Source organism: Varanus komodoensis, unplaced genomic scaffold, assembly GCF_004798865.1.
Source record: "Varanus komodoensis strain SLA01 unplaced genomic scaffold, ASM479886v1 scaffold32, whole genome shotgun sequence".
In the NCBI taxonomy this organism is placed as follows: Eukaryota; Metazoa; Chordata; class Lepidosauria; order Squamata; family Varanidae; genus Varanus; species Varanus komodoensis.
The window spans coordinates 9,504,713-9,576,801 of NW_025335798.1; the positions used below are offsets into that span (position 1 = coordinate 9,504,713).

At 42.4% G+C, this 72,089-nt stretch overlaps 1 non-coding gene across 1 annotated transcript; it reads left to right on the forward strand.

The window, feature by feature from the left end:
* The first annotated feature begins 21,680 nt into the window (after positions 1–21,680).
* LOC123027573 lies at positions 21,681–21,785 on the forward strand. The gene has a single exon (XR_006415526.1). It is a non-coding gene; the product is annotated as a U6 spliceosomal RNA (small nuclear RNA).
* The last annotated feature ends 50,304 nt before the right edge of the window (positions 21,786–72,089 follow it).

Genomic DNA, 72,089 nt, shown 5'->3' on the forward strand with positions numbered 1-72,089 from the left:
TCACAGTGTCATTTCAGGCTCAGGGAATTAGCATTTTCTGGCATGCAAGTGGGAGAGAGCTGTAAGACAGAATTCTTAGCATCTCACTAAAACCCAAATCTCAAGATTTTTTTTTTAATTTTTATTTTTGGGTGCAGCAGGAGGGAGTTGCACTCCCTTAAAGTATTCTAAGACTGGCACAGCTTTCATAACCCAGACAGAGCTTATAACAGCCTGAACTGAATCATAGTTTCTCAGTTAGGAGGAGGCATGAGTGACAGCACGCCCTTGTGCAAGAAGCACAGAAAAGAGACTAAACGTGCTTCTTAGCCCTACCAGTTCTGCACTACTCCATCTTTTCCTCTGCAATAGTTTGTTTCTGGTTAGAAAAATTACAGATGCAGCAGTAGAAGAACACAGAAAAGTTACAAATTAAAAACTATTTCTCTCTGCCTTTAGGTGGTGGCGAGACAGACCAATAGTTTATTGTCATCAGGCTGACAATATCCTACTGCTGATAGTTAATGTGAATTGACAAGCTTGACTTCCTGGCAATCACAGTAATGTATATATAACTTGGGAAATGTGCACATAACAGATGGTTTAAGTAACATTCATCCTGTTTAATGGCATACCATCAACTAGATACCAGGGAGCAGAAACTTGGCACAAATCTGGGAGGGCCCTGATGTGCGAAGTTTTGGAACCAGTCACTCAAAGTACAAAATATATACACTGTACATCCATTCTGAATGGAGTGTGTATGTTTTGATTGCCATTTGTCAATTTAAAATACATAGGAACAAGACCAATTCCTCTCCTAATAGCCACTTTCATTAAGCATTTTAAAGGATGAAGGAAGAAGCAGTACATGAATGTGCTTCCACTTAACATATTGCTATTCTATAACTATCCCAGGAAGCTCATGGAGAGCATGATTTTGTTTTTATCATTAAAATATCTTCGTAAGGTAAATCAGAGAATACCTAAATTCACACATATATCAATAGACCAGTATGTTTTTTGCTCCCAAACAAGCCAGAACTGGAAGACTGCTTTAGCATTGGTGTCTTGTCGGCTTAAAAATCTTATTTGTTTGCTTCAAACTTTTACAGACCATCACAATAGCCACATGGCTGTCTGGATGGTTTATAACAATTAAAAGATAGTTTAACAAAACAAAAATTTCTGGCTTGTTTAGATGCTTGGATATCTCAATAAACTATCACTTTCAGGTTAGTTTACCAGCCATTGAAAGGGTTAAGCATAATGCACCAGCATATTGCTCATTTGTAAGCCCTCTTCAGGTGGTAGCAAATCTTCTCCATAGAATGCAGTTGCTGTCTCATTATAGACATTTCTCATCTGCTTTCCACAGACAGGATCTGATAATGCCAGAAGAGGGCCATGTGTGAGCACTGCCGATTATTTATCTAAGCAAAAACCACTCAGTGACCTTCATCATGAGCAAACCAGATCTAAACCGCGTTTCTTGCATGCTATAACACTCTGCCAAGATGGCTGTTTCTGGTGTACATATATTTTGCACCACAACACTTGTATCTGAACAAAACCATTTTAAAAGATGATATCTATGAATTACAGGCTTTGGGGATTACAGTCACTGTTGTGGACTAAAAAGTAAAACAATGTGGACCATCTCCAATACACCTGAATAAGGTACTCAAGGTATTTTCACCATCTTACCTGGTCCTCATCCAGCCTAATAGGGCTTGTTCTGAGAGCCTTGATTTTGTTCATGCTTTAATCATCTCTCTTCTGCTGTTCTCTCCAGGGAAGACTGCAGGTTATGGCAAAGAAGCATTTCTTGTGTGATCAAAGCTTACAACTTGATCTGGCAGGAAAGAGAGAATAAAGACAGCATGAGAGGAGGACATTTAACAGAGAACAGAGATGGCTCACCTCAGAGCAGCAGTGGCATAGAAATAATGATAAGAGAAGGGATAGGAAAAACACCTGCTGGTGAAACAGACAGAACAATTCTAAGAATGTTTACTCTGAAGTAAGTTCCATTGTGTCAGGTGATGCTTAATCCCAGGGAAGTATGCATGAGATTTCATTCGCTCAGTCACAGAGGGTTCTTCTTCCACTGTGTGAACCTGGCTTCACCTTTGCTAGTACACACAAGTGAAGGCATTAGCCTTGTTCTCTCTTCTTTCTGAGTATGGCAGGCAAGCTCTTCAATTTTAATTTTTGATTTTTTAAAAAGATGCACACTAGCACTTACGTATATGTATGCTTGTCCCCTACATTAAATTAAAAAGGCTTCTTTGAGCAGGGATGAGGTGTGTGAAGGCGATAGCAGAATTGACCAGCTGTTGTTCACTACATCTGAAACACAATCAAAATTATAAGGCAGAACTGGCTTTTCCAAGTTGAGTCTAAAATCATATGGAAAACCTCTGTATTTCCCTCCAGGACTGGAAAAAATGCACCAAGCTACAATCTTACACACGTTTGCACAGGTAAAAGACCTACAGTTCTCGGTATTCCCCAACCACAATTGATACGTAATGATAAACCGGTAATCCTGGGTTAATAAAGCATGATGTGAATAAGGTGGGTGTGCAATTTGCACAGCTGATTCACTTGGGCTTTGCTCCTCCTTTAGCTTAAGTGGATAAACAATTTTCATGTATCATCCAAACCTGGGATTATGGTAAGCAGTCTTAATATGTCAAGATATTATTTTATGTATATAGGTATATGTTATATTCTTTTTGGTGCCAGGCAAGACCCTTTTTATTTTCCCACTATTTTAATGTTTAATTGATTTTAACTGGGGTTTTAGTATGTTAATGGTCAGATGCTCTGGGGTTTCTTTTATTCTACTTATTCATTGTAAGCCATCCCGAGACATCTGAAGGGGATGGGATAGAAAGACTTTTAATACATAAGTTGCTAAAACAGCTTTAAACCAGGGTTTGTGGGCTTACGAAACCTGGCTAGAGTTAAGAGCACTTAACTCTAATTCTGAGTTCAGATGTCACATGCAACTTTCCCCTTTGGGTTTATTTTCCTGCTCCTGCAAACAGAGGAGCAAAGTGCAGTGCAAATGGGCTACGTGCACTAGCATACTGCTCAATCACACTGCCGGTTATGAAACCAGGATGACCAGCTGTCTGAATGTTCATGCCTTCCTTTACCCTGAACTGATCATGGAACTGGGGAGTAGGGGGCTGACAGATTTGAACATCAGCTAGGAGGATCATCCCATCACATCAGTAGCTCAGAAAAAGTAGAACTGGTGTCAGAGTTTTCATACCTCTTATGACACCAATCGAATGTATTCAGATGCATGAGGAGTAGCAACATTGTGATGTGGACTTTTAACTATCAACAGTTGAGAATAAATCTGTAAAAGCCGCTGACTACTTGCTGTTGGTGTGATAAGACTGCTCTGGCTAAACACTAATACCTCAAGGAGCACTGCTGGGCTTAGGAACGTTGCTTGGTTTCTTAAGTTTGGTCTTACAGGCCTTTCTTGCCCCTACACTATTGGACCAGTTCACAAATTCATCATTTGACCTCAGCATTAACTTGATGCCTCCTTATCTGAATAAATGCTCATAGATCAAATTCCACAAAGGAAGCTTCCATATCTCCAGTGACGTCCTTATGTTGCTTTTCAATAAAATCAGTTCCCACATTCAGCAGAAGTCCATCAAGTGATGAAGATTCAAATAATGTATGTGTGTAAACCAACCTTTCCCTGAACATATTCATTGCAAGGCGAATAAACAAATAAAGCAAGTGGCTCTTCCAATGACTCTCATCTCTGCAAATCACACAGACCTGACATATCAATTGGTGCTTATACCTGGTCTAGCTCCACTACAGAGAGCTATAATTTCAGGACCAGCATAAGCAGTACCCTCTTTACAACCCCAACTAATTTTGAGGAAGTCTTATGAGTCTCACTGTAATGCGAGAGCACTATGCCCCAATGTAAAAAGTGGTGGAGGGGAGTCCCATTCTAAAATCCAGCTACATATTCCTAACTCCTAAGGGCTCATTCAAACATTCATTTACTGAGGTGCCGCAGATCTCTCATGAGACCACACCACCTCAGGTTTTATAAGGGTTTTGCATCAAATTTCACACCTCCTTAATGACCTAAAAGGTTGATGTACACATCAGAGGGAATTTAGCCAACATTTTCACACAGGCTGCATTTTCCGCTGGGCTACTCTGCAAGAGGCCTGAACAACTTCAGTAATGGAAGGATAGAGCTGGGCCTGTAACCTAGCTAGGCTGAAAAGGTTCTGTGGGCACCAACCAGAATTTCTTGCTACGTCAATCCACATGTCCTCGATGATGAGGCGATCGAATTACTTATAGAATGCCGGTTGGTTCTTCCGACTCAAGAATCACCTTCCCCCTCCGCCTTACACCTTAGGCACATGCACACACCCTTTTTCTGGTGCAGAATTCAGCAGACAACAGGACTCCAGCCATCCCCACCACCATCTTCAACCTGAAGCCTGGCAGGTTTGATCTTTTCTCCTCCACACACTCTACTCCCTACACACTTACTGTGGAAACAGTTTCACTGACAACCACGGCAGTGACACTGTACCGCACTGACCCATCTCTGAAAGCTGCTGGTAATCTTCATTTCTATTCAAAACCCTGCTCTGCCTCCCTCCCCTACCCCAACGCCACCAAAGAATCTGACATATTTAGAGGATTAAGCCTTGCTGGAATAAATTATTTCCTCCAAAGCCTGTCTGCCTGACCCTGCTTTAGCAGAGTGAAGGGAAACATCAGGAAGATGAGAACAGAGAAAGGACACAGGTGGTGGGGAGACAGAGGGAGAGGGAGATTTCAGCAGGAATGGGAAAGGACTATAAAGAGCAAGGCAGCATCCAAAGTCAACACAGACCCAGGGGGTCAGTGATAAAGGAGGCATTGCAAAGTACCCACAGACACACACACATAAAGCAGGATAGCTTGTGCACTCTGGACAAGAGATAGGAATTAGGCAGTGTATGACAGGGTGGGGGAGGGAGGGAGGAAGAGTTCGTTCATGAGATCCTCAGAAAGGAGGTGGTCCTCCAAGCTTAGCAGAAAGCTGCTTTGCTAGTATTTTTCCACTTCAGCTGACATTCCCCCCCCCCCCCGCCTATTCCCCTCTAGTATTCCACTCAGAAGCCTTTGCTAAAGTGGCGCAGGCCCAAGGGATGCAGTAGGGAAAGGGATGGACAGGCAGTTCCATGGCACATTACCCTCCCTCATCTACTTCCTGGAATAATAGCTTCCAATTAGCAGAGAACAAAGCACCCTGTGACTTATGACATAATGCCAAATGTGACTTCAGGGAGCAGCGGCCAGCGGGACGGTTTTGCTTCAGTGTTTGCTGGCAGTGGAAAGATAAAGTGCGCCTGGGCTCATGCCTGCCTAATACCCATAATTGCGGCTTCTCAGATCTCAGCAGTAAATGGGCAGTGGGACAGCATCTCTTAGAGCATCCAGCAGGGAGCCCCCAATTTTATGTTCTCCCCCTAGATATTTAACCCACATCCTGGCAGAGAGAAATACGTTTTAACACATTGGACAGACACAGGGGTCGCACAAAACGAAGACTGATTCCAACAGCATCGTTCCCCAGGGGGATATGCACACTCTGTCACGCACACACGCCTATTAACCACCTCTGATTTTAATCATAATGTGGCGGAAGGGATTGTAACATCAACAATCCCTTGTGCATTGGAACATACTTGTTGTTGCACTTATTTACTTATTTTTTAGATGGATAATAAATCTAATAGATAGCACAATGCAGTTCTGTGTGTTCAACAAGTATTCCACAGTTCCAGGCCCACAGCACAGTAAGATCAAAAAACGCTGCTTTATAGGACTCGTGGCTGAATCCAGCTCACTCTAGTCTTCACTGCTTTTTCCAACTGTTTCATCATTTAAGCCAGTGGTGGCGGCATATGGCCCTCCAGCCATTGTTAGTCTGCAAGTCAGCAGCCTTAGCCAGGCACACCCAATGGAGGGGGATGATGCAAGCTCTGCTCCACCACCTATTGAAAGACCACACAATGCTCATCCCTAATTTTACTGGTCTCTTGCAGTGCAAGGAGTCCAAATATCTAAATAGAGCATCTCTTCCCATGCAAATTTACCTATGCATTCTGGAAACGAAGCAGGTACGTCTCCAAGTCCTATCACTGGGAGAAGTTCACTATACCTTTACAAAAGCAAGGACCTTTTCTGTGGTGGTGTCCCAGCTCTGAAATGCCCTCCTAAAGGGAAAGAAACTCTTAATCATTTTCTGCACCAGTCACATGTTTATTAGTCCATGCATTTTAAATGGACTGCTTTGTCTACTGGTTGAATAGGGAAGGCTCAATGTTATTATATTGATTTGAACTTTATTGTGGTCATCTGTTTCAAATTGTATGTTTACCACCGTGGGATCCCTTGCAGATGCAGGAGCAGTTTAGACTTATTTAAAATAAATAAATACACAGATGATCACAAGAACTGCTCTCCTGCATCAGAACAATGGCTTTCCTGAGAGTGTCTTTAATTGCGGCTGTGGCCAAACACTGGAACCCACATGGCCACACTGGAACTAAACAGCCATTCATCCACCACCTGCTTTTTCCAAGAAACTCTCTGGGGCCACATTCCAGTGGTGGGCAGGGTGGAATGCAAAAGAGGTCGAGCTAAAAATACTAACATAATTTTGTTTTAAGCTCTCGCTGCTAGAGGCCAAACTTTGGGAGAGGTGTTTCAACCTTTTTCAACGGTGAGGGAAAGTGCAAAAGCTGAGAAGTCACTGGGCAAAGGAATTGGGGCAGGGGATGAGAGCATGGCCTTGTCGGATGTCTAGCTTACTTCTAAGTAGACATGTATGGGACTGTGCTGTCTGCCTAACAGCATGCACTGCTGCCTTCCTCTCTGAGGCAGCAAGTTTGACTGGAGGAGGATGATAGAGGGGAGGGAAGGCTTAATCTTTTCCTCTGTCTGCCATGTTCCCAGCCATTTGCTCCACCTGATTGTTTCTCATGGAGGGAATGGGGAGAGATTCTGATAGGCAAATAGATAACTGATGGAGAAAAGGTTAATTATCACCTCCCCTCTACTCCAACTCCTATCAAATTTGTAATCTCAAAAGAAAAAGAAAGTTATTGACAACTATAGGTAATGCCCAGTGGGCAGAAGTGGACCAGGACAAACCAGAATTGTGCAAGTCAATTACTCTACTGATCTCTGCTCTTAAAATCCACTTAACAGTGATATAAATTGGTGCAGGAAATTAAAATGTCAAATGAATCAGAACAAGATTAGCTGTGCAGTTTCAGGGATAGGTCCCACAGTGAGCACAATGCCTGCATCATTATGCTCAGGATGCGAATATCATCATCTTATAGACAGCTTTGTTGGCATAACAGTGTATAATTTAGACTCTGGACAACTAATGGGTACCCAGTTTAATTCCATTTTCTCTTGGAGTTTTTGTCCCTTTATAGCATTAATTTGCACATTCTGAATATCTCTGGGCATTGAAACCTGTTGCAAAAAAGGCTTTGAGAAACATACTGACCTGTTTCTCTAGGAAAGCAACAAAGGATGAGGCAAGTCAAATTTTACTAAGATCTCAATTCATTTTATTAGTACTGAGACACAACTGGAGGGGGGACCTTCATGCACAGTTAGGTACTTAGAGTGCTGCTAATAATTTATTACATTAGACATATGTAGGGAAACCCACCTAAATTAAATTAATAAAGGCTGGACTGAAGTTGCTCTTGTGCCTACCTTTCCATATTAAAAACTTGCAGGAACTATGCAAATGCCTATTTCAATGGGTTACTATATCCAATACATTTTCCTGAGGGCTCCAAATGTGCCTTTCCTTTTTAATTCTTAAACCAGTCTGCCCAGTGGGGTACCAGGCTGAGGAAGGGTGACTTAGACCATTACATTAACAAGCCAGTACCCCTGGCCTATTAGCAAAGTCCATTTTGGTACCCATATTAAAGATGCCGGAAACCTATTGTTTAAACCCCTGTAGCTGCACGTGGTTCATTTAAATGCATCCATCAGTAGTGTGGCCAGATAAGATTGACAGGGGTGAGGAGAGGGAGAAGAGGAGAAAGAAGCCTTCTGCTCTTTTGCCATTTTACCATGTGAGGAAACCCCAGGATAGCAACAGTCTGACTTGTACTTGTACTGACTCTAAGGAAGATGCAGCAAGCCAAGCCATGTGACCTTTACCAAGCTGCAGGAGGGAGTTATGCCAGATCCTACGACCAGCTCTCATAACATAAGCACTTAAGCCTGAGCATAGCCTGCCCTGGTCAAGGTAAAGGACATGATGTTAATTCAAGCAGCTAGTGACAAGAAGCCCTACCCCTCCCAAAAAAGATATACTGTGAAATGCTTCTTTTCATGATAACCAGACATTCCAGTTCTTTCTCTCTTCACTGGTTTCCCTCTTCCTCCACCTTTCCAATTGCCGTAAGTATTCCTTGCCCCCCCCCCCCCCCGAGCGAGCTCAGTCTTTGTCACCCTGTTTTTGGCTGGTTTACTTCTCCAGTTTCCTATTTTACTTGGCTGGGGAATCTAGTGGATACACTTGTGCCCAAGTCTTCTATGCTAGATATATTGAAATCTTGAGATTTCAAGTAATACACCTAGCTAGACTGAAATCTTGAGAGATGTTTCCACTGATTTCTAGGGGCAACTCTCATTTCCATCCCTGGGGACAAACAGCATGCCAGTATGAACAAGGAATTTGTGTATCCATATGACTGGAGGGTTCTTTCTAGATTTTTATAAATATTTAGATGTCTCCCCTCTCTTTCAACCCATGCATTTCATTCCCTGCCCCACCTAGTTATTAGTCTCCCTGCACCCATTCATTCAACATTACACACCACTGAACATTTATGGGGTGATTTGGGCTTTCCCCCTTACAGTGGGATGCACTGCTAGTACACAGGAACTAGTGCTCCCTACAGCAATGCTGGGAATCAGAAGAAATGCTTGTTCCTCCAACAGGGATGGTCAGCAGAACTCTTTCCGTGAGTATCATTGACATAGGCCATTTCAAAACTGAGTGCATCTGCTCTTCTGGCTGCTTTTGGAATTGCAAACTTCCCAATGTGCTAATTGTGGGTTCTGCTAGCATGTCTGCAGCTCAGGATATGGCACATCATATTCTGTCTCTTGCAAAAAATATAGTTCTAGTTTTTAGATGTAAAGCATTTGAATTAGGTTATTCTGGGTAGATGCTTGACTCATGTTGCTTTTTACTGCCTAGCTCTATCAGAAGAATCTTAGGTTTCTGTAACTGTCTGAACATGACATGCAAAATGAACTGTGGTGGCCGAGCTACCTCAGCTTTGGGAACAGATTGAAACTCAGTGCCCTCTAATTCTCTGACAATATACTGGAAATACTTGCACCCCAGAACTGAGGAGGGAGGATAACTCAGCAGCATGGATCTGAGAGAAGGACTATGAGGTTCAGGGGTTTGAAAAAGCAGGTACTTGGCAGGACTAGGTTTCCCCATAGGCAGTGCCCCACTTAATGACTTCTTGTTGCTATGACATTATTGACTAACAGACTTGAGATTGTGGGGGGTTTAAGGGAAGCCATCATAAAAATCAGGACATAAACCCCTTCGGGAAAAGCCAAGATTTGTCCACAGACAAAGTGGCTGGCTAAATTTCTTTCGTGGCATTTCCTGCCTCTTCACTTACTATTATCATTTGAAAAATAGATAGGGTATCGTTCACAGACTATTCCAATGAGATTTTTACAGAGAGCATGAATAATAACTAGGCATGTAGACACGTGATATAAGCATGTTGCACTCCTCTCTATAGTTCTGGCTGCCCAAGACATTTTGCTTCTTCTGAACAAAGTCAAGGAGATTGGTACCCAAGGAGAGTCAAATTATTTAAGTACCCAAGGCATCCTATCACTGGAAGTAAAAATACAGCAATAATAAATTACATAGCAAACCATTTGGCACTTAAAACCAGCAGCATCACTCTGCCAGCCCTGTCTTGGCTTGCTTATCCCTTGCAATAGAGAAAATGAGTTGCCCATTATAACAGTAATATTAATCACTGCCATTTATGACAATTCAATATAATATGCTATGATTTGATATGACTTGATAAAATTATGACTCACTCTAGGATATGGTTGTTGCTGTGCTATCTTAGGGTTCTTGGTTTTCTGTAACAGAAATTGCTATGCATAAACTCTGCAATTTTGATTGATGATTTTAAACACAGCTTTTATTTCAAATTAGGTTCTACAGTCAAGAATAGGAATAGTACAGTCACAGCTCTCTATGAATGTATTGGCCATCCCTGGAGAAATAACACATATTACAGATTCCACTTCCCGCTAATTATTCACTCATTCACAATAATGTCAAGATTCAGAAATATAAAACATGGTCAAATTTTTAAAAAATCACATACAGAGACTGTTTCTTTGACCATGTTTTATATTTCTGAATCTTGACATTGTTGTGAATGGTTGTTCTTGTTGTTAGTTGCGAAGTCGTGTCCGACCCATCGTGACCCCATGGACAACATTCCTCCAGGCCTTCCTGTCCTCCACCATCACCCGGAGTCCACTTAGGCTCACACGGGTGACTCCATCTAGCCACCTCATCCTCTGCTGTCCCCTTCTTCTTTTGCCATCTATTGTTCCCAGCTAGGCTCTTCTCCAGGGAGTTCTTCTTTCTCACTAGGTGGCCAAAGTATTTGAGTTTCATCTTCACTATCTGGCCTTCTAAAGAGCAGTCAGGGTTGAACTCCTCTAGGACTGAATGAATTGATCACCTTGCGGTCCAAGGGACTCGCAGGAGTCTTCTCCAGCACCACAATTCCAAGGCCTCAATCCTTTGGCTCTCAGCCTTCCTTATGGTCCAACTTTCACAGTCATACATTGCAACTGGGAAAACCACAGCCTTGACTATACGCACTTTTGTTGGCAGGGTGATGTCTCTGCTTTTTAGTATGCTGTCTAGATTTGCCATAGCTTTCCTCCCCAGGAGCAAGTGTCTTTTAATTTCTTGGCTGCAGTCCCCGTCTGCGGTGATCTTGGAGCCCAGGAAAATAAAATCTGTCACTACTTCCACCATCTATTTGCCAGGAAGTGAGAGGACCGGAAGCCATGATCTTAGTTTTCTTAATGTTGAGTTTCAAGCCAACTTTTACGCTTTCCTCCTTCACCCGCGTCAAGAGGTTCTTTAGTTTCCTTTTCACTTTCTGCCATTAGAGTGATATCATCTGCCTATCTGAGGTTGTTGATATTTCTCCCAGCAATCTTAATTCCAACTTGTGATTCATCTAGCCCTGCCTTTCTCATGATGTGCTCTGCATATAAGTCAGATAGGCAGGGCGAGAGTATACAGCCTTGCTGAACTCCTTTCTCAAATTTGAACCAATCAGTGGTTCTGTGTCCAGTTCTCACTGTTGCTTCTTGACCTGCATATAGGTTTCTCAAGAGACAAATAACATGGTCCCATCTCTTTAAGAACTTGCCACAATTTGTTGTGATCCACACAATCAAAGGCTTTAGCATAGTCAATGAAGCAGAAGTACATGTTTTTCTGGAACTCCCTAGCTTTCTCCAGAGTCTAGCGTATGTTGGCAATTTGATCTCTAGTTCCTCTGCCGCTTTGAAATCCTGCCTGTACTTCTGGTATGCGTGAATGGCGGGATACTTGCAATTGTTACAGAGAACAATATCACCAATATTTGGGTGATGTACTTTTTAAAAGAAAAATAAAACTTTTAAACAGGATTCTGAGCAAGGACAGCATTTTTCACTCACAGGGCTCATCACACCACGATCGTTTCCGGGCCTCATGTTGGTTCCCAGCTAGGAGGTGGTCTTGTCTCTAACCCAGGTAATTTTCGCTACTCTAACGCAGGTAATTTTCGCTATCACTTTGCCATGCACTATCAGGGAAATTCCCAGCCCCTGTAGTTTGAGGCAGCTGCAGAAGTGCATGCATGCATGCTGCCCAGCTTCAGAGAATTCCAGGCATATGGCATGGATCAGATGGCAGATGCTTATAGATCATGCAATCTCACTCTACACCTGGACTGGCAAACAGTTACTCAATGACAGTTGAATGTATGGACCAGTTCCACTGAATAACAATAGTATTTCAGTCATGTGAAAGTTTCATTTGTGGCATTTTACCTGGGATGACCCATTCAGACATGCATGTCACTGCTCAGTATTGCAGTCATTCAGAGACAAACATACTCATCCAACACAGTGGACTGATTGAGAACTTTAAAAAGCTATGCTGGATCAGAGCAAGGATCCATCTTGTCCAGCATTCTGTTCACACTGTGGCCAAGCCGCTGCCCCCTAGATCCCATAAGCAGGTTATGAATATAACAGCCCCTCTCAATGTACATAGGCACACTGCCATTGACATGGGAAAGACTGCCTCTGATACTGGTTCCTGTCAAAAGGAAGAAGAGACATATTCATTGTGACCAACCCTTCCACACATTTTTGAATGCAGCTCATCACATCCAGGCAGGACTTGGACTTAGAGCATGGCTGCAATATTCTGTGTGATGTGAGCTCTGTTCTATTTGCAGCTGTGGAAGCAAAATGCTAGGATGCTTCTTTTTTAAAAAAAGAAGGGGGGGAGAGATTTTATCATCTGAAATGTCCATAGAGAAAATGGAAATAAAAGGCTCAGAAAGCTATAAAATCAGCTAGCATGGAAATTAATAAAAAGAGCAGCAACAGAAAGGGAAGTAATTTATATTGGGCACATCTTCCATTTCGCTGTCACCCTCGTAGCAGTGGTACTCTCCCTGAATGCAAAATCAGGAAAAGCTGAATTCTAGAGAAGGAGAACCCCTGCATCTAAACAGGACAGGGAATCCAGTACAATACCGTGAAATGCTGGCTGGCATTAACTATTTCTTCTCCTGCAAGTACACCAAGTGCAGTTATCACAGTTTTCCAAAGGGGAAAGAGGCCTTTCAAATTCACAACACAAAGCCAGTTTATCTCTGCATTTGACTGCTAGCCCGATTTGCAAAAGCAAATAGAGACAACCCCTTGTTCTTTTCAGACTCAACAGGAGAATGGAAAACAATAGATTCTACACACTTATTTGTGCAAGGTGGAAGTTGACAATGGATGTGTTAACATGTCACACTAACCCTCCCCGGCAATAAGCCCTGGTAGGTTGGTTGCCATGTGCACAATGAGCCCAACAGCCAGGGGTTGCTGGCCCCCTCCCTCCTCCTGCAGGTATTCCAGGGTACATGGCAGGAGAACCAAGCTACCATATTTTTCACTCTATAAGACGTACTTTTTTCTCCCTCAAAAGTAAGGGGAAATGTCTGTGCGTCTCATAGAGCGAATGTGTGTGTGCCCGATGCCCGGGAAGCTGCCGGCCGCCTGCACCACGTGGCACCACCTGGCCGGCACGCGCTCAGCTCGCGCTGCTCCCCCCCACTCCGGCGCAGGTGAGAGCTGTGCCACTCAGGGGGAGGCCTGTGGAGGAGGACAGCTCTTAGCACCCACTGGTAAGGAGAGTGGCCCCGTCTCTTCCTCCTTTCTGCTCCATGGCTGGGGCAGAAGACTCCCGCCTCACTGGCTATGCTTCCTCTCATAGGCAAGACTCTCAAGAACGGCAATCCAAGCGATTCCAGAGTGGGGCATGGCACATCCTTCACAGAACTCTACTCGATAGCTGGCAGAAACAACATGACCAGGCATGCATACGGACATTTGCTTATTTTGCACAATTTGTCAGAGAATTTAGTGCAAAGTGGGGTGGGGGGCTTGAAAGCACAGATTAGGCACAGCTCTATGCACAGTTACACAAGATGAGTGATTATATGGATGAACACCTCTGTATGTCAGGAAGCAACTAACATAACCTTTGTACACGAGAGAAGGATTTTGCCCACTTTGTAAATACCATCCGTCTGTCATCGCTATGTGCAGTTACGATGTCTCAGAGAGCTTGATGATCACTTATAGAAAGCAATTGGAAAATGAGCTGCATGACCTTTGTCATCCCATATCCCATAGGTCAGCATTATTTAAGACAACTGGGACAACGAGGAACTGAACATTAGGCCTGCCAGATGAACAGATGGGTGGATGAAAGCCAGAGCAATACATCTTCCTGTTTTCCCCTCCAAAGCACCAAATGACATTCAAACCCATCTCCTTCCTACACAGGTAGAAAAAGTATCTGGAGTGTTGAGAAGCTCTTCTGGTGATGCAGGGCTGCAAGATGCTCAATCATATTGTGAAAATGTTACAAGGAAGTATGTAAATGAGACAGAGCACCATTAATGAGGCAAGCAGCATAATAACCACGAGAGCTGCACTGTAACAAATATCATTTGCTTTTATCTGGGTGCTTCCAATGAGTTGCACTTCATAATGCTAGGGCCAAATGATACATGATGTACTCAGCCACCACACACATCTTTTCTCCATTTTCTTACCTTCTTTTTAAAAACTGAAACTAAATTCAGGGATTGGGTTCGGAGAACAAGCCACTGTGGGTGACAAGCTATGGTGGGTTATCATATGGTACAAACCTTTGATGCAATGTGGCCTGTTTGAGGGCAAGAAAGGGTTGTCAGACCCATGTGTTGTGGAGTAGAATCCACAATGGCTTGTCATGTCATCTGAACTCAGGTGACTTGCCCCTCTGTGGCTACCAGAGGCCAAGTAGTGAGCCAAACTTGCCCAGGCCTCCACTAGCCATCCCATAAGTGCTCAAGCAGCACTTGGGGGTGATTAACACTGTCTAGGTGTTTTCTGCCATGATCACAAGCCCTTTTGGGTCACCACTGCATTTTGTACCCTTTACACACAACCTTTGGATTGACAGTTGGCTTTTGTGATTTCTGTCTGGACAACCACTGACAGACCCTTTAAGCTGCCCAATAGGAATTCTGGCAAGGCTATCCATGGTTGCAAAACTCCTTTTGTCCCCCTGTCACAGGAACAAGTTTTGTGTTTACTGTTTTGAAAGTGCCTGCCCGCCCATTCATGGAGTTCCAAAAACGGTCACCTAGCCTGGGCAACATCCAGGGGCAAAACTGCTGGGGAGGTGCAGCAAGTAGCAGCAATGGGCGTTGATCCAGGGAGGCCCCAAATAGCCCTTTTCTGCTGTTCCATTTGGTTTGAGAGCAGTCAAAGGTGGACAGTCCAGTTGAACCAAGTGCACAAGCGATCTGTGCTCAGGAGGAGGTTTGATTTACACCCCCTACATGGCAAGTCTCCTGTGGGGAATCGACTGTCCTTCGGATTCACTCATTTTTCCTTCTGCTTGCTCCCACGTTTCTAGGTGCTTGTGAAGATGGAAAAGTGCAAGCCACCCCATTTTAAAGGAAACTGTCAGTTTTGATAACTGGCTGTCCAATTTTCAGTTCCTTTAACGATAAGAGCACTTTTGGAATGGGATCCATATTTTTTTCAAAGGGGCAAAAGGAGGCATGAAGGAGCCCTGACTTTAAAGCTCCTTTTACACAGACACAGTTTTGACAGCCAACTATCAAAATGCCAGTTCCATTTAAAAGAAGGGGATCTGCACTTTCCATGTTCCCAAGCTCCTAGAGCAGGGTGGTCCAGCGTGTGGCCTGTGAGCTGCAGACGGTCCCCAAGAACTTGGAGCCCCTGGTCCCCCTCCTCCCCAGTCTGGATCCCAGCAATGGCACAGGCAGTGAGCCCTCCTGAGGCTGCCAGCCCATCCCACTCTCTTCCTGAGGCTCAGGATTGCAATTTCCAGGGGGAAAATGAATAAAGAGAAAAACACTGCAGTGAGTCAAAAACAGCTCACATACATGGCATGGAGGAGACTCTTGTCATGATGTCCCTTGGGCTGCCTGGGGGTTGATCAAGGGGGAAGGAGGGGGCAAACAACCCACCAAAAAGCCTGTTAGGCACATTGTGGGTTGTTTACAGACAATAGCACGAGAACTATTGTCAGGCTGGGTGTCATATCATGCAAACTCACCCAGAGACTGAGAGTTTTAGAGCAAAACCCTATGCATGTTTAGATAGGAAAAAAGGCCTACAACTCCCAGCATGCCTCAGCCAGCCATGCTGTCTAAAGCATGCTGGGAATTGCATTTTCTCTGTCTAAACTTTGCATAGGAGTTATACTTTACTGAAAGAATGGCAGATGAGGAGACTAGCCTTTTTCTTTGGATGGTTTCTGCTTAAAATTGTAAGCCACTTTTGCCAGCCAATGGATGGCAGATATTTTATGTTTATAGGATGGAGGAGCACTCCATGGATAGTCATTTGCAGAAAAACAGCATCTGAAAAACAAACAAAGTGTTAAGCAGCCCTTCTCTTGCCATCATTTGATGTTTTTCTGCAGCTCATGGCTACATCTGCTTTCCGTAAAAAAATCCAGAGATGGAAGAGGTCAGAGAAAAGATACATTCAGCTATTTGTAAGGTGCAACCTGACCTTAGTAGCAAAACCTCTTGCTACTAAATGAGATGCCTAATTACTTTTTGGCAAGCAATGTCAATTAACAGTCCAGTTGGAAACTTGGAAAACAGACATGTTCCAACTGGGATTAGGCTGAACAGGGCAAGGCAGGCCTCTCCTGAATTTGGAACAGGAGCAGAGTCTGCCTGACACGGTGAGTGCACAGGGTAAGAAATGTGGGACTACCTTGCATTCTGCATGTAACTGGCTGGTGTGCTAAGCCTGGCATAGCCTCAGTCCTGTCTTAGCCTAGGATCAGACAGCTGTTTGTTGCCAGTGGGCGAGGTGCCTAAAAACTCACCACAGGAAAATTACAGCCTCATGGAGGGTCTGGTATCTGTGGCATCCAGCCAGGCAATGAAACAATATTGACCAAAGCAAAGCCTGCTCACAAAAAGGTCACCCAAATCCATCTGACAAGGAAAGATAGCATGAGACTAGGCATTAGCTGCAATGGAAGGTGTTACTTTTTGCAATTCGGGCTCCATTCTTCATTGACCTTGCTAACTGACCTGAGCTTGGTATAGAATGCTGCCTTCTACCCTTTGGCTGGATGTGAACTGACTTCTCTCTCTCTTTTTGCCCTCTCAGCTTCTTCCACTTGCTTAGATTTTAATAAAATTTGCAATCATCTCCCTATGGAAGAGTTTGCAATTTCTGTGAATCAAGTGATCTCTCTGCTAAGGTGAACTACCCACCATTTCCTCATCTGGCCATCAAACCTTTCAAACCTTTTGCATAAGGCTCTACCGCTTGGGCTGAAGCAGAGTCTCCAATAAACTCCATTCATGTGAACGGATCATTGGAGAAGCTGCAACACACCCCAGTTACAAGGTTCTGCACGCCTCCTTAGGCATTCAAGTGTATCCCTGGAAGTGTTGCTGGGGATTTCCTTACCCAGTGTAGAAAACAGTCATGCAGAATGAATGGTCTCTGCCAATCACTCTCCAATAGATGAGCTGCTGAGGGACAGAACAGCCCCCCATCTGCTTTGCATTGAAAAAGCACACTTAAACACTGAAATCAGTGAGCCATTTAGACACTGAGCCTTCGAGTTCTCCAAAGGGCCCACAGAACTGAAACATGTCATTTATATTGATGGGTAAAATGAACCCCAATGCAGAGACAGAAACATGTCTCTGTGGTATCAGAAACAAGGGAAACGGCTTAGGAGACTGTAGGGTGGGGAACCTTGCTGAGTCCTCCTTCTGGAGACAGAGTTGTGCTGGAAGCAGGGAAGGAAGTGGCCTCAGATTTGACAAGGAAAAAGTTATTCCAACTGATGTAGCAAACATACAGAAATGGTATTGTAGCTAAACAATGTGCATGCTTAACAGCTTGTAATAAGTTCCAAACTAAACTACTTGTTCAAAAGGTAAGTATTGCAAATGCTCTGACCATTGAGCAGACTAAGTATTTGAGACCCCGTGTAATAGTAACTGTGTTAGCCCCAGACAGCATGGACAGGGGTCACAGATCATACTGTTGAAGTCCAAAATATGCTTTTGAGGAAGAAACTTCACTATTATGCTCAATCTACAGTAAGTAATATCCATAGACTTGACTATTTTTAATTTCACAATTAAGGTGCCAGGCCAGCAGATAGGCATCTCCTGTCATCTCACCTCCTCCTCTGTTTTCCTTTATAAAAAACTACCAACATCACTGATTGCTACAGACATGACTATACTATGCTATATGGCAATCTTCTTTCATATAATTCTCCCAGAGACTAGATCATTAAAACTCCCCCAATGGCTAAGTCCCTTCAGCAAGTTCCATCTTTGATCTATCCATCAAAGAGATCCTCAGTGTCAGGTCTGCAGGTGAGCTGCTTCGTTTTGACTCTCACTGATGGCAAATCCATTGGAACAGGAGCCAGTGACACATTGGAAGTGAATTAAATATTCATGAGGAAATCAGCAAATTGGAACAGAAGGCTCCCATTAAAATGTGGCTTTATCTCTAAGTGTGGTATATTAAATGCTTATATTCTCAGCCTACAATATTTTCCATCCTCCTGTACTTTGCAGGGGTTTCTGCACTGTCTCTGCTCTTCAAAGGTTTCTGTTTCCTTTGATTATGCTGTGACCATCTGATTTTGGAATGATTCAAACCTATCCTTGCATTATTGTTTCAGATATAAGACTTATATTAGGGCTGTACCTGCACTTAGGAAGAAAGAAAGAAATTGGAAGCCCAGTAATGACAACTCTGCAATACTACAAACACACACACACAGAGTTTTCTTGAACAGGATCAAAATCAGTCCTCCATTGGACAAATTCAGTGTTGCATTAAAATAATTTCATACTATTCACTTCATGCCACATTCACTACATCAGATAAAGTAAGACTGCAGCTCACAAAATTTTCTGCCATAATGGATTTGTTTATTTTTAAGGTGCTACAAGAATCCCCTTGCTTTTGCTACAGTACACTAAAGCAACCCAAATATCTGGAAATAAGACATTCAGGGCACAAGTTTAGGCATAAATTGCTGCCTGGGGCATGAAAAGAGCTGTAGGCCTTTTTACTGTCCAAGCTTCCATAAGACTGTGCCTTTGGGATGCAATCCTATATACACTTTCTTGAAAGTCATTGTTCTTAATGGACATGCTTCTAAGTAGGTTTGCACAGGAATGAACATGGCTGCCATTCCAGAATTTCATACCATGTATCTTCACTAAGGATTATTTATAGATTCAGTTGGAAGCCTATTTTAATGTGGTGAGGGAGTCTGAGAGTGTCGAGAAACTGAGTGCAATGCCACCAGAAGGCCAGACTCTCTCATTAAGCTGTCTTGTAGCAGCATCACTCAAAGAAGAATGGCCAAAGCTGAGACACCAGACTAAGAGGCATCCACCCTCTTTAGGCATAATGGGCATAACACGGAAGAGAATAGATATCTTTAATGGGGATAGCGGTGCAGAAACTCCTAAAGGGCTGTTACTGGTCAGCAGTGGTAGTTGAAGGAGACACTGGTGGAAGATATTTGCCAGCAGTAGCAGTGACAAGCTAACTTTGGTTAGTACTGCACAGAAGGGGGCAATGGGAAACCACATCTGAATTTTTGTTATCTTGAAAGCCCTGTGATGAAACAATCCAAAATGAAACAGGAGATGGTGCCATAGATGGACCACCAGGTTGGAAGGCACTTAACAAACTACTGAGGAAGAGCAAAGGACAAGTATGAATAGCGTCATTGCTAACGACACTAGTAGATCGAAGCTGAAAGGAAGTCTAGGGCCTGATAAGCACAGAGGTGAAAGGAAAGTCTGATGCTGCACAACACAAACAATTGGAACATGGAATGTATGAAGTGTGAATCTTGGCAAACTGGAAACCATGAACCAAGAAATGTAACAGTGGCACATCACAATAAGCGATGTCAGCAGACTGGGCTGCAATGGGACATTTTCAGTCACACAACTACAAAGAGTTTTATTCTAGAAATTATACATTCAGAAAAAGTGCTGAGGCAAGATGTAGCTCAGGCAGTAAAAAACATAAGGCAAAATTCAACCAAATCATATCAATCAGAATTCTCAAAAAAAAAACTCTGTCAACATAAGCATCATTAAAGTTTATGCAACAACCACAGATATTAAAGAAGAGATCTGAAAATTTTAGTCACACATCCAAGAGGAAATTGATAGCACCCCTAAACAAGTCACGGTGATAATCATATGTGAGAGAATTTGAGAGAGAATTATGGGAGAATTTGGCCTAGGTGGTCAAAAACAAACCAGGGTAACACCTCACAGGTCTCCATGAAGCCAATGATCTGTTAATTGCAACCAATACTTTGGGCAACCAATCAGACAGAACAAATGGACATCCCCAGACTGGCAATACAGAAATCAAATAGATTATGAAACTGGAAGTAGAAGATGGAGAAATTGTATGCTCACTGCCAAAACAAGACCAGGAGCAGATTGTGGTAGTGACCACAAAATCTTAATATAACAAACCAGAGTAAAATTGAAGATTTCTAACAGAAACATGGTGCCACAATACAACTTCAAAAACATCCCTGAGGAATTTAAAGTTCACATAAAGAACAGATCTGCATTACTGAACTCAACTGACCATGAACCAGAAGAATGCAATCCTGAAATCAGAAATTATTAGGGAAGAATGCAAAAAGACCATTCCTCTAACAAAAAAGAACAAGCTTAGATGAATGACAGAAGAAACACTCACCATTGCTAAGGACAGGCAAGAGGCAAAAGCAAAAGATGACAGAAATACAGTCAAAATCCTGAACACAACTTTTCAGTGACTATTATGTAGAGATAAAAAGAACTATTACTATCGCATTTCAATTCCCAGGAAAGGAAATGCAAAGAAACGCAGCAACCATAGTACTATTGTGCTAATTTCCCATGCAAGCAAAGTGATGTTCAAGGTGTCACAACAAAGAATATTACCCTATATGGAATTCTGAATTCAGAACCTGAATTTTGAAATGCAAGAGGCACTCAATATTATATTGCGAAAACACATTGGCTGCTGAAGTTCATCAAGGAATTTCAGAAGATCAGTTTATGCTTTTTAGACTACAGTGAAGCCTTTGATTTTGTGGATTTTGAAAAGTTATGGATGGTCCTATAAGAAATGGGAGTACCTCAGAACTTGATCATCCTGATGCGTAACCTGTATCGTGAATAAGGAACTACCACTAGGACAGTATATGGAGAAGCAGAATGGTTTCTCATAGGCAAAGGTATCAGATAAGAGTCTAGTTTATCTACCTAGCTGTTCAATCTGTATGCAAAACGTATTAGGATCAGAGGAAGAAGGAGTGAAAACTGATGGAAGAGACATCAATAATTTAAGATATGCAGATGTCCCATGTTACTGGCCGTGATGGATCAAAATGACTCCTGATGAAAGTGAAAGAAGAAAGTGCAAAAGCAGGACTGCAACTGAACATCAAGAAAACAAAAATCATGACTAATAAATTAAACAACATGCCAACAATGAAGAAATTGAAATTATCAAAGATTTTGCATAATTTGGCTCAACCAGCAATTCAAATGGAGACTGCAGCCAACAAATTACAAGACTGAGACTTGGAAGGCAGCAATGAAGGAACTAGGAAAGATAATCAAGTGTAAAGATGTTTCCTTGGAGCCCAAGGCCAAGTTCATCTGCACTATTGTATTCCTGATCACTATGTTCGCTTCGGCAGCACATATACTATAATTGGAATGATACAGAGAAGATTAGCATGGCCCCTGCGCAAGGATGACAAGCAAATTGGACATACACATGGTGGGCATCTCGTGAGCAGAGCTGGCTTGAGCCAGGGGTCAGACTAGATGGCCAGGGAGACCCCTTCCGACTCGCTCTGTTTCTATGTTTGAGTGTGAAACCAGGATGCTGAAGAAAGCTGATAGGAAGAAAGACGTGTTCAAACATGGTGCTGGAGATCTTTCTGAATACCCTGAACTGATTGACAGAAAGATGAACAAATAAGTCCTAAGTCAGAAGTTTCCCTGGAAGCAAAATGACAAAACTGAAGCTGCCATACTTCAGACATTTCTTGAAATGCCATGCATAAGGGATGGCATACAAAAGTTCTGAAGGAAGGAAGGAAGGAAGGAAGGAAGGAAGGAAGGAAGGAAGGAAGGGCAAGTCTCACTGGAGAAGACAACTTTGCTAGGGACAGTTAGAAGGAGGAGCAGAGAAGAAAGACCAACTATGAGATGGCCTGATTTCATAAAGGAAGGCACAACCTTGAGTTTATGACAGCTGAGCAGGGCTGTCAAGGACAGGACATTTTGGAGGGCACCCATTCACAGGCTGACCATGCTGTAGATGATTTGATGTGAAAAAACAGCAACGGCATCAATAAGTAAAATGTCTTCTGGATGTGGTCACAATCTATTTTGCTGCTATCTTATTGCTCTCCCACCCGTGAAACTCCCTTCCCTGAAAACACAGAATATTAGGGATCAGGTTAGGCAGAATCCTAGGACATAGTCTGGGTGCAAAGAAGCAAGCCTCTTGCTAAAGCTAAGTGGGATTGGGCCTGGTCATGAGTGAAAGTCCACCTGGGAACCCATGCATACCAGTTTGAGTTCCATGACAGAAAATAGGTGGGATATAAATATTCTCAACAAACAGACAAAAGATAACCAGTCTCTCTGACTTAATAGTTTTCTACATGCAGTAGGAATGTATGATACTGAAAGAAGCAACTGCAGCTGAGTTAGCAAGATGCTGATGATGACCCATGCACTATTTGTTACCATGCTGCTGCTGCTGCTGCTGCTGCTATCATCATCATCATCATCTCATGACAATGCTGTCCCATAGCCAAACCTTGCTAAGAGGGCAGTTGCTGTCATACCGAAAGGACCCTCCCTTGAAACACACTTTTTTCTGGTTTAACCATAAATCCTGACCCCCAACTGATATAAATCTTAATGCTACTAATCCTAGATACATGTGTCTAGAAGTAAGCCCAGTGAACCCAATGGCACTTACTTCCAAGTGAATCTGCACAAGGACTGTACTATGCATAGGTATAACAACAGCAGTTGCTCACATTCATCCCTGATTGTGTTGTCTGTACCTCCATTCCCTGTTGTCTCCTCATTATCAAAATTAGCCTGCTTGCTACTTAGGACAGAGACCCACTCTCTTTGCCTGGGAAGCTCTTTGAAGCATTATTGGTCCTGGTCATGCCATACACATGAGGCTTACACATACATTACCATCAGTGTACATAATGATTCACAGACCACTTACAGTGCAATCCTATCACTCCCCCCCAGATTAAACCCCCATTCAGCTTAGTGTGTTCAGAGTCTTCCTACCTAGTCAACATGTTTCCAATCATAGTTTGAGGCTAAGCCAGCCCCCTGAACTTCAGCTAACTATGCAAAGGATTACAGCCTTATTCTTGTTTATAGCCAGCTATTTTTACCTGAAGATGCCTATATGGCATTTTATTTGTAGAGCAGTATGGAACTGCTTTACATGAGATGCCAAATCTTGATGTGCCAAATCTTGTCATTGCTTGTCAGTGCAATGAATGCCAAGCATTGTTCTCATTGCATTATGAAATCATGCTACAGACATTGCTCCTTTCTCAAATAGTGTTAGCCAGTGCTGAATTTGAACAAAGACTGTCCAAGGGGAAAATCAATTTGAGAGTTTAGTCTCTTACGTATCAGATTTCAGATGGCCACTCAGATTACCCTGCAATTCGGAAGGAGTTTATCATCATCCAGTGAAGACAAATGGATTTCCGTATGGGGTAGTTCAGACAAAGGCTCCAAGTGCACGGAGCCCATGCGCTGCGTGGGAGTGGAGATGGCGTGGGTATTTTGCCCTCCCTGTCCACTGGATACATCTGTCCAGCCTGACAGCCACCTGTTGCAGGTGGTGTTAGCATAAGGGCCTACATGCCTCTATTAAAGAGAGGTTGGCCAGATATTTGCTACACATATGAATCAGCTGATTAACAACAGCATGTCTGTAAGCCTAGTTTCAATGCAGTGATCTGTGACCTTGATTCTTAAGAACCTGGGGGCCACTGCCTAACTGTCAGCATTCTTCTTGCAGACTAGTAAAGCAGGCACCACACAAAATGTGAGTGAAGAATCTGAAGAGGGTCATCAGAGCTTTAACTCTACAAACTACAGCAGCTGCGGGCAGAACCAACTGACCCCACTGCTACAAACAGTGGGCTCAAGGAGGCACCTCTAAGAAAGAATATTGCCTCCCCCACCTTTGTCCAATGATAATTCCTTCAAATGAGCAGAAGAGATAGCAGAAGAGTCAGAACCAGTGGGTTAAGCAAGGCTGGTCGTTCCACCAGCTAAGTGGTGACAGCATGACTCAGGCACAGATTTAAAGCACACAACTAAAGGGCTGCACATTGTCAGCTGTTTGGTATACTGAGGCATATCTCAAACACAAGGGATCTTCATGTTCTGATTTAGGCGCCAAAATGTTTCAAGCCAACGCTAGGGATAAGATGTCCTTCTCCTGACTGCTGGGCACTTCATTCCACCATTTGTTGTCCTCTTTCTTACTAATTTTATCTTGCATACACTTTGTTCCTGCCCTTGATCTTTTCTCCCCCTCCCATATCCTCTTTCTCAACTAGTGTTACAGGATCATAACCCCACGGGTGCTTCCAGACAGAGGGCTCCTAGAAGTAACCATCAGAAGGCATTGAGCGGTTGCTCAGTCTTTTCCTCTTGAAAAGATTTTCTGTGTTAAGGGAAAGAAAGGAAGAAAGTGTAAGAAAACACAAGAAAATGATGTGCAGAGAATGAGAACATCTGGACACACACATTCCAATCAATGAGGCACGTGATTATGCCATAAAGGCTTCCCCTGGAATTGCCTTAAGGATGCTTCTGTATCCTTAATGATTCAATGTCATGGTGCCTTCCTTTAAAGAGCAGGCCGGCCTTAAAAATGCTGACATTCAAAGAAATCATAACATTACTTGCATACAAATCATCATTCAGTCCCTGAACTCCCGTTTTAAGGAAACCTGCTGAAAAAACTGTGGCAATATCATGGCATCAGCATCTAGAATCCAACATCTCTGAGAAAAATCCATCCTGGGTTCCAGCTTTCCTATAGGGAAGAGATGGCACTTGTCAGAATAACAAATTATGTGCTGATGATTTTAGATTGAGGACAGATGGTAACTTCAGTTATGCTGCACCTTGTGGTGCATTCAGTACCACTGAACACGAGCTGCTGCTTCAGCAGCTGAGGGATGTTGCAGGGGGTGACCACAGATGCCAGTTTCATTTGTATAAGCTCAAAGTCAATCAGTGGTGATGGATGGTTCTTCATTATCCCCAGAGAAGCAAAATGTGGCATCCCTCAGAGCTGCAATCTGTGGCCTGCATTATATGCACTGCGCATAGAGCCCCTTGAGGAACATCATGGGGGAAATGGGGATCCAATGGACTCATAATGTTCACTGCATTTTAATTGCCCTGTGAGTGGTGCCATGTCCTCCTGCTCCAGAGGAATGCCTGAATTGTATAGCTGGCTGCATGATTTAGATTCAGTATGGGAAAGACTGTGGCAAGAGCAGTAGCAAGCTGACAAAATTATGCCTTCGACACTCTGTAGCCCATCCACGTTGAGCACAGCCTTGGGGAAGGTCAAGCAAAGATCTGAGGTGATTGCTTTAAGGCTTGTGTCATGCAAGCATAACCGAGCTGCAATTTCTTGAAAAACAAGAGCACCAAGTGCTCTGTGAAATGTTCTGCTGTTTGGTGTGATGTGTGTGACTCTCTGTTTGCATGAGCATGGATGTATTTATCATGAAGACTTAGCACAACACAGCTCAGGGCTCGGAAGAGTCCTCTAGGCCTGAACTAGGCCATGCTTTGCACAACCATGATCCCACATTTAGACCTTGGCAATTCCAGTGGGAAAGGAGCTCTAGTAGCAAAGCTCAGAAAGGCCTTCTTCTGGAGGGATGCTGCCAGAGAACAATTAAAAGGATGCCAAGCACCCTCTGCAACATGATGTACAGTGTGGCTGAGACTTGCTGTCCAAAGAATGCATATTCACTTAGACCCACTTCTAGGGAAGTATAACTTGGAATCTGCTTGGTGAAGGAAAAAAAACTAGGCAGACCTACAATTGCATTTGCATAGTCCCTGGCTGAGGGAATCCGAGAGTCACATGCATCATCACCACATAGGGAGGCTTGGCTTCAGGGAGGATAAATGGCTGACAACACTTAAAAGGTCCCTCAGAATAGCCTTCCCCAACCTGATGTCCTCTATACATTTTGTAAAGCATCTAGAGGGCACTAGATTGGGAATGCTAGCCCAGAGCAACATTTCAAGGATTGTTGGCTGGATTTTGTTGATTTCAGTAAAGCTGCGTCAAATTAAAACGTTGGCCCAGAGTGATGCCCTTCCTTTCTGAATACCTCTCCCTGCTGGTTTTGAAATCAAGCTAGGCTAGCCATCTTGTGATCACCACCAGCATTCATTAGAGCTTCATGGTGCTGTTGCATGCTTTGTCTGGTCTAGCAGCAGCAAAAAACAAACCCCAACTATTTCCAGATATACAGGTGCAAAGCAGCATTTGGTAAATGAACCTCTTGGTGCCTTGGTCTTGGCCTGCCTAAGAGGGCATTGTGGAAAATTCTGGGTTTATTAAATTTAATGAGCAACTAGACTGGTTCTTAAATAATTCACTGCTCATCATCAGCTGCTGCTCTGGTAATAAGAGCTCAGCAAGATGCCACTTCAAGAAACTATTTCATGCTGTCTTGTGCCCAAAACCTACTTGACAGAAAAGTAAAAACTAAAATGGGCAAAGGTATTAGATGTAGTTTTAATGCATCAACAGGCATGCAGGGTCATATCAGACAACGCTTCCAATGGACATGCTACATCACTGATGGCGAACCTTTTAGAGACCGAGTGCCCAAACTGCAACCCAAAACCCACTTATTTATCGCAAAGTGCCAACACTACAATAAAACCTGAAAACTGAGGTTTTAGTTTAGAGAAAAACACCTCACAGCCAGACCAAGCAAATATATATGTATCCTCAATAGTGCATCGACTGGCCATGCGAAAGCTCGGACAAGTCACGGCTAATGAGTCGCGGCTCGTAACGTCATCGCCTGGTCCCGCTACTCCTTTCCGAGCAAGGGCATGGCCCCTATGTGCACTGTTATCCGATGCTCAGCTGCTGGGGGGACACTGGAGGTACTTGGCTCGCATGCCTAACCCTACCCCTTGTGCACACCTCTAACCCTAATATAGGGCTAAAGTTCCATTGAAAAGAGGGCAATTTTGAAAAAGCCTTCCCTGAGTAGCTTTTTCTGTACTGCTCATCATTCCTGCCCATTCTAAACACATTCCAACCATCAAAATCATGCCAGGACACCACATTTTTCTAAGCCTAACCCAGTGATGGTGAACCTTTTAGAGACCGAGTGCCCAAACTGCAACCCAAAACCCAATTATCTATTGCAAAGTGCCAACACTACAATAAAACCTGAAAACTGAGGTTTTAAGTTAGAAAAAACACCTCACAGCCAGTCCAAGCAAATATATATATGTGTATATACTTGGCAGCGCACTGACCAGCCATGCGAAAGCTTGGACGAGTCACGGCTAATGAGTTGGGGCTTGTGATGATATTGCCTGGCCCCTATGTACACTGTTATCTGATGCTTGGCTGCTGGGCTGATGCTGGGGTGATTTGGCTCGCGTGCTGATAGAGAGGGCTCTGCATGCCCGCTGTAGCATGTTTGCCACCACTAGGCTCCATTTTATCAACATCTTTGGTCTAGAAATTCTGCCGGTGCATCTATAATGGCCATTCTCACTCCCTGGTAATCCTGGAAATGGAAGCTCAGCAATGAGGCTGAAACACTGAGGACTCTAACAGATAACATTTAGAACCCACAGATAGAACCCACAACTGCCACTGTTCTAAAGCATGCAATTGGGAAAATAAGCATACAGATTTCGCTGAGGAAATGATTTGAAATTTTCATTATAGATAGAAAGTTACTGTAAAAACATTTCCCTATAGATTATGCTCAGATTATTCTACTCCATTCCTAGCTTTAGAACTGTTCTGAAATTGGTTTTAATTGATATTAAACATAACCAAAGCCTCTTCAATTATGTTGAAGCCTTTTTGGGCAGCAGGGGCTTTTTCAGGCCCAAATGAAGCATCTTATTTAATAACCAAACTACCATGAAGACTGGATCTCTCAGACTTCTTACAGCTGGAAAGTTGGGCTATGAACAGCCACAGTTCTTACCTAAACTGAATAACAAACCAAATTCTCTAATAATCAAATAATAAATCTAAACCCATTCGCTTTTCTTGAATAGGCCCATTCTACAGTACAAGCATTGTCTTTACATGCAATTTACATTATCCAAAAAACAAACAAGCAAACCTACAGACTCACACTCTACTGCTCTCTAACAGACTGGATGGAGCAAGATAGGAGGGTGGGGGGATGTGTTGATGCCTATGCTCCTATGGTAGATTCCCCCTGAAAACTGCACAATTCTTGCCCATGCAGCAAACTTGGCAAGCATAGTGGTGCCTATGATGTCATATGAACTGTCCTTAGATATAGCCTGGCCCTTTTTTGCTCTCCTAGGTTGACGCATGCCTGCTTGCAAACTTCTGTGGTAATAAAATGCAATGCTTCCTCGCATGCTTGCTCACTTGATTGACTGATTTATGTTAAGGGTGGTATCAAAGAAGGCACTGAGTAGTTTCAGGTCAATGAGCCTGCTATGTACACAAGTCTGCAGATGCCTCTGCAGCTGTTTGCACTGGACATTTAAAGTACAATGCATATAAAATAAGAACAATTCTGTGTGGTTGTGCTCAGCATCCTCAGTGTGCAATCAAACAGGGAAAAAGGATACAAGAGTAGATCATATCCTATTGTGCGCACTAATGTAGACACACACTTTATATATCTTTGTCACCCCTAATTCAAAAGAACAGAATACAAACAAGAAATAAAAATTCAAAAAGAAAACTGGCTTGTCAAAATATGGAAGAAAAGTCCATAAATGTGGAGCTGCTGAAGTTATAAAAGACAATGTGGAAGGGCAAGAAATGTTGGAAATTGATGTCATAGCAAAGGTGCGACAGAAAGGTTGCAAAAACAGTTCTGGAGGCAAAAACTATCATACAGGTATAATAAAAGAACAGCCCTCCAGAGGAACAGAGGAAATGACTTGTAGACCCAACTTAACTCTACTACAGAAGGCTATAATGAACCATTGTCCACCCCATCTGAAATAATCTTGTAGCAACATTCAAGACAGAAAAACCTTCACAAATCAGGTCAGAAAAATAATGGAAGAAAGAAGCAGAAATCAAAAGAAGGCAGTGGGCCATGTGGATTCAGGGTGAGCAAGAAACAAGAGCATTTTTTCTGTGTTAGACCATTCAAATATATGACTCACATGTACCAGCACAATGGGAAGCAAGATGCACATTTTCTGAAAGTTTGAATCTACTCCAAGGTGGAAAAAGTTATTGACTGAGGTTATGATTTTTACATTGAATTAAAAGGTGAACTTTTACAATGAATTAGACGGTGAGGATAATATTTACACAAGCACAGGTTATTTTATGCTTACCAAACTTTGTTGGTAACCAACTTCAGGAAGAAAATGTGATGCCTGTAGTACATCACCGGCTTTGTCACTCAACAGCTGACAAAGTCCAGAAATAAAGCAAGTCTTCCTGACTCATAATGTCCATCATGACCAAACCTAGAATGCAATACATTTTTTTCCAAGCAGCAGTGACAACACTAATGATCAATGCTGATCTAAGCCCTTAGCATCTTGTACAGCATCTGTGCCATTTTACAAGGCAATGAACTTCCCATCAGCCATATATAACCCTGATGTAATGTTTCTGTTTATATAATTTACTCTCCCGCCCCACCCTCCCCAAGAGGAAGTCATCAATAATTCACAGCACATCCTCCGAGCTGAGGCACTAGCCCTCAAATAATGAACAACTGGGCATAATGATATGACCAATGGATGGATGAAGGGTTTGGAAAAGGCAGACAGATTCATCTTGATTTAAAACAACCACATAATAAGGGTTGCATCATAAACTGTCTTCAAGTGCTGAGGACTGAAGTGAAAAGACTTTAAGAAAAGTTGTGGAGTGACCATGCGTCCTCCTTCTCAGAAGACACTTTCCTGTTTGAAGGGCTGTCCAAAGGCAGTCCCTCTGTCCTCTGCTTGGGAAAGTGTCCAGCCCAAATCTGATTTAAAAGTAAAGAAGCACAAGTAGACTGGACATAGGCCCGCAAGGTTGCACTTGGAAAGCAGGGTAAGCAAGCAGTAGGGCACTTGGTTACAACATGATTACACAGTGCACCTTAAAACACAAACACGCTCTTCTGAACCCAAGTAAAAATAATTAAAATAACCTTTAAAAATAAAATTAAAAGAAGGTGAGGCAGACAGCTTGGTGGGTGCCCAAAGAGGTATCTTGGTTGCATCAACGCAACACCATGGACACCATGTTGGAAGTCCTGACTTAAAATCTCTGGACTAGCAAATTCTCCCTCAAATGTGGAGGCTGAGTACTGATACCTCCAGTGACTATGTCTGTACTTAACTTGAGGGAAACTCAAGGAAATGGAAAAGACAATGACAAATGTTTTCAAGGGAGTTTTAGATACTAGTATTAATATCAGCAACTACCAGCTGCTATTAAGAAGAAATATCCTAAGAAATTCTTCCTCTTTTCGCAACCATTTGTGATTGGTGGGTCTCAAATATTTTTACCTCTTTCAAGTGGTCCCTAGAGGTAGACTCTGAAAAGCCACCAGAGAGCATTATGAGTGAAACAACAGTGCAAGAAAGCAAAAGAATGCAAGCTGAAGGGAATGCGAAATATATGCCTTTAAACCTAAACATTCACAATAAAAAATACTGCATCCCTTACGTGTTCTGTGTTAAATATTAATCAGTTTGGACAGTGTAGGTTCTCATAGGATTTAGTGTTTAATACTAGGTTTCTAGAAATCCAGTGTCTTTCTTTAGGACTGGAATGAAAGTATACAGAATTCTGCAATTAATATGAATAAATAAGGCAGATTTTACTTTGAAAATTGCCTGGAAAGTTTTTGCTTGCTTTTCTCAGAAAAGTGGAGCTGTGGTTTGGTTTTCGGAGTATTCCCCAAACTAAAATTCAAACTGAAAAATTTGACCAATTTTTGAAAGGGTTAAGTCTGAAGTTTTAACACATTTGTGCAAAATTTCACTTCTGTTCTAGTATAAGTGATTGGCTTATCAAAGAAATATCAAAGCTGGGTGAAAATTTTCCCATGTCTTCTCACTCACTTTTACAAATGCGCCCTTTATACAATGAACTGAAGAAAGAAGAGACTCCAATTAAAGTACAGTTGGGCCACATTGGCGAGAAAAATATGCTTCAAACACTTCACCAATATCATATGATAGCCCACATTTCTGATAAACCTATACTCCATCCGCAACTAAAATGAATAGCTTACCTAAGAAGGCAGCCTACTGCATCTTGCCCTCTTCAAAGAAAGTCTCATCAAAATACTCTCCAACAGGTCAGGGAGGCAAATAACAAGTTTTTTTAAAAGTTAAAACATTTTGAGGGGAAAAGCTAATTTGCAGTGATACGCAGCAATCAAAGTAACTGGTTAATTTTAAGAAAGGTCAGTGCAGTTGAGTGAAATATTTTCTCATATCTCTGTTCTGAAATGCCCAAATGGAAGAGTGATTTGAGACACACAAGGGAAATGGAAAGGAACTTTGTAGTCTTTACAGCCATTTTTAGTTTCTCTTCCCATTCTGCTACTTTTCTTTTCCTGACCAGGAAGATTTTTCCTTTCTGGATATAAATGCAGGTCCTAATGTATTTATATCCAGATGTTGCTGCTGCTGCTGCTATCTGCCTTGAACTCCTAAAAGAAAAGACAGGGTATACATTTTCTAAAATAAATAAATAGCAGCTTGGCAGAGAAGTTTCCAGAGGAAAGATAGCTAGCAGGAGTAGGTGTAAGCATCCTTCGGCTAATAATATCGTTGAAGTTTAACATGTAGTTATACCTCTAACAATCTTTAAAAGGTCACAAAGTGGGGGCAGCTTGAAGCAGGGGAAGAGACTTGTGTAGCTCAACAGTAACATCACAACCAGCATTACTCAGTGGGACATAAGACAAGTACAGCTATATTTCACACATTGCATGCAATGATATCTGAGGGAAGGAGAAGACTATTATAATATTTGGATCTATTGAATCCAAAGCATCTCCAAAAGGCCCAAGATCAGCCTGCTAACCACTACAATGTGGTGCTAGCATAGTAAATTCCCCTTCCCCACTGGAACCAAGAAATTTCTAGACACTGAAGATCCACCTGACATATTTTTACAAAAAGTTCACCACATCCCGTCCTGGCTAATGCAAGTAAGCTAGGCTTTGAAATTGTTTATTGTCCATAACTTCACCCTACAAATGCCTACACTCTAGACTGCTCTGGCAATTACTAAAGAATTACAAAGGCAATTTCCCCTCAGTGACAAACATTTTGTGGTCACTCATGCAAAGGAACGATTTGCTTCTGTCACATGATGAATGGGCATGATCCAAATTAGCTTCAGCCTTGCTTAAGTGGTCTTGGGGCCACAGAAGTTTAGGAAGATCAGAGTCTGCAATTTCCCATTTCCACAGGAGCATCCCACAGCAGATGCTGACAACCCTTTCTCTCTTTCTAGTCCAGAGTAAACAAATCCCAGTAATATGCAGCAATGGGCGTAGGACCCATGGGATACGAACTCATATGTTTGAGAAAATGATAGTGGATAATAACCAAGTGACTACAGTGACACAAATCATTGCTTTAGTGGAAGAAACTACTGCAAGGACAGAAGTAAATGGAGGTAATTAGCAACAGGGGACTAAAAAGCAAGCTTCAGATGCAACCGTGAGCATGCTTCCTTGACTTATATGTAAATAGTATAGCTTCAGTAAAACTATAACTAACCCTGTTTACCACAGCCAATACTATGGTTCCACTGATTTTAAATGTTAAAAGTTATAATTTCTGAAGCTGTTTTAATTAGATGGAAAAACCTGAGCCATCAAGTCAGTTGTGTGACAGAGTCAAAAAGCTAAATGCCAGAAGCACTAATATATTTACACTTCCCCTCCTCTATCTCCCTTATCAGTCTGATAACATATGGTCAGCACACATACACAGGAGAGAAAAAGAAAGCAACAACAAACATTTTACATTTGAAATTATTGTTCTGGTCAGTTCTTTCCTGAGCAGAAATGAAGAGCAGCCTCTATTGATTTTGCCAACCCAATAAAACATATGCCCCAAAGGCACGGATGACCGGGAGTGGAATAATTGCTGAGGCTGCAGGGTTTGCGATAATATTAACAATAAAGGAACTCCAAAACACCAATGGTCTTCTGTGTGACAGTTACATCATCCATTTACAAGAGGCAGCTGGTATCTGCTCCATGTTTGGTGTGGCATAGTGCAAACACATGTTTTAATGTTGAAACACTGCATCGAGGAGATTGCTTCTGGCAGCAGAAGCCGAAATAGAATGGAAGAGGGTGATCAACAGTTTTGAACTCAATTCTTGTGGGATGCTGGTGTGCAGAATGACAAAAGGCTTCCAGGAACAGCTTGTGAAGAGTTGGGCCTGATCAGTAAAGTAAGACTAGTGGAGAGAAGACACAGATAAGTATGTTTTGCAAAGAATCTAAGGGTTGTGGATTGGCACTGGACTATCAACAGTGTAAATGAGGTGCAGTTTTGGCAAAATATCAAAGCAGTCAGATTTTAAAGCTGGCGCACAAGCTGCACTTTCTAATGAGACAGTTCTATTTGCAATACCAATCAGCCCTGCTAGACTGAGTTCTGAAAGGTACCTCTGCAACCAAGGATTCATTCAAAGCATTTATACACCAATTTCTAAGTATAACCCCACCCCAAGCAGTCAATAAACTGAGGCTGTTCACACATTACAACCAATAACTTAAATAACTAATATGTTGTCATGCATGAGAAGGAGAAAAGGAGCACACTACCTCTTCTACTTTTATTCCATAATCCATAATTACCTCCAACCAACGATTGTCTTCTTCACAGGTTATGAAGAATGATGCCTGAACACAGACTGCTGCATTGTTTAGGGGTTAAACAACCCAGTGGTTAACCCAGCAACAAACCATGGGTTCACTACCTGGTTGATTAGACCCTGAACAACCCAGAGGTTCAGTCCAGGTTTGGATGTCCTACTGCACAAAGTATGAAGGAGCCAATCATGTATCTTGCAGTAAAAGCAGATGTGGCAGGCACACTGCTATGTGTCCACTTGTTCCCGATCATGCATGGCATCTTTTCGATGCCGTAAGTTGTGACTAGTTATAAAATAGGACACTGCAGAGTCGTGGGGTGGAGGGAATGGTGAACAAATAGCTGATGAACATCAATATGATGTAACCTAATTAGATTACCATAAACTACACACCCTTGAGAGTCTGCATAAAACATGTCTTTACTTGGCACCAAATAGACTGGAAAAAACAGATATATAATTCAGGGGGACATTACATATTACACGCAAAATAAGGATGTTTCAGTGCAATTATTATTATTATTATTATTATTATTATTATTATTATTATTATTATTATTGTTATTTGAAAAAAGCTTCAGGAGGGAGCTATTTTGGATTAAGAAACAGTGCAGGGTGGGGTGCTAACTTTCACCACTGTCTGTTTCCCCATTCTATATTGATGACGAGAAGGTATTATCGCTGCAGAAAAGAATTGTCTGAAGTATGTCCGCTGTTTAAACAACTGGAGCTTTTAACAAATAAATCCTGTCCCAGAACCAAAGGACTGCCTCTCTTTTGGAAGGCTATCTTGGTGTTTTTCCCTTTCCCCCTTTGTGTTAATTCCTTCTTAAATGGCTACTTTTCTACTCTAAATCCCCACTTTCTACACCACTTTTCACTTTAATGAAAAGTATGTTCTTTATAGACATTTATATGTTACATGTACTTTGCACCCCAGTCACAAGAGGTTCTTCACAGGCTGTGTACTTCCAGCTTACCAGTCTAGGTTAGGTTCAACCTAGACATGCTTCCCTGCATCCTCCACAAAAAATCACCTCTCAGAAGATGCTATTTGCATTTCAAGAGAAAGCTCCTCTGGTGCCAAAGGGATTTTCTCTTGAAATGCAAATAACAACTTCAGAGAAATTTTTGTTGAAATTGTGGCAGGGGAAAAAGTGGATTCTTCTTCCTATCCTGTGGTCCAAATTCTTTCAGGTTTTCTCTGGACTGCCATTTACAGGTACCAAACCAACTTGCTAATTGTATTCTTGCTATTAATGTCACATCCACTTTGGCGAATACTTTGCACACATCCTAGAAACGCAAAGGCTAAAGGTACTACCAAGATGGCTGCATTGGTTTAAAAATATTGCATTTTCCACCATTCAGAGTCAGGGAAGAAAGTGGGGAAGAAAAAGCTTTCTCAGGTAGCCACATTTATTGTTGTTCTAAGAACTGTAAATATACAGCAGGTGTTTTGGCCACAGCATTTGCAATAACGATGGGTAATTTCATCCATAGCTCAAGCTGTGAATCCAACTTCCTCTTCTAATATGCAACCATGTCCTCATGACATTTTCAAGGATATGGGACCAAGGAAGTCTCCCAGCTAATACTATCTTGAGTCTGTTCTTTAAGCCATTTAGGTAGTACTCAATGGTGTCATTCCATTGAATCTTTTTATTGCTTAAACACTTAAGCCCTACACAACAATCAGTTGCACAACTCTAAGTTTTGTTGGCATCTCATCTTGTGCATTCTTCAGAATACTGTTTCTTACTAGCACAAAGTCATTTGCACTAGCTACAACTCCAATGGCTCACTGATTCTAGCATTTAGAGCCTCATGTAGAGGCTGGTATCTGCCATCCAGTCAGGAAATGAAGCAGTTGACCACACCAAAGCCACCAAAAGTGGCTTTCAAATGTTAAGGAGTTAAAAAGTCCTTGTTTCCTGCCATTCCTTCACCAACTGGATACTGTCCAGAGATTCGAGCATCAAGTAACAGCTTGCAAGTGTGAAAAATATCTTGGATATCATCTCAACTGATGTCAACTCAATCATGTTATTCTTTATAGTGGAGACAGTTGACAATCTTCAACATGTGTACTTGGGTGCATACAATGGACTAGCAGTATTGTGACTGTGGCCACCATCACAAATAATGAGTGAGTGCATGTCCCCAGATGATGTGTGTTCAGAATTCCATGAAGAAAAGAGCTAAAGATTATGGGGGTACTGACTGGACATGCATAAGTTCAGTGTAAGAAACCAGGATTTCAAATTCAGCCCACACATTTACATTTTTACATGTGCAGGCTCTGTGCTAACATGGTGCTGAATGTGCCGGAATGGGGCCAGCTCCATTCAGCAGATACAATACCACACCCATTGTCCATGTGTTTACAAAAAGTATATACATCATATGTGCAGAACTTTAGGTGGTATTTTCAAACTATCAAAGTGAATAAAGCATGGAACAAACATTATGCAGTACGTAACTGTCTTTAAAAGTGCCAATACATTAAATCAATATATTAAATTCATGTTTTAAAACAAAAGGCTATTAAACCAGACTTAAACATAAGTATTTCTTAAATAGTCTTGCACACTCCTGCTATGTACTTACATAAAAGATTGATAATGCTGGACTACAGTCTCCCAGAGTAAGTGCATTAATCAAGTAACCTAAGGCTGCAATCCTATGCATACATACCAGAGAGTAAATTCCACTGAACTCAGTGGAGCTCAGAAGTGGACATGTACAAAATTGTACTTTTACAATATAATCCTATGCAAGAATTAGGCTGCTATAGTATACACACTTACCTGGGAGTAGACTCCATTGAACACAGTGGAACTTATTTTCAAGTAAACGTGCACAGGAGTCTGGTGTGATTTTCCAGGCTTGTAAATACCCAACCACGTGCACTGTGTTGTGTTAGAATAACGCTATCAGTATTACAAAATCATTTTACAGAAAATATTTAAAATCTGCAGAGCATCAATACATCCAGATAATGCTTTCAGCTCTATTGACCATAGTCCTGTATCCTGATCTGAACTGCACCAGTGCAAGTGGAAGAATCTAGATGATTTTTGCCCAGCCCCTCAAAGAGACTAAACCAAAGCTGTAGTGAAAACTGCTGCCCATTTATCACACTATATGCTATTCCCCTTGAGAGGCAAAGCAAAACAGATCAATGGAGCAGGGACAGCTAATCTGCACCCAGAGCGTTGCTGCAAATTAAAAAGAAAATGCAATCATCACAGTTCCTTTGCCTCTTGCCATTATTCTATTGGATGATAATTAAAATCCACAGGCCAAATTCAATCTGAACATAATTCCACAGAAGCCAGGAGAGGTTCAGCAGAGATCAGTTCACCTTGTTATGTTAATTGTTGAGATATGGCTGCAAAGAGCAGCAGCACAAGGAAAGGTGTGGAGGAGGAAGCCTCTATAAACCCCGACTTTAACCCCTGCCTGCCACTCACATGGGCAGGAAGGTATTCCACCGAAAAGGTCTTAAAAGAGCAGGGCATTTCCATGCCAAGCTCCTATGCTGGTAATTCAGGAAGGCTGCAGAGTCCTCTAACTGTTCTGAGCAAGGCACCTGAAAACCTTCCTCTAGCATTAAGAGGAAGATTTATCATCTTTATCAGTTAAGATGATAAATCCTCTAGCTGGTACACATCCACCCATGTTGTTGTGGCTTTCTTGTTGATTCTTCCCCACACCAGGTCCCCTAATAGAACTTTCACTCCATATGGACCATTTTAACATTCGCTGGACTACCTATCTGATGTGTCATACAAGCAGAGGCAGTGTTAGAGGATGATGAACTAGGACTGGAGCACCAAATCTTTCAGAAGGAGCCTCAAATCTCTGGAAGGATACCTGCCCCACCATCCTGCTGTTCATGGGCATGTGCTGAAAAAAAGATGAAGCGGAGCTGGCTCCCTGGGACTCTGCTGCATCTGACATCCTGGATTTGTTGGATTTTTGCCCACATGTACTTTCCTCCTGCTGTCCCCACTTAATCCTTCTGCCCGTGGTATGAGAACAAATGCCTTCCTCTCTACTGTCCATACATTCCTTTTTACAAATAGGTCTTCCCTCAAGGGACAGGCTCTTTTTAAGACACACACAAAGACTGTAGAGCACATGCAAACTGACATATGCCTTTTCTTTTCCTGTCCAGTGGGCTGAGCCCTGGATCTGTTTTGGTACCTAGCACCGTCCCAGGGAATCATTTAATTATCATTTAACATATGTACATCCCCCCTTTTCCACTGCCAAGTCTTCAACCTGGCCTACAATCCAAACTCAAACAAGGCCAAATAAAATCCTTATCTATTAAAGCAGGATCAACCTAAAAGCACATCAGACTATAACATAACTGGCAAAAGCAATACAGAGAGACAAGTAATGAGAAAAATGTAATCGTATTCATGATGAGTTGACATCTTGAGAATAAACTTGTTTGAAAAGGCCCTCTTAAAGCAGAGCTGGGCAACGTGCATGCAGGCTGCTTCAGGTGCCCTGCTCCCCATGACAGAGCCATACAACCCCAATTCTCCCCTGTGTGCATCGATGCTCCAGCCATGCAGGGCTTAAAAACAGAAGTGAAGGGACGAAACAAATCCTGCTGCAGAGGGTATAGCATAACTAGGGCATGATCACAGAGAAAGACTTATCCTATACAGCTACTTATTTGATGTACTAAGACGGCGGCACTCAGAGAAGGCAATCCTTCAAAAACTTTGGTCCTAGACCATTTAAGTCTTTATAAGTTAAAATGAGTATGTTCAACTGGTCTGGAAACCAGTACTAAACTTTTGCATAGTGTAACAAGTTTAGTATGGCAGCAGGTACCAGTTAGCAATGTATTCTGAAGCAGCTTGCTTTTTCAAAAACTCTTCAAAGACAGTCCTGTCTTTAGAATCTAACCTGGACATTACCAAAGCCAAGATAGCTGTCTCAGAATCACCTTTATCACATGGCAAGATGGCACACATAAACAAGTTCCTTCAAGGTGACAGGAGATCCAAAAAGAGATTCCCTTATTTATTGCATTTGTATACCTCCTAATATCCAAAGCTCTCTGGACATCTCACAACAATTAACATAAAATAAAAGTTTATAACAACATTACAAAGTAGAAGTACATGTGAAAGTAAAACCTAGCAGCAGTATAAACATTTTAAATATAGTGAAGAATAGAACAGACTGGGAAAGTATGGCCTTCATCCAGCACCAGAAAGGGCATAATGCAGACCCAGTTGAAGTCTCTGGGAAGTTCATCCCACAGTATAAAAGAAAACTTTTAGTGGCCACCCATCTCACTTCCTTTGGCAAGAGCTCCTGGAAAAGATCAACTGAGGAAGATTGTAGGGGCATCCCTCAGATAACCGAGCTTCAAACTGTTTAGACCTCTGAATGTAATTACTAGCTCTTCAGCTCAGGGCCAGGCGTGGACTGGCAGCCAGTGCAAATGGAAAAGTACTTACATAATAGGATCATCCTGGCCAGTCCTCACTGTCCATTTGAATCCATTGAAGTTTCCAGACCATTTTCAAAGGTTGCCCCATGTATGACACATGGCAGTGATCCAACCAAAAGTTTACCAGAGTATGGATAACTGTACCTAAGCTATCTCTGTCCAGGCAAGGAATCAGTTGGCATATCAGCCTAACCTGATAAAAGCTGCTCTGGGCTACCAAAACTACCTGTGCCTCAAGTGACAATCCTGGCTCTGGAAGCACCCTCACACTGGAGCTGATTCTTTAGGAAGAGTGCATCCTTCTCTAAAAGAGGCTGAATATGGCACATTCAAGTAGGCAACCATCCATTAATGGTACCTCCATCTTGTCTGGATTGAGTTTCAGTGTACTGGCCCTTATCCAGTCCATTACCATAGCCAAACAGCAATTCAGAGTCACCACTGCCTCACCTGAGTTTGATGTAAAAGAGAGATAAAGCTAGGAGTTACACATGAAATGATGACATCTCAGCCCATACCTCTGGTTAATTTCCTCTAGAGGTTTCATGTGGATGCTGGACCACCTGGGGGATAAAACAGAGCTCTGTGGAACCCCATACAGAGCAATAATCCACCAGCACTGTCTTCTGGGATGAGCCCTCTAAGTAGGAGCAGAACCACCGCAGTACAGTGCCATGCCTCCAATAACCAGACAGCCTGTCCAGAAACATACTGTGCTCAGTGGTATTGAAAACCACTGAGAATCTGCAGGTTTGCACTCTCCCTGTTCCTCTCCTGGCAGAAGTCACTCAGCACAACAACCAAGGCAATTTCCATTCCGAAACCAGATCTGAAGCCCAAGTGAAATGGATCCTGATAATCTGTTTCATTCAAGACCTCTAGAGCATGCATTCACCTACTCAAGCACCTTGTCCAGAAAGGGAGTGTTGACTGTTGGCCTACAGTTGTTATCATCTGGGTCCACATTAGCCTTATTTAGAAATGGCTTAATGGCCATCTCCTTTAAATATATCTGCACTGCTCTCTTTTTCAAGGAACAGTTTATGATCTGCCAGACCCAAACTGATATCCCTTACTTATTAGAGGGGACAAGCCATGAAGGGCAAGGGTCAAGGAACTAGGCCGTAGATCAGACTTAACCAAGCACATTGTCCTGGGCTTCAACAACTGGAACTCATCCAATAAAACTGGACCAAACAATGCTCTGTGCAACTCTCCTAATGGAACTGCATTAATTGAGGTGTCCAAAACAAAGTGCTTGAGACTTACTTGGGTACATCAAGGAGCTTCCAAGAGGGAAACCAAAGCCTTGGAAGCTTGTTAATGGGGAATTGTTCTTTAGAACAAAAACCTCTTGTTCAACAGTAACCATTCCGGTCAGTGCCTCCTTTTGTTAAAGCTTTTAAACTAGACATAGGCTACTGACTGTGTACATCTACATTCTCAGAGCTGGTATCCAGCTATGGCTGAGGGACCATAAACATCACTGCTTGGAAGTAATGGATTCTGTACAGACCTAGATAATCATTACATGCTAGCAGCATACACCTCAGCACAGGGCAGTAGAAAAATAACATTGTTAAGGAAAAAACAGCAGCCTATAAAAAGAAAATCACCCTCTGAGAATACAATTTTTGACTGGCAGATTCCAGAAAAGTCACTGAGATTCCCCAAATAAATTCTACTAAGTAGCAAACCATATAACACTCTGTTGTTGTTTTTGCCCTTCCCTAAAGCCCAAGAAAGAAGAAATAAATCCTTCCAGGATCTTAGGTACAGCAAATCTCAGCAGGCCGTGATGGAAGCCCCAGAGAAAAACAGTAAGGCAGGCATGGGCAACTCGTGGCCTTCCAGATGTTTTGACCTACAACTTCCATTAGCTCTATCCAGCACAGCTGTGAGGGATTATGAGACTTGTGGTTGTCCATCCCTGCTGTAAAAGCTCATAAATTATATCATGAAAAAGCAACAAGTGGCTTCATTTGCACTGCTGTAGCATAACCATGTATGGACACAGAACGGAAGTGCTTGAACATTTTGGTAGAATGTTGGTCTTGTTCTCTGATTACAGAAACAGTTAAGTAAGAGAAACATTCATTTTTGAAACTCTATTTGGTGATGGTGGTTAATCACCAAACCTTCAGTCTCGGCTCCAGGCAACCCAGTTAATGTGCTGGAGAAATGCAGAGAAACATCTCAGCGGGACTCAGTACTTCCTTCTACTCAGCAAGGGAGAGAAGCACCATGCAAGCCATGAGCTGTAGATTCTTCTTCACAGTGGGTAGCATTGTGCCTAGCAAATCATGCAGCTTTGAATGAAGAAACCATGTTGCCAAGGGACAGCTGCACAAGTAGGGGGTGTTTAATGAAAGCACACGAGCACAGAAAGAAGACCAGCCAGATGACAGCCATGTGGATGCCTGATGTGAAAAAAGCAGTTTGTTCTGTTCCCCAAAAGAACTGCAGTAGGTGAAGGGATGCATTTCAGCCTTCCACATGAAGTTTCAATCCTGCTTTTCAGAGATTTTAACAGGTGTCATTTCTACAGCAAACATGGAACTGGGAATAAGAACCTCTGAATATAAGTGATGGATGTATAAAGCCCCAGTCAGCCACCAGAGCATTCTTGCTGGGTGATTCGTATGTCCATCCACTATGTTTATAGGCTAACTCCCATTATCCCAAATCCTTCCTGGGTATATAGCAGTTTCCAGTTACATTTGGGTATGTGGTGAAGGAGTAATTTGATTTTTCACGCATGAGGTCAGTTCTATGTTTAGTATATAATGAACAGAAAGTATTACTATCTTTGTTACGCTTTGAAAACTGATCTAACCCTTGAAGTTGATGACTAAGAAGCCACAGCAAAATTGAGCAGGTATCTTAGCCCCAAAAATGGCAGAACTTGATTTGTACCAGGGCTCACACCCAGATCTTGGAATCAGTAAAGATGGTTTTCAGGACAGAGAACAAGTTTTCTAAATAGAACTGGCTTGCAGTTTTGGAAACTAAGTGCTATAAAATAGCAATTCTCAAAAAAGGTAAACTGAGAGTTACCAATGAATAGTGAGGAAATTATGGCGTGGGACTTGCAAAGTTGTTATAAGGGGATGCCACAAATGCTTCGATGCGTAAGAGACCAGGGTGGCTCCTAAAAGGCTCATCACACATGATAAGTTTTCATCATGGAGACTGGTAACCATGTAGAAAAACACAGGTTTGCTCTCATATGTGATTTTCGCCATCATGAATGGTCTTTATACAAAACATGCTTAGATTGGGTAATTAAGACCTTTAAAAAGGGCCTGTTGGATCAAAGACTTATCTAGCCCAGTGTCCTGTTTCTTATCAGCTGCTTGTGGGAAGTCCATAAAGAGGATATGAGGACATGAAGATCCCCAGCAACTGGTCTTCAGAGACAGACTGCCTCTGACTCTGGAGGTAGCAGAGAACCATCAAGACTAGGCAACCAGTGGCAACTACGTACCCATTGAAAGCCTTAATCTACATGAATTTCTCTATCCCCTTTAAAAACCATAAAAGTTTATTTATTACATTTCTATAAATGTAATAAATGGCTTAGGACCTGGCTACCTAAAGGACTGTCTGCTCCCAATAAGATCTGGGCAGGATGTCCTTCTAAAAGAGCCATACCTTAAGGAGATAAAGGAGACAGTAAATAGAAGAAGGGCCTTCTTGGTGGCTACCCTTCAACTATGGAACGGGCTCCCCAAAGAAATTTGCCTGGCCCCAAAATTGCTTTCATTTCGGAGCCAGGCAAAGATCTTTCTCTGAATACTTTCAAGGACAGTCTTGAAATTTGTTATTTACCTTGACAACTGTTGTTCTACTTACTTGGTGTAATTGTGACATTTATTTTTTAACTTTTTATTGTGATTTTAATTGGTTTTATTGTTGTTTTTAGTATTTTACTGTAAGGCACCTAGAGAATCCATGTGGGTTATAGGGAAGCATACAAATTGAAAAATAAATAAATAACCCATCCTATAGCCCCTGGGTTTTCTGCATGCTTTACAAATACAGTTTATAGCCATCATAATATCTTGTAGGAGTTTTTAAGTTAACTACTTCTTCTGTGTACTTGTGATGTGAAAATGTTCTCCTTGAACTTCATGCTTGACTGCTATTGTCTTTTTACTATAAGAAAACATGATGATGATGATGATGATGATGATGATGATGATGATGATGATGTATTAATGATATATTAATACATACATATCTCATGGTCTAGACCAGTGATGGCAAACCTTTTAGAGACCGAGTGCCCAAACTGCAACCCAAAACCCACTTATTTATCACAGAGTGGCAACACTGCAATAAAACCTGAATACTGAGGTTTGAGTTTAGAAAAAACAACTCACAGCCAGTCCAAGCAAATATATATATATATATATCCTTGGCAGTGCACTCACTGGCCATGCGAAAGCTTGGACAAGTTGCAGCTAACGAGTCGTGGCTCGTGATATCATTGCCTGGTGCCACTCCTTTCCGAGCATGCCCATGGCCCCTGTGTGTGCTGTTATCTGATGCTTGGCTGCTGGGGTGACGCTGGGGTAACTTGGCTCACGTGCCAACAGAGAGGGCTCTGTGTGCTCGCTGTGGCACACATGCCATAGGTTTGCCACCATAGGTTTGCTATGGTCTAGACTATACTATGATCTATTGAATTTATCATAGACTTTGGGTACCTTTTCAATGGAAAAGAGTAGGATATAAAATAAAGGGGCATACATTTCTGCATTTTAAAAAAACCCTCTATAATCCCAGGTAATACCCAAATATACTTCAGATGGCAGAGGAATCAGAAACAGGATTTCTGAGAAAGATGTTAACAAACATCTATAGGTGTATACAGAGGCAGCCAAGATCTCTAGTTATGAGCCAAGTGGTGGTGCGTTACAATTTAAATTAATACAAGATTCTATTTGTTGGCGACACCACCACGTGAAAAAGTCTTAGACCAACTAGTTTTAAAGGTACTATCATAGGATCTTGTAGTAAAGGTATAATTTAATTTTCTTATATAGGTCATGGAAATTTGAAATGACCAGAGTTAATTTGAACTACCTTCTGCTAAATGAACTGCTTTGCTTTCTAAAGGTCATGGTCATCTTCTCTAACACATGCTGTGGGTCCTTGTCTTAACCCCTTTCTCATATTCTCTGTTCACGTCTACAACTTTCCCCCTGACATTGTTGCAACAAAACACTGGTTAATAAATATTGTATGTGAATGCATCAATATACAAGTATTTCATTACTGTGATTTTTTCAACTAGTCCTTTTGCATAATTCATAACATGAGATATAGATTTTTTCCAGAGGTAGATCATTCTAATTAACTATGATCTATGTTATTACTATATATAATGATCACAGTTGACTTCCATTGAGAATGGATGCTACTCAAAATCTACAGTATTTGCAACAGAGAAATTTCTACTGCATAAGCTTTTGCTTCACTGGATCTTACCACTACTAATATTTCACTCAACAAGTGTCACAAAAGGGATACTAAGTTTTTCCTCTGTTAATTTGTACTAAAGAACCACCTGGAACATTTCTCATGATCTTAAGAAGGTATCATCACTTCCCTCTGAAGAAGTACATTCTTCAAAGTATTTAGAAAATATTATGATTAAGGGGGCTGGTACTCCAGCAGGTCCATATAGTTGCTCAAGTGTGCTGACAATAGGCTGGAACCTTACCCCATAACCCCATAAATCAAATTTCATGGGGTGGAAAATAGGTCACCTATTTCTGAGCTTTACATGGAAACCTTCAACCATGTCCAAATGCATGTTCTTTAAAACTGGACACCTTTACCGCTAAGTGGAATTGGCTTGTCCTCATGTGTGTGTGTCTGTGAGAAAGAGAAGGAAAGAGAGCGAATCAAATAGCTAGCAAAATACATTGTCTGAAGAGCAGACAATGTTATTCCTGATTTACCACACTGTTTTCTAGCCTTTGTTTATCCTCCACTGAGCTGAGCTGTTCAGACAGCATCACTCTATTAGGAAGGAAAGTTTCTCCCCTCTGTCAATGTCTCATCAACACTGTGTCTGACAAAGGAGAATGGGGCTTAGCTTATATATGTTATCTATTTCCACTGAACTTTAGTGGATGTACTAACTACGTAAGTGCACTTGTTCCAAACCTTTACGATGGCATGTTCTGCAAAGACAGTCTCTGCTTCAGCCACACCCAGATCTACCCTTCCTTGCTACTGTTTTCCAGTTGTCACCATGAAAATTAATCAATTCTAGCAACCACCCAGGGAGAGAACATGTTGCCCCTTTTACTTCTCCATTTATTTAATTCCTTCTGTTCCGCCACCCCTCTCCAACCAGGCTACACATGCAAAGAAGTGAATGGCTTGTGTTTGTGTGGTCAGGCACTTATACAAGGACACTTTTAAAACCCTCTTTTCTTCTCCTGCCAGAACTTCTTTGCCAAAGCACATATTCAAAGGCTTTCTTCTGTGTTTGTAGCCTGGACTTGTTGTTCAGTTCTCAGAATATGCTCACAGTAGCATTTTCATTTGCAGCTAAACTACACTGAACACAAGCCAAGGCTATAATAAAGCAATTGCCACTCCAGAACAAGTTGAATATTCAGCAATATCCAGGTGAATGCTGGATAATTCATTTACTAATGTCATCTGCCCACACCAGTGGTTTTCAGACTTTCTACATCCAAGTAACACATTCCACAGCAACTTGCTTGCCAAGCATATTCTTGCTGCAAATGCAATGCATGTTCAGCAATGGCAAGGCCTGCTGGACCTCACTGCTGCTGTGTCTGAGCAGATTGTGTGACTTAGTATGCAGCCAGGACCCCCTTAAAGAAGCATGTTGCAGAAGAGATCAGAAACTGGTAGACAAGCTGTCACTCTTGTTCTTAGGGTCAATCTAGCATTAAGCAGAGCGAGGCAGCCGGGCAACTTGGGCACTTGATGCTGGAGAGGGTAGCAGCTGCATTCTCTGTCTGCCCCCATCCTCCCGAGCTGGCCTTTCCACCACTGGCAATGCTTGCTTCTGCTGGCTGACTCTTACCTAGCCGCCTTTTCCCAGCGCATCCTACAGGACCATTGAGAAAGGCCCTGCCTGACCAAGCAAAGAGAGAGGCATCTAGTCCAGGCCACACATTCCAGAAGCCACTGCTTGTGAACGTACCTTGCTCTGCTCCCATTAATCCAAGCTAGCGCTTCTGCCCTGCAATATTTTTTGCATGGGCAGGAAGTGAGTGCCACTGGGCAAACAGCAGGAAGGTGTCAGAGGACAAAGTTGTGCGTACCACATGCCCTGCTCTGTGCTTGTGAAGCAAGCCTACTGCAGCAGGTGTGGTGAACTCTGCTGTCCCACTGCCAGTGCAGAAGTATGATTCGACGGCCTGTCTAATCAGTTTCTGCATGATATACTAAGAATGCTACCTTATCCTTCATCTCAGGCTGCAAAATGTCCAGGGATGGCCCCTGCTTGTTCAGTGATACTAATCTTTTCACTGAGGAAATCCTGATGCGCTTCTGAGCAGAGGCAACTCTGAAACAACAAAGCATGATTATGACGTTGCTGGTTGGTGATCCCAAAGCTTCACTGACTCTACCAGGAATCTCCATTCTTCCTATTCTCAGAACAGTTCTGAAAATCACACCCATTTTTGGGGGGAACTATATAAGCCTGACAACAAAAAACAGAAGGTGCATCCTATCCAAGGGGAAAACTGTGACCCATGTGCCAGACACAGGAATAAAACTTTCTGCTTACATTTAGGCTCCAATAAACCATAGATACTATTTATGCCATGAGCAACTGATTTGATATGAAATTGTATAAAAATCTGTATTTTAGTGAAAGTTTAGTGAAGGCCAAGAACTTTCAAAAATGATTGTGCATATGCAGGCTCAATAGGAATTGGTTTTCAGTGATGGTAGATCATCAGGATGAAATGAGAGGCAATCCTGCAGGAGGAAGGACTGTAGTTTTAAAAATCCCCATAATCTGTGCCTTTCATCTGATAACAATAGCTTTGCTTCAGCTTGCGAGGAAATTCACTCTGTCACCTTATACTATAGAAAAATGCATATATAGTCCTTCACATAAGACAAAACATTCCAGCAAGACTGATTTTTCTGCAGTCTATACTCAACATTTAATTTGCATGAGGGCTTGGTCTGCTTCACATACAGTTGCTTTTCATGTACAGCCATGGTTTCCAAATTGCGAGAGATGTGCCAATCAGAAAAATCACTGGCCACAGTTAGGAAACAGCAATCCCTAACTTCAACCACACCCCAGCTTGTACACTGGCCAGCAGATGGGTGGGTCAGCCTGTCCCAACCCAGTGGCCATCAGCATGGGAATTATGTGAGTTAGAGTATGAGAAATTTGGCATGCATCAGGTAGGGAAAGGGTGGTACAAATAAAATACTCCTCTACCCATCACATTCGCCTTCCTCAAGCTAGTGCTCTCCAGATGTTTCGGATTACAACTTGCAGTGTGACTAGACACACCAACTGAGCTGATCGGTGTTGAAGCGGTACACCTCCTTGGAGAAAGCAGCGTTACAGCAACAACGGAGGGTGCCAAGGTCCAATATAGCAGCTCTGTTTTTTACTTGCATCTTGTTTTCCTGTCGTTCTTTTGAAATAGCACTGAAGTGACAGGTGGGTAGGAGTGGTTCTCCCACCCCACTTTTTCTGTATGTGATGGACCCTTTAGTCTTTATATAAGACAACAGGGAAAGGGCATGATTTAGCTTAAATTAGACAGTGAAGAGCCAGGCAGTAGGACTTGAGTATTTCATTAAACTCCCCTCACTCCCACTCCTGTTTCCATGCATAGTTTCAACACTGTTTTCAAAGTACAACCAACTAAGTCCCACGTGTCCCTGCCCACTCTCCCCTTTTCCTTAGTTCTCAGGTCTCAGGAATGAGTCTCACCCGGAGGGCTCAATATTTCCCTCCTTCACTGAGAGCTGTTAAACCACAGAAGCCTATGAAAGCTGAGAAAGAAAAAGGTCCCACAATCTCCAACATTTCCCAGTCAGCCCATGTGAGCTGCAGGACTGTTTTTTTGAAGAAACCTGCATAGGATTGTACCCTAAAACTAGGTTCACAAGTCATTTTAATTTAATCTGAGGAGTAGGAAAGAGACAGGATGACACTTATTAACAGTTTCAGAAGATGATCCCCTGCTTTCAGCATTCTTCTGCAAATAGATCCAAGAGGACTGAGTATTCTTCTGCTCCAGAAACATTTTCCCTGAATATTCTTCATTTGCTCTCTTCTTGTTGATTGGCTAGGATCACCCGTATGACCAGTTCAATTCAGGAGAAAGATGCAGAGATCAACCCCAGTTTAGATGGCTTTAAAAGACAAAATCATTGAGGACAACCCTAACAATGGCACTAATCCTCATGGCAATATGCTACCAATATGCAACAACTGCTGCAGAACATGACCATGAGTTTACTATCGCACTCACTTCCAAACTTATGGGTTCCCACAAATAGTGGGTTGGTGATCCTGTGAACACAAAGGTTGGCCTAGATGGATCCTTGCTCTGATCCAACATGGTTATGTTCCTATCCTAGGGATCTGAACTCACACAATGCCAGGCTTAAACTACTAAATGCACAGTATCCTGTGAGGGGCTGCCCTTTATGGCCCACATATGGCACAAATCTTTGGAACTTCTCTATATCCCTGCTACATTTCACCAGCATCTGCTGCCATATATTGCCCATGTTTGAGCCAATACACTGGATAGGAGATCTAAATACATAAAAGTAAACATAGAAACATAGAAAACAGAGTGAGTCAGAAGGGGTCACCCGGGCCATCTAGTCTGACCTCCGGCACCAGCCGGCTCCGCTCACGACATGCCCACCATGTGGATGTCCAGCCGATCCTTGAACACCCGCACCAATGGGGCCTCAACGACCTCTCGTGGAAGCCCATTCCACACCCTCGGGGTCCTGACTGTCAGGAAGTGCTTCCTGGCATCCAAACGAAACCTTGGCTCCCTGAGCTTTGCTCCGTTGGAGCACGTTCTGCCTTCCTCTGCAGGGGAGAACAGGTCTCTACCCATCTCCATGTGACATCCCCTCACATACCTGTATGTCGCCAACATATCCCCTCTGAGTCTCCTCTCCTCCAGGCTGAAGAGACCCAGTTCCCTCAGTCTCGCCTCATACAGCATCCCCTGCAAACCAGCCACCAACCTTGTGGCCCTATGCTGCACTGACTCCAACCTGGCTATATCCTTTCTGTAATGAGGGGCCCAAAACTGAACACAATACTCCAATTGCGGGCGCACCAGAGTCGTGTAGAGTGGTAGTAATACCTCTCTTGATCTAGAAGCCACACTTCTGGCTATGCAACCAAGGGTAGCGTTCGCCCTCTTGACCACCGCATCACACTGCTGACTCATGTTTAGCCTGCAGTCAACCAGCACCCCGAGGTCCCTTTCACAAGTGCTGCTCTCCAGCCACTTGTCACCTAACCTGTACTTATGACACCTATTCCTATGCCCCAAGTGCAAGACCTTGCACTTATCCACAGTGAACACCATCCTGTTGTCTCCTGCCCACTTCCATAGTCTGTCCAGATCCTTTTGGATCTGGAGTACCTGCTCCTCAGTTGTGACCACTGCTCCAGTTTTAGTGTCATCTGCGAATTTGATCAGCAGACTGTTCACCCCTTCTTCCATGTCGTTAATGAAAAGATTAAACAGGATCGGCCCCAGGACAGAGCCCTGGGGGACCCCGCTTGTTACTGGCCGCCATCCCGATGATTCCCCACTAATGGTTACCTTCTGCTTTCCGTCAGTCAACCATGCCCTAATCCACCGGACAGTGCTTTTGTGTATCCCAAACTCCTCAGTTTCTCCACCAGGATATCATGGGGCACTTTGTCAAAGGCCTTGCTGAAATCCAGGTATACTACATCCACTGCATCCCCTCCATCTAGCCATTGCAAAACTTTGTCATAGAATTCCACAAGGTTTGTCTGGCAGGACCTGTTTTTGCGGAAGCCGTGTTGTATGGCTGTCAGCCTCCCTTCCCTATCTAGCATCAGTAGATCTCTCTCTATTATGAGCCTTTCCATTGTTTTTCCTGCAATGGACGTAAGGCTAACCGGTCTATAATTCCCCATGTCCTTTCTACTATCCTTTTTGAAAATTGGGACCACTGATGCCACCCTCCAGTCCTCTGGAACTTCACCTGTTCTCCACGAGTCTCTAAAATGGAGGCCAGCGGGTGTGAGAGAACCCCTGCCAACTCTCTAAGTACTCTCGGGTGTAACCCGTCAGGGCCTGGCACCTTTGTAATGTCCAATGCCCTGAGGAGCCCCTCGACTTCAAGGGGCGTGACTCTAATCTGTGCCCCTAAGTCCCCAGCCTCATCTAATCTCCTATGCGGATATCCCCTGTCCTGCTTTGGGGAGAACACAGAGACAAAATAGTCATTTAGCATCTGTGCCTGTTCCCTCATATCAGTCACTGGATCTCCTTCCTCCTTATTTAGTGGTCCCACCACTTGTCTCCCCTTCCTCTTCCTATTTACATACTGAAAGAAGCCCTTTTTGTAGCTCTTGGTATTTTGGCAAGTCTCAGCTCGTAATCAGCCTTAGCCTTGTGAAGAATCCTTCTGCAACAGGCCTCCTCCTCCCAGTATACCCTTTTGTCTATTTCCCCCAGTACCCATTTCCTACGGAGGTTCCTCTTTGTCTAATCCCTCTAACCACCTCCTTTTGCATCCATGGCGGCACTCTCCTCCGCCTCCCCACCTTACTGACTAGAGGTATCATCAAGGCTTGCACCTCCAAAACCTCCCTTTTGAGTGCTTAACTTCCAGTAACCTATCCCAGGAGACTTTCCCCAGTCTGGCCTTCAGTTGGCCAAAGTTGGCCCTCTTGAAGTCCCAGCTTCTAGTGCTCGACCTACTGCACGTCCCCAGTCCCCTGATCTCAAAGCAAAGGATGGAGTGATCACTCGCATCCAGAGCTCCCCCAATCTGTACTTCATCTATCAGCTCCTCCCTATTGGTCAAGACCAAGTCAAGGATGTTTCCCCCCTCATCGCCTCTCGAACCCTCTGTGTGAAAAACGCTCCCTCAATAGCTTCTAGGAAGCGACGTGACCTGGCTGTCACCGCTGAGTGAGTCTCCCAAGTAATATCCAGGAGATTGAAATCTCCCATAATTACTGTGTCTCTCCCCTGAGATATCCTTAGAATCTGGCCTGTCAGGACATCATCCAGGGTCTCAAGTTGACCTGGAGGGTGATAACATACCCCCACTGTCAGGTCTCTTGCCCTGTCAAAACCCCTAAGTTTCACCCAGACTGCCTCTACCGAATCCCCATCTGTGCTGCATTCTATCTCACTGCATCCTATCCCTTCCCTGATGTATAAAGCCACACCCCCACCCCTCTTTCCCTTCCTGTCCTTTCTAAAAAGGGGATACCCTTCTATGTTCACATTCCAGACTTGCCTTTCAGCCCACCAAGTTTCTGTGATTCCCACCAGATCATATGCTCCTATTCCCAGGAGAGCTTCAAGCTCTTCCTGCTTATTACACATGCACCTCAACTCCTTCCCACCGCTTCCTTTCCTTGGAGTTCCCAGCCTCCTCCTTCCTCCCATCCTCCCTAATACCTGGCCCCTCTCTGAAGGAGTCCTGTCAGTCCCTGCAGTATCTCTAAAACCCTGCTCCCAGAGCCCTGATCCTCCCCCCACACCTGTCCAGTGCAGACACATTCCTGGGGGGCCTGAACCCACCCCCCGCTGGCTCAGTTTAAAGTCTTCCAGATGCAGCTCGCTAGAGCATCTCCAAAGGACCTTTCCCCCATCCTCGTGAGGTGTAACCCATCCCTTGCCAGAAGTCCATTGGCAAGAAAACGAGTGCCGTGGTCGAGGAACCCGAAGCATTCCTTCTGGCACCAAACCCTAAGCCAGTCGTTCACCTTGGAGGCCCTCCTGTCCCTTCCTGGCCCAAATCCTCAGACAGGTAAGATTGACGAGAAGGCCACTTTGGACTTCAGCTCCCTGAGTTTCTTCCCCAAGGCCTCAAAGTCCCTGGTGGTCCCAACCACACCCTGCCTGGCCACATCGTTTGTGCCCACATGGATCACCAGGAGCGGCTGGTGACCCCCGGAGCGAACAAGACGCTCCACTCTGTCCATCACATGCCGGATGCGTGCGCCTGGCAGGCAGCAACCTTCCTTGTCTCCAGGTTGGGGCGGCACACCGCTGGCTCAGTGCCCCTCAGCAGGGAGTCCCCAACAACAATCACCCACCGCCGTACCTTTCCGGTGCTGGTGGGTGGCCGTGCACTGGCCCTCGCCTCTCCTGCAGCGGCCCCCTTACTGCCTGATGTCTCAGGCTGGGGGTCCTGCTGGTCCCCCAAGGCCTCATCAGCCCCAGCCTCCCCAAGTGGAGAGAACCTGTTTCCCAGCTCCAGATTGGTGCCAGGAGAAGGAGGAGAAAAAGAAAAAGACTTGTTATGTAGACAACTCACAGGGAAGCGGTTTTTGGCAGCCTTCATTTGAGGGCTGCAATACTTAAACAGGCTCCAAGTCTGAAGCTTCTTCCATACAGAAAATGTCAGTTTTCTGCATTACTGCTGCTTGAAGAAACTTCCAACAGTCAGTATCGAGCTGCTCCACAGAAGAACTGTAACAAAGCTTGGAGCCAAAATAGCGCAGATTCATGCAAAGTGAGCGTGAAAGGCCACTGCACTCTGGGGAATTCTTTGAAGAATTACAGGCTCCTGAGGGCTCTCTTACAGAGCTGGAATCTGGAAATTTTTGGTTTCAGCTCTTGATTAATATTAAACATATATTAAGTGTAATGACAGTGGATTTTAAAAACATCTCATGTCCCAGAGCAAAGGCAAATATTAAAGCAATGTTACTACTACAAATGTATTGCTCAGCCACAGCTAATGTATTTTAATAATGATGTAACTTTCCCAACTGCGAACAGAGACACAGCAAGAGAAAAATCCAGGAACATTTTACAGCATTTCCAAGCAGACTTGGTTGCACTGATAAATAGGAGATATTTCCTGACAAACAAGCTTGCATTAAATACCCACTAGTCAAATATGGATGAACATGGCGGAAACTATTATCAGTTTCTCCAGTACCACTGTCCACTGGGGAACAAATGCCATGGAACCAGTCAACTTGATAGTTTCTTTAATGCAAAGGGAATTCCTGCTCTTATCTTCAATCACTGATCAAAGATAACAACAGTGCTCCTCTCATCAATGCAAAAGGAAGGCTGGCATTCTTCAGCACTAACAAGAGGAAGACATCTGTTTCTCCATGCACACTGCACTTTTAATTTAAATCAGTATGTTAAATTTTCTCTTAAATGCACATGATGATGATGATTTATAGTCCACCTTTTTCCTTCCTTCCAAGAAACTTAAAGCAGCCTACATAATTCCCCTCCTCCTCTCAATCTTATCCTCTCAACAACCTTATGAGGTAGGTTGGGGTCAGGGTCTGTGACTGGCCCAAAGTCACCCAGTGAGCTCGACTGCTAAGTGGAAACTAGAACCTGGATGTATTTTCCTGATTATAACTCTGGTTCTTTTGTTTATCTGCTGCAATTTAAGTAAAACTTTCAAATGTATTGTACCACAATGGGTCTTGATTAATCTCTGGTTACATCCTCTCACCTTCTGGGACAATCAGAAGACATCAATTTCAAATACCAGCAATTTGAACTGGGCCCAGAAACAGGCTGTGATCCATGCAGATCACAAAAGCACTGGTGTAACAGGACCATATTGTCCAATCCCAGTTATGCTGTCCTATTTTGGGCTTGCTGAAAATTTTGAACTATTTTTAAAGGCAGTGCCAAGTGCCATGCTGTAACCCACCTGTGACGTTACCAGAGCATGGATAACTGCAGCACTACTATCTGTCCAGATAAAGTCACAGTTGGTGTATCAGCCTAACTGGATGAAAAGCACTCTTACCACAAAGGGCACTCTTGCCTCCAGTGCCAATGCTGGATCTAACAGCACTCCAAAACAGGGATCCTTAAAAGGGAATGTAGCCCTCTCCAGGACCAGTGGACTTCTACACAGCCGGACAACTGAACCGTGCACTAACTGAATTCCACAACTGCAATGGGGCAGAGCTATATGCTCACAGCACCACCTTCTGAAATTGACCATCCCAGCAGGGAAGAGAACCATTCCTTTATGGTACCTTAAACTGTGGTCCAGGCAGCCTCCTGAGGATACCACAGTTGACAGTAATAAGAGCTGCTGTAGTCCAAGCAAACTGACAATCCATATGTCTGTGTCTCAGGAACGGCTACTCCACAGGGCAACCAAGCCAATTTCAATTCCAAAACCAGGCCTAAAGCCCGACTGAAATAGATTCTGAGATGGTCTCCATATGTTTAAGCAAGGAGACTGCTGGGCATGGGTGGAACACCAACAGAATCCCTAATATGTCCAAAGTGCTCAACACAAAATAAAGCATTCAAGATTGGCACTTAAATGAAGAGGGGGTCTGGAGAGAGAAACTCCTATAAAACGCAAGGATTAATCTCTTCTCTCCTATGGCTATGGTCATTTGGTCATATTCCTAACAGTTCTGGGTGGGGGCAATGTACCCATCATCATCAGCAAATGCTATTTCATTTTATGTTCTAATACTTAGGATTCACTTGCACGAAAAAGAAATGCTGCGATATACAAATAATGCAGTATAAAACTATAATAAAATACTGCATTAAACTTTGTATTTTAACTTAATGTTTGTATTTTAACTTATGTTGTGAGCCGCCCCGAGGCTTCGGTGAATGGGGCGGCATAAAAATGTTTTAATAAATAAATAAATAAATAAAATGACAGCAAATTCTCAGGAGTTTGGTGCCTCTGTAAGTTGTACTGGTAGAGAGTTCCAGAGGTTAGCTGCTATAATACTTATTCTAAGTCATCATGGAGTGGACATACAATATCTTAGGCAGGAGAGAAGAGTATCTCCTGATAAATACTGCAACTAATTGGGGAGGAGGAGGGTCAAGTGATCACTTAAAATCAGTTGTGGTGGTGGTGGTGGTGGTGGTGATTAGCTTGCATATTTGTGATGAGTGCAATTGCCAGTTCTCCAGGTAATGTTTAATCCATTGCATATCTGAGGGCATGTCTCTGTGTGTTATTCCTTGGAATTACATGGATTTCTGACTTCAGTCTCCCATTATCAATATTATCCTGTGTTCAGCCTGTGTCAATATTCCCCCCATCTGCATTGCAGTGAAGCATCAGAGTGTGGCCACAAGGCCAGATGTACTCTGCATGAACCAAACAGAAAGCACAACACATTAGTCCTGTATTTGGGCTTTTTTCCCCAGGTACTCCTTCATTAATGCTAAAATGGCAAATCAAGAGTGCAGAATGCTGTCCAAGAACCGCCCCAAGTGTTGCTATAAGACAGAGTCTACATGCTCTGTTAAGTAAACAAATTGCTCATTCAGAAGATGATGCTCTGCCAAAATTACTCACTGAAAATCCTTTACAAGTCATGCTGAAGCACTACAGACATCATCATTCATTAGGAGGGCTATTATCATGTCTTCTATTGATTTCGAAAAGGCACAGGTCTGGCAGGTCAGCTGTCATTCAAGAAAAATGCGGTATTCTTTGTTTGTAGAATGCCAGATCAGGAGCAAAGAGAATAGATCTGGACCTCATAAAACCCTACAGATTAGATGGTGTGCCCTGGACAAAGAATATTCAGCCTAAATGGATACATTTTAATAAATTGCTCCTGCACTTGCTGAGTACGAGATTACAGCTCACAGGTGAACGATGGCCCTACATGGAGTATTACAGCTCACATCTCAGGAAGAACAGTTTTCATTTTGCACAAAAGTGTGAACATTTAAGGGCAGAGAATATTAATTCTGGTCTCAGAAGAATGTCTGTGTTTGGCATGATTCAATTGATATTGGTCGTACCCAGGATGGATTTAATTTAAACCACTAGTCAGTAAGACTAGATTTAAATCAGGGTTTTGCAAGCATGCCTGCCTTACCCATAAGCAGAAGAACTGCGTTAAAATATTCCCAAATTGGGCCTCTTTTACAGCCTGCTGCTATTATAGGTTTTATCCTTCAGGGAAAGAATAATATGATAAATCTCAGGCTTTACACAAAAACATCCAAAGACTTGTGGAGTATTTTCCTCAAAAGGTTTCACTTTCATTTTTATAGCTTGCCCCTTCCTCCTCACACTTAGTTTCTTGTGCAGATCTGTTCCACTCCTAACAATCTTATATTCGTTGAATTTTTGAAACCCAGCACGTAAGAGGTAAGAGGTTGATTCTGTGTACATAGATTGCAAAGGAACAATGGGATTAAGGAATTTTCTCAACCCTGTATGTTTATCTTAAAACTTGTATATCTGTGAAGAAGAGGCATCTGATCTCTGCAGACACAAATCTACAGTTCTGAGAAGAGTAAAACCAAGCATTGGTGATATCTTCTAAATAGAAAAATTGCCCAATAATCTTACAGAAACATCTGGAATAGCATAGTATTGTGAATGGATCAATAAATTCTTTTACCAAAAAATGCAAACATTACATGAATATGCAACCTCATGCTACTTCATTCATTCATTATTCCATTTATATGCCACCTACTACTGAAGTCTCAAGGCGGCTCATTGAAAATTATGAAAACATCATTGAAAACTAATGCTTATTTCATGACGAATAACCTTTGGACTATAAGGTATCTTAAAGAAAAAACTATCATTAGATTTTTTCTCGAAAAGCTTTTTATTGAAAAAAAAAGTAAATTAAATTTTTTAATCATTTTTAAATTCACTCTGGTTGTATCTGCTGAAGGCAAGGAGACCACTGTGTTCCAGTTGTACGGGGCCAACTGAAGTTCCCTTTAGATTTAACAATTGAAATAATGTATACAAAATGTGCATGTGGCTTGCATGCTACTACACTGATTCAGAAAATATATGCACACAACTGCGCCTAGAATTTGGGTTACCTGGGTACCAGGTGCCTGCAGGTTCAGTGGCAACAGCCTGATACAGCATAGAAAATAGTAACTCTCTTGGCAATCATGTGGGCTTCCAAGCAACCACAACATGTGATATCCTAAGCCTGGTGCTAAATAGGCCATATCCAGCCCTTTCTAGTAGTAGATCCTAGAATGGTCATTTCTGGGATTTATTTTTGTTTTTTCCCCACACCCACAAAAAAACATATGTACAAACTAGAACTCACCAGCACATTAAATATTTTATTTAAACTGACCTGGTTACCAAAATACAAGCTCATAGAGACTTTCAGTGAGAATCACAAAAGAGGGAGAGGGAGAGAGGATGAGGAGAGGAAATACTCCACAGTTTCATAATCAGAAGCTCATTTTCAATTATCTAAATTATAGGACTGTAAATAAAGTAATCCACTCAATAATGTGAGGCCATCATGCTGCATTTGCATCAGATGCTAAGTGAGTGATAACAGGATAAGGATTTAATCAAATGTGACAGGAAGCCGCTACTACTCCACCCAGATGGAAGCCCCCAAGCAGTATCCTTTTCCAGAAAGCCACACAGCAGCCTAAAAGATGCAACAACCTGAAATGAAAAGTAGTAAGCTTAGCTACCACAGGCAACTGGTTGCCAACGCTTTCATTAAGGGAAAGACTCCCACAGTTTTTGACTTTGTTCAATATTTCTTTTTCCATTCCTATCCCCAAGTCCAATTTGTATGCCCCTTAATAGTTTTTGTTACGCTTCAAAGATGAAGACCAGAGCACAAGGTCCTTGTTCTCCACAGGTGTTTCTGTGGGCAAGTATCATGTTGGTTCCATATTAAAATACACCTCTGAATGAAGTGACTACTGGGCCAGCCCTCCCATCAAATAGAGCGAGGCAGTTGCCTCGGGTGACACGTGCTGCGCGTGGCAGCAACTTCTCCACCCATTCCATTTGAGTGCCCTGGCCACCATCTCCATTGGAAGGCACTGCTGTGTGTGCCATGCAGCTTGTCCTGCACTATCAAAGCTCACCTGCTGCCCTAAGGTGTGGTAGCAGGCAGTCTTCCATAGCCAGTGATAAAGGCAGATTGTGTGCTGGACACACAATCTTGTCTTTTACCCTCAGGCAGCAAAATGTTTTTGCCTGGCCCAACTTGCCTGGCAAAGCATGCTATCAGACGGTGCCTTAGTCTTCAGAGAGAGTTCAAGGAGGACAGGAAAGGATTCGTCCAAACATAATGGTCTCTTGCTGGAGAAGAAAAATGGAGGGGGAAAGCATAAGCGCAAGACTTGCTCACAGAGTTCCATAATTAATAGTTCCATAATTAATTAATCAATTAAACCATAACTAATGCAGGGATGGACAATTTGTGGCCCTCCAGATGTTTTAGTCTTCCACTCTTATGATCTCTTACCATAAGCTACTCTGCCTGGAGTTGACAGGAGCTGCAGGTTGCCTACTCCTGGTTTGGTGTTACATTAAACCAAATCATTATGGAAGCAATAAGTAGCAAATATCACATTATTCACCTGTTATTAAGAAGTTAGGAAATGTATACAAATATTGAGCCTTGTTACAAGCTGCTAGCTTTTCTTTTCTTTTCCTGTTCCCATTCCTATGCATGTTGCTGCCACTATCATACAATATTGTATTACAGTCACTCCATCATCATGTTCTCTTAAAGAAGACTGTATAGTTTGGTGCATATGCCTTAATTACCATTTGACTAACTTTTCATTGGACATATAATCTGCACCGCTCTACTGCAAATAACCATCGTTTTTCAATTCAACACAAATTTACCAAGAAAAAAGTTCCACTGAACTGAGTGAGACTTATTTTAGAATAAACATACAAAGGGGCAAACTGTTAATGATTTATAATGAAGGACATTACTTAAAAACTTGAATATACAGAAGCACTGGTAAGACTGGTTCTGCAGATTTTATAGCCTCTCTCACATAAGCCTCTTGTCTTCCCCCTTATATTCCGGCTGATATGTTGGTACTTGTGATTTCATGTATGCTTTTAATATAACTTTTTATATTTATAATGTATAACATTTATAATGTTATATTTATAATATAACTATAATGTATATCATTCACTGGGATAACTCTAAATGAGAAGAAAGGTTTCCTGGAATCATATCACAGTATGCAATACTGTCCATCCATGAGTAGGACCACCGCCACATCCATTCCACTCTTTTCTGCGATGAAGCAGGTCGGCAGAGATCCCTTATGCAAGCTCTGCCTGCCCATCCAGTTCTGGACACAAGCTCTGCTCATTTCGGGTCCCCAGAAATACTAAACTTCTGTTCCACAACTGGTGGCCACTGCTTGCAGAAGATGAGAGGCTAGCCACCCATAGGCAGTCCCCACAGAGCAGCACAAGGCACTCCCAAAGGGTCCACCCAAGCACGACTTTGTCACAAATTGCACTTCACAATCCAGATCAGAGTACGTGATTGCAGAAAGCTTGTATGTAAAGCAGACTGCTACAAACAGCTGATTCAACTTAATAATTTTTAATGCATGTAAGCCTTTAACATAGTGTTGTCAATAGTACACTAAGTGGAATGGGGCGGCAAAATTAAGAGCAAAGCACATGTTTCAGCCCTTACCGCCCAACAATCTTCCTTAAACCAAATCGTGTAAGTAAAGGGAAAGAACAAAATAATCCTCAGCTCTCCATCCAATAGACTGGAAGAAAGTTTCTATGGGAAGTTGGAAACTCCTCCCCAAAGCTTATCTACAGAAGCTGATACTGTATCAGCTTCTATATTAACAATCATTCTCTCCTGAACAACAAAAACCACTACCTCCTTTCCACAACTATCCATAGATGCACAGAAATTTGGCAACATGACAAACTGCCAACAGAAAGGGAGAAGCCTCATTGAGAAGGGGAGAAAATGATTTTGATGTTCATGATTTTCCCATTTGTACAACTACAGAATTAAAAGGCAACAGGAAATTGACTAGACCAAATTAAAAGGATATGGAATGGGCTTCCAAGGGAGGTGGTTGAGGCCCCATCAGTGAGAGTGCTCAAGGAAAGATTGGATAACCAAACCACATGTTGGGGATTACACAAGCAGAGCTGGCTGAAGCTGGGGGTCAGACTAGATGGCCCAGGAGACCGCTTCTGACTTGCTTTGTTTCTATGTTTCTGTAAGTACTTTCTATTCTAGTTCAACTTCACTCTTAAAAGAAACAGCTTTTTCCCTTTGAAACACAAGTGCACGCCCATGTAAGTAGAAATGCTTTGGGAAGTGCACCTGCATTACTCATCAAAAGTGTTATCCCTAATGTACTCTCAGATCAAAATATTCACATCTATTTGAGCACCGCCATTCACACTTCTGAGAGCTTGTTCAGGCCTTTCTAGCATAAAACTGAACAGGAAATATTCAATGGTGGCATTGCCCTAGCAGAATTCTTTAAATGTATTCCCAGTGTTTTGGGAAACACCACTTTCACCAAACAGGATGCCATATTTAGTGATCTTTCCTACCCATAGTAGTCTGCCCACACCCAGCAAAGAAAGCCATTGGTGGACAATCTAAAACAATATGAGATATGGCACAAAGAAATCTGGAAAAAAGTGCTCCATTTTGCAAGAGCTGAAGAAGAATAGGAGAAATCTTTAAGCAATCTAGAAATAAAGAACACTTTCCTGATTAAATTTAGGGTATTATAATGTACAAATGTTTTGTGCAAGAGTCACTCACTGTATCACGTATTTGGATATGTCTCAGGGATCTAACTGTACCCTTAAAAAGTAGAATGTGTTAATGTGACTAGGGTGGATTTGATTTAAATCAAATCGATTTAAATCATTTTTTAAATCACTAGTCAGTAAGGACAGATTTAAATCATGGTTTTCTACATAATTTGCATGCCTGCCTGCCTTACTCATAGGTAGAGGAACTTCATTAAAATATTCCGAAACTGGGTCTCTTTTATAGCCGCAGTTATTATACATTTCCTCCAGAGAAAGAATAATATGATAAATCACAGGCTGTACACAAAAAGATTCAAAGACTTGTGGAGTATTTGCCTCAAAAGGTTTCACTTTCATTTTTATAAATTGCCCCTCCTCCTCACATGTAGCTTCTTGTGCAGATCTGTTCCACTCCTAACAATCTTCTATTCACTGATTTTTTTTGAAATCTAGCACTAGGTAAAGGGTTGATTTGTGTACATAGATTTGTAAAGGAAAAGCAGGATTAAGGTCTTTTGCTCAACTCTGTATGTTTATTTTATAACATATTTGCTGTGAAGAAGCAGCATGTGATCTCTGTAACAGAGACGAATTCACAGTTCTGAGAAGGATAGAACCAAGCATTTGCAATACTTTCTTCTAGATAGAAGAATTGCCCAATAATCTTACAGAAATCTCAGGAAGAGCATGACATTGTGAATGGATTGGTGGCATTCATTTACCAAAAATTTTAAGCATTACATGAATATACTATCTAATGTTACATAATTAAAAGTAAATCGTTATTTCATGATGAGTAACCTTAAATTAGATTTTAAGTATAGATTTTTCCTTAAAAAGCATTTAATTTTTAAGTATAGTTTAAATGCTTTTTCCTTAAAAATATAGATTTTTCCTTTAAAAGCATTTTATTTAAAAAATCCAATTTAAATAAAAATCCAATTAAAAATTTAAAAATCCAGTGTATATTTTTTTTAAATTGATTTTTATCCACCCCGAATGTGAAATACATCTCTGTCATATAGGTATATCCCATAGGGAGTTTGATTGCCTATGCTCAACAAGAAACCAGGCAAATCAAGGTTTGAATCTGCAAAATGTGTGATTTGGGGAAGAATGGAAGTGTGAACTGAATGGATTTTTTTAGAACAGAACTCCGATAATTATCCTACTTATGCCTGTATGATATGAAGATATTGAATTAGAATGGCTTTAAGGTGGTAAATTTTTACATGGGTTTGCACAACATGACAATCCATCATGGGCAGCTGGCAATGGTGAGTTATATCATATGAATTCCAAGGGTTTTTCATGCGGTGGCTTATTTTTAGTGAACAAGTCATGTTGAGAACCATAGTTTAGTGTAGGCTTGTTCATGGTGGGTTGTCTTGTCATCTGAATCCAGGAATGCAATTTCATTTTGGGTTGCCAGAATCAGCTACAGAGCTGTTCCACAAGAGCAGCAAAAATCCCCATGCCCCACCTCATTAATGACTGCCCTTTCACCAATGCGGAAACCGTACTGTACTCTCTTGTTCACCATATATATTCAGTGCCTCAAAACTGCACATATGGGGTTATTATTTATGGCCAGTTCTTCACAAATGCACACATGCAGCTGTTCAATATGTGCAATCCTACCTGGTCAATTTCCTTGTATATTTCAACTGGGCATAGGTGCAATCAAAGTGCAGTAGGTAACATACAAGGAAACGGGTAAGAATCACTAGGTATAGCTAGTAGTTAAAGTTAGGCACGTGCCTCCAGTGGCTGAGTGCCTGCTAACCTGGGATGGGGTGCTGTCTGAGTGCAGGATAGTATGTGGGCACAGCGTTAGGGTAGTAGAGCTGGCAGAAGAGTCCACTAGATTTATTAACACCTGGCACACATTTCTCTCTGGCACAGCCACCCTTTCCCTGCAGCCAAGTTGCAATTATATTGCAGACTTAAAGGTGTATTTTGCAACAGCGATGTGTGTCTTGCAAGGAGAGCTGGCTGTGGGGCCGGATACAGAGAGGGTGATGGGCTGTGGTAGATGGAGCTGCTCATAGCACGCCCTGGCACTGGGGAGAACGTACCGGGGTGTACTATACCTCCATGCATGACAGTGCAGGCAAAGGTAGGGGAGGGTCTTCTGAGACAAGAGCAGGCCGGCTTCAGCCATGGCATGGGAGGGGATGGGGAGGACAGAGCCCGTTCGTGCTGATGCCCTCCATGTGCCTGACTGCAGTGGCCCCTTCCAGCACATGTGAGTCCTGCACACAGGGGAGTGTGGGCATATCTGCAGCAAGGAAGCGGTGGGGAAGAGGTGTGGATGCTTATGCTTGTATGTTGGCGTGGAGCATAACAGCCCATCTAGTTCAACAGTACTACTCCAGTGAGTAAGTAGTTGCTTCAGCTGAGCAGGGTGGAAAAAACAGGAGCAACTGTCTGAGCACGCTCCTAGGAGTGTTACATTGTCAACTATTCAATAGCAACCTTTCCCCATCATTTTGTTTTAGGGTATATATCTTGCCAAGTTTCAACCACATCAGTATGTTTCAATACACATACAGCACTTCCTGTCTCTATCTGTATGTCAGACGTTCTTGCCAGCAAGTCACCATCGTAATATCATGGAAACCTAAAAGCCCTGCATCAGCCCAAGTTTTATTAAAACACAGTATGCAAACTTCTATCTCTGCAAGCCTTTGCTAAAGAATAGCTTCAGTGTCCAGGCTGTCGGAAATGAAAGAATATAAAATACAATATTTATGTATGCAGCCCCAGGTCACCATGTTACTGCAAGGATGGGTCATCACATCATGGCCTCACCACATCATCCTTTCATACAAATGATATGAGAGCTTGCAGTCTCTCACAGCATTCCCATACACCTGTTCTCTACATTTACTCTGTCTAAGGTGGTGTGAGTTGCAATGATGCAGCTATTGCATAGGTACCCTTAAGCCTTGCTGGTTTGGGACCTGCAGCATGAGCAACTGATGCACTCACATTCTTTGAAAGAAATCGACAACATGCCTCCCAAATAATCACACTAATATCCTATGTGAAGCATTACAATTTAATTTTACAAGATGCTCATTCCGGGCGTACAGGGCAAAGAACAGCCACCAAAGATGACCTCATTACCATCATCTGTCATAAGTAACTGACCATGGGAACTTTCCTGTACCAGACCGGATCCTGGGCAGAGGTCTTTCACATGCTGGATTCTTGTAACTGAAGATGCCAAGACCTCAAATCTGGGTTTTCTTCATGTGAAATTCTGCCTTTCCCCTAGGAAAAACATCTGAGCTCTATGAATGCCAGATGTACACTTCTCATTGTCTTGTATGATGAACTGAATGTTATAGCTAAGATACAAGGAATACAAGACATGGTCGCTATTAATTGACATTCTAGTATGCCAAGTCTTCCCCAATTTTCCTCATCACCCTGCAAAGTAGGCAAAGCAAGGCAATGAAGAAGAGAATTTAGAACTTGCCCCATATTTATTTATTTAATTAGATATTTGTCAGGTGCCCCTGCTCCAAGTGGAGACTCTCAGTCCACTTGTTCATTTTTAACATTAGAGCTGAATTTGGGTCTCCTCGATCTCAAATGATCCTCTATGTAATTAAATTATGAGTCTCACAGTAAAAAAGGATATTTTAAAGTATAAAGAACACCCAAGTCTGAACCAACCTTTGTGAAATAAGCTTCTGCTGTGTACAGCTGTAGATTTGGCTTTGGCTGGTTATTTATAGATTCACTTTGGGATTTTAGTTATACTGGACACTTTTCAATAATCCAATGAAATAACTGCCTATGAGCATTCAAAACAGATGACCTTGCCAGTACATGCCAGGACTAAAAGATCCATATGTATAAAGAAAGTACCCAATAGAGGAGACCAATTTATGAATCAGAATACTGAAAGGACTTTGGAAAATTAGCCAAATTCTGCCAATTCAAAGAGTAAGATGCTATTCACTCTCTTTCTTGTTTAAGCTCTAACAAATACAAGTATAGAATTGGCAATTCCACATGGGAAACTACAAATGTATGCATTTTTTGTCCTGCTGTTCTATGAATGCTTAGTATTTTTTATTTCACTACAGATAACGAGCTACAAAACCTCAATGATTGATTGCAAAGTGTTGGAATTTTCTTTAAGTCTTTATGTAGGCAGGCCAGGAAAAAACTAAATCTACATGAATATTTTTAGTAGCACTAAAGGGGAAATTTAGATCTCATCTAAATTTTTCACACTGATGAAGCCAGTGTGAATAATTATATACTTAGACAAATATTTGCATGCAAATTTTCATAAGAAGATGAAAATTCATTGCTCATATATAGTCATGTCAACTCTAAATTTTCATCTATAAATTCATTAATTTTATAATAATGTTAGGAACTATCATTAGTAAAAGGACAATAGTTATATAAAAGGCATGATATGTTCCCAGACTAAAGAAACAATCTGTGGAGCATCAGACACAGACAGGAAATGAGTTAATGCGTTTTGGAAGCAATGTCTTGCCTCTGCAATGTGACAATTTGGTATGAATGCAGCCCTAGCTAGTTACCTGGCTAGTGAGTAAGCTAGTCGCAAAAGGAGGCATAGAAGAACCATTGATCTCAGATTTGGTTTTATTTTTAATAAGAAATGTTCCCTATTTACTATTTCAAACAGAAAAAAATGACATGAATGCAGGCATAGAAAGGAAGGCAATGTCTGCTTTCTAACCTCTTCGTTTCACTCTATGCAGCCATTTGCCTTTGTGGCAAAGCCTATGCTACAGTGCAAGCTTGGGTCAGTATACCCATGTTTGCCTGGAAATCTATTCCTCCCATGTCATCTTTCCTAACAAGAAAGCTATCCTTTTAAGCATTGAAACTTCCACAAATCCATCTTCTTATAACAACCAAACTCCAGTGATAAAATTCCTATAAAATCAGCTACACTGCAATGGGATTTTTGAAAACATTATTATTAAATACTAAAGCATATTTTTCAAAGGTAAATACAAAGATACATTCAAATTAGTATGGAGGGAAGGATGTTGATTTTATATGAAAGAGAGAGTGAAACGAACATTTTTAGAAGTAACACTTAACTCCTAAATTGAACATGAAATGTCTGATGTTTTGCAAGGTGGCAGCTTCTTCTTTTGCTTAGATCGTGGTTAAACCATGCCACAGTTCAACGAAGCCAGGGTAACCAGAGGATTTGGGAAGGGTATTGGGGATTTTCAATTAGCTTTAACTATCTGGTGCCTCTTGCTTATTTTTAAATGTAGCGGTCCTTTTATTTTTAACGCCTGTGCCGTTTCTTTCCTCCGCAACCCCGGAACACTGCAGTCCCATAAACCACGATGGATAGCCAGAACTCCCAAAAGCCATTTCCCTAGCTCGGTGCTGTAGTATTTTGTGTGGTGTTTTCAAAAACATGCATTTCTTAATTTCTGGGGAACACCATCTTCCAGATACAGAACTTAATTATGCAAAACACCCCCGATGCTTCCAGCCCAAGGGTAAGTTCCAAATCGTTCACCCCTTCCTCCTCACTCAAGCAGCCGCAGCCCCACCGCCACCTCGCTCGCTCCCCTCTCAAGCCAGCTTCCTTGTCCCCCCTTCCGAAGAAACTCAGACCCAACTTTATGCCTCGCCGAGCTCTCCCCGCCTCTGCGCTAAACACCCGTCACTTGGGGCAATGAAAAAGAAGCGCCGGGGATGCGCTTTATCGATTGCGTGCAGTGCACACAAAGGAGACAAGGAAGCGGCACCCGCAAGAATGGCAACAACAACGAAAACACGGGGAGGGGGCGCCCAGTGCACGCCACAGACTGGATCCACACCATCCAGCTCTCGCCCTTTCCAATACGGCAGGGCGACCCTCCGTCCTCTGGCCTCCCTCCGAGCGCCCTGCTTTTGTTCCTCTGCCCTCCTGCCAAGGCTCATCTTCAGTTACCTGGAGAGCTGGGCTGGGATGTTTCGCCTTGTACCTTTGTTGTTCAGGCTCTGACTTCAGCCACCGGCGCCGGCGCCGCTGCTGCTGCAGCAGCAGCATCTTGGGTTGCATAGTGAATAAAATGAACCTCCGCCGCTTCTTCGGCTGAGCTGTTGCAAACTGGCGGACTGCCTCTGGTTTAGTTCGTTTCCACAGCAACCCCCGGGCAAGAGAGGCGCGCGCGCGCGCGCGCGGGGCGAGAGAAAGAGCGAGCGAGAGCGCAGAGCCGATTGGGTAGCGAGTGTATATATATGTAAAAGAGGCGAGCGGGCGGGACCTGGGAGGCCGCTTCGTCCCTGGCCCAGCGGGGAGGGGCGCACGCACCTGCTGAGACGCCTCTCAGGGGGCCGGTCGGAGGAGGCCGGAGCTCATGGGCTAGAAGTCGGCGCAGGTGCAGAGGACGGTAGGCTGTAGTAGGTTAAAATAGGGTTTCCTAATTTAAATGCTCATTTCGCTTGAAACACACTTTTTATTGGTTATTATTTATTGCATTTATATCCGACCTTTCTTCTGTCCTGAAACTCACAGCGGTTACATGTGATTCCAAGGACGTTCTCTCTAAGCACTGACAAGACCCAGGCCTACTCAGGTTCTGCATGGTGGCTGCCCCATGTGCCTTCACACCACGTGTCCTGGGCCTCTGAAACGTGAGAAAGTTGCAGGGTGTATATTGAGGTAGCAGCAAACGAATCAATAAGGGATTATACATGTGCAAGTAAATAGCACATACTATACAGTGCTTTTTTTGTAAAAAAAAAAAAAAAGTGCTGGAACGCCCATCTTGTTAATCTTTTATTTAGGGTTTTTTTTTAGGGTAATCTTTTATTAGAAGGACCAGTGATTGAGAAGTAATTAGTAATTTTTTTATTTTTAAATTTGGAGTCACACTTTTACACTAAAAATTTAAAAAAAGATTTTCAATCCACCAACTTTTAAAAAAATAAATATTTATCTTTTGCACGTAGCCAGTCACTCTACACACACCAACACTGTGTAATGAAACATAATGGTCGCCGCCCGCAGTGAGCACCCAGCGCACAACCACACGACCAGTCACAAGCCGAGCAGCATCACAAGCCGAGCAGCGCCATCACAACCAGTGTGGACACACAAGCAGCCTGCATGCACTATTTTAATGATTTTGCCGCTGACCTGCTACGCTTGATAGGGCAATTCAAAATCATGTGGAAAAATTTGTTGAAAAGTGCCGGAACGCTGTTCCAGTGCGTTCTATGACAAAAAAAAGCCCTGCGTATATATACATCACATTGTACCAATATACATATGACACACAAAATGTCATTCTCAGGGATTGAATGAGCTCATACAGTGAGAGAATTGCCAAGAGGCCTGACTTGAGCCATGGATCAATTCCAAGACTTGCTTTCAATATCCACTTGCAAAGAAATAACAAAGAGAAATACTTTATGTGCATGTCCAAAATCTGCCTCTCTCTCTCTCTCTCTCCACTAAAGGCATTTGCAAAAGTATGGTTAACCAGAACAACCTTGTAAAAGCAAGCAAACAAAACACTACCTGTGAAGTGTCCTATCATTCAGGGCAAACAGTATTGAACATTTATATACCACTGTACAGTGTTCAAATTGATAGACACATTTGAGTTTCTTAGTGTTTTAATTGAACATTACATTTTAAAGTAGTTAAAGCCTACCTCTCAACTAATACTACTTTTAACATTTCAATTTACATCTTTCTGTTAAAAAGACAGAAAAACTCAGTACAGTACAATAAAACAATAGACGATAAATACCAGCCAAAACTTTGTACATTATGGCTAAAACTTGGGCAACTAAAATTAAAATTTAAATTTCACATAAAAGATAATAAGATAGGCACAGTCCAAATGCCACCAGGGAGTACATGGTAACCAACTACTTCACCTCTAGGAACAGGGAACAGGGTGTCAGCTGAAGATCTTAACACAGGAGAGCTTCATATGGAATCAGCTGGCCTTTGATTACTTATTATATATTAACAATATTTACATACTCTTTCTCACTTGAAAAAAAAAATTCTAAAGCATGAAAGAATAAAAACAAAAATGGTCGCAGGCACAGGCACAACAGTACCATTAGCCTGGTACAGAGATTGTTCATAAGAAAGAAAGAAAGCAAACAGATTATAAGTTTTAATTAATACTAAGGCTGACAGAGGAGGCCTTGGTTAAGATCACCTCCTGATTTCATGACCAATGCAAGACTTGAATTTGAATCAAGAGACTTCCCAGCTCACACTTCTAGGCTGCAGTCTGATAAGAACTTACCTGATAATAAATTCCACTGAACTCAGTGGGACTTGCTTCTGATCAGACATGCGTAGGTTTGTGCAATACAGTAAAATCTTGGATTGCAATAACTTGGTCTGTGAGTGTTTTGCAAGACAAGCAAAAAGTTTTTCTAAATTTTAACTTGATAAACGAGCGATGTCTCACAGTATGAGTATTATGCGTGCTTTGCCTATTGAGCGTCGTGTCACAACTGAGTGCCGGTTGCTTCAAATTTTTGTGATTAAAAAAAAAAAAAAAGTTACAGAACAGATTAACCTTATTTACATTGAAGCTTATCGGGAAATTCGCTTTGATATACAAGTGCTTTGGATTACAAACATGTTTCCGGAATGAATTATGCTCACAATCCAAGGTTTTACTGTGTATGGTTATGTTGCTTCAGATGATCTCAGTACTGCGCATGAGTAAGACCCTTAGTACTTTTGGTAGATAGTTTAGAGTTTGAAGACAAGAACTATCTCAAGAACCTCTTTGTGATATTCATAGGGAAATAGCTCCTAACATAAGAGAATTTTCCAGGCAAGCCTGTACTATGCTGTTTACATTCTCTACCAACACAGAGAAATCAATATTGCTGTTTTGAAAGCAAATTTGTGGGTTCCACAGAATCTGAGAGAGAACTGGAAAGGACCAGTGTATACTTACTGAACACTGTGAAACTGCACCCACAGCCCAGGACATTGTGGGGTGGACTGCACCCCATTGCACAACTCACACCATATATGTCTAGCCCAGGGGTCGGCAACCTTTAACACTCAAAGAGCCATTTGGACCCATTTCCCACAGAAAAGAAAACACCGGGAGCCGCAAAACCCTTTTGACATCTAAAATGAAGATAACACTGCATGTATAGTTTTTTACCTTTATGCTATATGTATAAAAAAACTATAGCGTGTTGCATTTATGAAATCAGTGAAATGCTACAGAGAAAACAAATGTTTATTTCTGCATGCAACAAAAACATTTTGAACTCCGAAAAAAAAGACACTGGGTTGAAAGTTACTTTCAAATAAAATACTCAATGTCTATCTGAGTCCTCCTTGTATTTATGAAATGAAAAGCCAAACTTATATTATCCTCTAGCAGCAAACCAAACATGCCACCTGCAGCTAACCAAAAATGCTGTCTGCTTCTGTGTGCCCTCATCCTTTTATCACGTGGTGAAATATTGAACAAACATCCCTCTCCCAGTGTAATAATGTTGCTGGAATTTTTATAAGAATCTCCTTAAAACAAAGAAGTAGATCTATATCTTCATTATGATTTAGCTGCAGCTAAATCAGTCACTAAAAACTGTTATTTTTAATCTTACATTATAAACTAGTAGGATTCCTTTCATATATTTTGAATAGGAGAACAGCTTCCGTCAAAGTCAGTGCTAAAGGGCTGCATGCATTAAACAGCAAACCCCATAAGTCCATCAGCAGTAAAAGCAAATGAATCTACCCACGTACCATTAAACGTTTGGTTTTCTTCAGAAACGTTTTTCTTCTTTGGATTTATCCATGATTGGAGGGGGGGAAAGCTCAGTAAATCGGCCATGGGGGGGGCGCAAATATAGGTGTGTTTAGTGACTGATTAGCAGATAAACAGTCAAGTGATGTGAATTGTGACAGGTCCCAAGCACAGTTTTTAACATTCAGATGAAGGAGATTACATTGTGTCAAAGAGAATATTTTCAGCAGTGTTTGGTGTAACATGAGAGCCTGCAGGAAGCTTGTTTAGCAGAGGAATGTAGCGATTTACTTAACTAGCTGATTTACTTAACTAGCTAGCGCTGGGTGGAGCTTCAGCTTGGAGCAGATCAGCAGCTGTGCTGGCTTGTGTCGATGGAGCCACAGCAGAGGGGTTCAAGAGCCACCTGCGGCTCTGGAGCCGTGGGTTGCCGACCCCTGGTCTAGCCTTACAGAAAAAAGCTGCCACATTCACTTGAACACAGGTCTGGCTAGAGACATCTCCGCTTGATGCCACATTCTAACATGCTTCAGTGCTGATTCCAGGTTTTTGAGGCTCAGACTGTACCTTAGCCAAGTCACCCTCAACAGGCCCCAGGCTGACAATGGGGCAGCATCCTCTACTGCACCTGACAGCAACAGACTACCCTAGAGGTCACAGGGCAGACCATGTCCCACACATCTCTTTGTCCAGCACCTTATGCTGTTTTCCAGCATCTGCCACCTGAAGCAAATATCTCAGCCTAATGTAGGGCAAGCCCTGGACCTTTTACAGCATATCTCAGCTTGTCTGGACAAGCCTTTTGGGCTGCTGCAGACCATTGGCTCACAGTCTTATGATTATATCATTGGAACCTTCTAGCTCATTCATTGTGCCTCATCAAATGTTGTCCA